Source organism: Arvicola amphibius, chromosome 5, assembly GCF_903992535.2.
Source record: "Arvicola amphibius chromosome 5, mArvAmp1.2, whole genome shotgun sequence".
NCBI classification, from domain to species: Eukaryota; Metazoa; Chordata; class Mammalia; order Rodentia; family Cricetidae; genus Arvicola; species Arvicola amphibius.
This window is the reverse complement of record NC_052051.1, coordinates 18,196,976-18,269,064: the sequence shown is the minus strand read 5'-3', so window position 1 is coordinate 18,269,064 and position 72,089 is coordinate 18,196,976.

Sequence of the window (72,089 nt, the reverse complement as noted above, 5' to 3'; positions counted from 1 at the left end):
GTAGCCCCATTCACGACCCCAGACTGCTAGGCTGCTTGCAATCAGGACAGAATTGTATACACATCCCTGAGAGGAGTGCTAGAACCCTGTGTTCTCTCTACCCCTCTTTCTCTAAGGTAAGGGAATATCACCAGTCTGCAGGTCCAATGCTGATGAACCTTTGCTGAGTTGATCAAGTCAGCAAACGGGTTGCTCAGAGGGCCACTTTCAGCAACAACCCTAAGTAGTATGTCTGCATATGCTTTTGGTCAAACCTCATCAATACTGTGCACTGATAACACTTCTTTTTTGGAGGGACAGTTGAAGCAATTCATTTAATCACCTTGATCAATATTAAAATTAAACCTTTAAAACCTGTCTGTCTCTTTGCGGTACTGCTGTTCATTTCAGTTTTGGCTCTCACCCTGTCTCTTTGCACATGTAAGTGTCAGGGTAGTCACCTCCACCGGTGCACGAGGGGTGTCCTTCCTCAGATACACATTGACCAAGTGGGACAACCATCTTTTATCAGCCAGTCACCTACAAATCCATACCTAGGCTAGAGAAGAGCACTGATGGTGGCAATGTGTCCTGAGTCTTGAGCACGGTGCTGAGCTCTTTATATAAATATTTCACTGAACCGGACAAGAGCTGTGACATCATTGTCAGAGTTTCCACATCACAGATGGAGCCACAAGAGGGAACATGATTGTCCCAACATCACCCGACACTGTTTGGATTGAAATCCAGATTTATGGGTCTATAAAGCTGCTATGTGACGATGGCATTAGCTTCCAGGATAGACAAGCAGGAAATAGTTTTCAATAGTATTTCATGTGGTCAGGGAGCCCTGGAGATATTGCTGAGAAGTTCTTACCGCAGAGCTGAAGAACGCATTGAAGGGGTGATGCTTCATGGGCTTCTGAAGCTTGAATAAGAGCTTACCAACTAGGCAAGAGTCAGTCTTGGGAAGAAAGGGGGCTGGTGACATGTCTCAGGGGTACTGTGCTTGCCTAGCACATGCAAGTCCCTGGGTTTAATCCTCAGCATCTCAAAAGAGGGGGGGGGGGGGAAGCTCAAGAGCCAGACCTTCCGCATACGAGGGTGTGAATGGGCAGAATTTAGAAACAACGAGAAGTGAATTTTATTCATTCTTCTTGCTTGCTGTGGTTTGTCTCCAAGCCTTGAGTTTAGCCATCTGTAAAATGGGTAATCAATTAATTAGTTGCTATGAGAACTGAATAGCAAACAGATCCTCTCTGTTGTCCTGGGTGCTGACCTAGAGGACCTCTGTGCCTGTGTTGCCGTGCCTTCCGCTTCCACCTGCAAACTCAAGAGTGTTTGAGAAGTGGCCTCCAAGGAGCACAGACTTTTTGACCAATGGAACCAGTTGATGATGAAAATCACATTGGTTTTAGCTTCAGCCACAGCTGGCTGGAAGGCTCCCTCTGCCACTTACTAGTCTTGGCCTGGGAACGTGGACAAGTCGCTTACCTGGCAGTGGCTCAATTTCGAGCATCTTTGAAATGCAACCAATAAGCCGTGCTTTGGGGGGCAACTATGGCATGTAAAAAAGTACAGAAGCCACATTGGTACCCCAGGTTTGATGAAACACCCCTAAACTCTGCCTCTTTATCACCTCCACACACCACATAGGCACTGATTTCAATGATCTGGGGCAGATGTCCAAGGTCTGCATTATCTACACACACGGCAGTAACCTCCATCCGGGAACTTCTCTGAAGACCTTTGATGCCCTGCAGCCTTCAGGCCAACCAGCCCGGCAGCGCCCCTGGGCAGGAGCTACACCTCTGCCTGGGAGACCAACTTCTCCACATCCTCCCCCAGTGATTGCGGGAAGGAGCATGAGTCATTCAAGGAAAGGGGGTTGGCACTGACTCCCCCAGCCTATGGGGCGGGCCAGAAGGCTGTGGTTAAAGGACCTGCCTGGGTTGCAAAATAAACCAGTGTGCTGTGTTCTGACATCACGTGATGGAGTCAGAGCTGGCTCTTCTTCCCTGGGTCACTGACTCACCTCAAGCTCCCTTTAGTCACATGGGCTCCTGAAGGGTTCTGAGCCGCTCTGCTCCTTTGGAGAAAAGCTAAATTGAAAGAACTATCCCCTCCACACGTACACACACCACTTTTAAATCTCGCCGTGAAAATAGAAGTATATTCTCATTTTTCAATATGCAGCCAGGTGTGTTGCCACGTGCTTTTAATCTCGGCACGTGGGAGGCCAGATGCAGGTGAAACTCAATGAGTTCTAGGTTAGCCAGGGCTACAAAATGAGACCCTGTCTCAAACACAAGGAAAGCAAAAGAAAGCCAAGACTATTAAGCATAGAAACTTACAGTAGAAAAATGACATTAAGCCCCTTCCATGAGCTGTATAGGGTAGTGAATCGTGCAATATTTTCTTGAAAATCTTCAAGGGAACCTGGTTTATTTTTAATTTACTTCAGTTTATTTTGCAGTACATCGATACATATTCCGTCCCAAAATATCAGAATATTACTGAGCAGGCAGGGAGGGGCTCCCCCTCCACAATCGTCATCCCATCTGAAGACAATCACCGCAACAGGGGGCATTTCTTTGCCAGATCTCAGGCCATCACAGGGTGTGTACCAATTACGCAGATGCTCACAAGAAAAACAAGGCAAGGGCTTCTCCATCAGTTTTAATTTTGTGTGGATTATTTCACAGTTCTTTTTGCATCTATCAGAATGTCTTTGAGTGGCCTTTCCCATTTTGTTTCTCCGAGACTCCACGTTTTCCCTGTGAAGGCCACTTAATCTTCAGTACTATCAATTGCTGCGGCTGTAATAGCTGCCAAGCTATGGACTACAAAGCCGACTTTCATTTTTTTCCAGTGTTTGTAAGCAATCCCGGAGGCTGAAGCCAAGAAGAATCTGCAGCACGTGGGTTAGCTGTGACATATGCTCTGCCCAGCCATTCCAACAGAGTGGGTTGTCTACACTCCCCTTTAGATATTTCCAGGTAGGGGCCCATGAGTCCTCAGGACTTGCTTCCTAGTTGTTTGAGTCAAGCGCCCAAGAGGAAGGTTGACATACACAGAAGTCCTTCTCTCCAAGTCCAACCTCTCAGCTGAAAGTCAGATCAAGGGAATGATGCGGAGCCAAAAGAGCATCCAAAGTTGAAGAGAATTGTCTGTCAATCATAAATTGTTCATACGAGGAAACTGAAGCCTGAAAAAGGGAGCTAACTTTCCAAGAGTGGGTTATTACCCATTACCCCTGTCTTGCTGGATCTGCTCTAAGTATTTGAAGAAAAAAAAAACCTTCTTACCTAGGAGGTAGGGGCCATGCTGTCTAATCAAATATGACCACATTTTTTTCTTTGCTTAAAATATGGCAATGGTTCCCTGTGTCCCAACTTTCTGAGCATCCGGATCTCTTTGGCCCTGAGGCCTTGGCATATAATCTTCTGGATCTCTCTGGAATGTTCCTTGCTATTGTCTCTGCACACTCAACTTCATCTTTCTTAACTCCCAAGTTCTTTGGACCTCAGCTAGATTGCAGGACAGAAACAAATCTCTTGCAAGAAAAACAAGTAGCTGGTTCACTTATTAACGGCTAACCACCTGTTTTGTTTCACATTCCCCAGAGCCCATCAGAATATGTCTACTTAGAAAGAAAAAAAAGGGAAAGAGAAAGAAAGAGGAGGAGGAAAGAGAGAAGGAAAGAATGGCTACAGGAGGAAGAAAAGTGTTTGCTTCCCATTGCTGTAACAAACAGCAGAGCAAAATCAACTTGGAGAAAGAAAATGTTTCTCTGCTCCCTCCTGACAGTTCAGGATGTGGGCTCTCAGATCACAGGTGTCAGGTTCCAGCCCCAGTCGCCCATATCCGCCCCCTGCTGGACCCTCATTCTGAAGTCTAACCTTATGGAACCAGAAGCCCAAAGTAAACTCCTGTATAAGTTGACTTGGTTGGTCATGTCTTTTCTCACAGCAGTAGAAAAAGTAACTAAAACACCTTCTGTTACCTTAAGATCCCCACCTACACACACACACACACACACACACACACACACACACACACTAGTTTCCAACTATTAAAGACTTGACCTTCTGAAAATAGCACCAAGCTGGATACCAAGCCTCTAAACCCCATGGTCTATGAGCGGATGCTGAAGATCCAAGGAACATGAAGGAGGGACTTGCGTGAATATTCAGAACTCTGTTCTTTTCTCTTTTTTCGGGGGTGGGGGAGATGGTTGAGATGATTTCCCTATGTAGCCTTGGCTGTCCTGAAACTCACTCTGTAGACCGGGCTGGCCTCAAATTCACAGACATTCGCCTGTCTCTGCCTTCCCAATGCTGGGATTAAAGGTGTGTGTGTGTGCCACCACTGCCCAGCCAGTATTGGGTTCTTACTCGTGGCTCTACTCACTAAGCACTACCTCCTGCTGGACTCTAGGGATGGGAGAAGTGAGGCAGTAACTTCCCAGTCATCTCAGAGCTTGAGTTCTGGCTCCTACAGGGATGTTTCAAACAGGCTTCTTTTCACGCACTCTTTAGAGAACCACACACCCTGAACAAAACACACCAGCTTGCCTGACTGGCTTGGTGGTTCCATATCCAAGCAGTAAACATCAGAGAAGTTAGCAAGGAAATAAAATCTAATTTCCCAGGTCTGTTCCAACCTCTGTCAGTCTGAAACCTGCTTTTTCTCTCCCAGACTAGCCTCTGACAGTGTAAAGAAATGAGGCTGGCCGTCTCTGTGCTGGCTCCTCTCCAGCCAAGGCTTCTTCTGGACAGCATGCCCGAGGATGGACTCTGCCATCACTGCTCCTGAGGCCTGAGTTTCTTGGCACCTAGGGATTTGCTGCTCGGACAGAACTCCAGGAAGCCATGCCCTGGGCCATCTTGCTTCCATTTGTGACTGTCACAGAGATGCTTTGCACCAGTTCGGTCCTTTCTGTGAAGGCAGAGAGAAACAGCAGGGGAGGCCACACTGGGCTGAGACTCTGATTTGGACAGAAGACTAGGAGGCCTGGCCTGACCCAAAGGCCAGCACTATTGTGCCAAAGCCCCAGGTTTTGGCAGAGCCAGAGTCTTGCTTGCCAAGGAAACTTGGAAACAGGCAAAACTCTGTGCGGTTGAAGACAAACACCACCCTCGTGTTTGTGATTCACTTCTGCTCAGTTCATCAAGCTGCCTTCCCGTGAAAGCGGCTTCCATTTCAGCGAATCTGAGAACGAGTTTTGGTGTCAGTCAGTTCATCCAAAAAATCCCTCGGCCGTGACAGAAAAGTTGAAGCCATGCTTCTATGACCTCAAGAAAAATGACAGCCACTAGACTTCCTGGAGCTCAGCTTCCCCATCTGTATGCCAGGGGGTGGCATTGAACAACAACTGTGAAGATTAATTTGATGACTGTGGTGGTTGAGTTCCCATCCAGTAATGAGCACTGGAAATGATGCTTCATAGCCTGTGTCCGTGTCATCGCCAGAATCTTCATCCCACCATACTACGAAATGACAGACCTGAAATCACACAGCTTTGAAGGTTGCATTAACTGTCAGGATGGATAGCCTCAGTAGGGACCCTCATGAATGCCCTACTCATAAAATACACCATTGTGTGGTCCCCTCATCCAAAACGCTGTGAGGTTTTGGTCAAGTGACTTGTTTAGGCCAATGATCTGCCCATATTAGAGCTATTTGGCCTAGAGGAGGTTCAGAATGACCCAGGCCTTAGAGAGAGACCAGGCAATCCAGATGTCACCATCAAGGCCAGTTCAAAACTGAATGGAGCTGAACATAAGAGACTAACAGGAAATCCACCAAGCCAAAGAAGATGGCCTGAGGCATTACTGTTTGGACCACTGTTGTCCATGGCAACAGATAGCTAATTTGACCATGTCGCAGCCAGGCTACATTCTTGCCCTACCAGCTCTCTTTCTGTCCTTACACTTTCCTAATTTGTTTTAGTTCAACTAGACTATCCGGATGAGAAAGTGTAGAAACCAGCGTCACTCAGAAGGAGGCACACGCCAGTCATCTTAATCACATCCCAGACTACCTGGACTAGCTGAGCACACCCTTCCTCAGGAGCCTCGCTTCAGGACCACCTGACACCGGCGAAAGTGGCAGCCACCTGTGGTGGTTCCCACCTGCAACACAGCATTCGAGAGCTAGGACACAGGAGTTTGAAGCCAGCTCAGATCACATAGCAAATTCTAGGCCGGCATGGGTTACAAAATGAGACTCTGTCTTCAGAGACAGAAAGAGAGGGAGGGAAAAAGGAAGGGAGGGAGGGAGAGAAAGAGAGAGAGAGAGAGAGAGAGAGAGAGAGAGAGAGAGAGAGAGAGAGAGAGAGAGAGTTTAAAATTATTCTAGACACTTCCTTAACACAGGCTAAGGGGAGGGAAGAGCCTCCTGATTAGGAGAAAGCAATGCACATTAACAGTAGACTAAGGCTTATTGCTCAGAACACATACTGTAACTCAAAGTAAATACTGACATGCTACCAACAACTTGTCCCCAGGGCAGCTCTGTTGAGTGAAGGAGCTCTGTTTGCCATAGTCATCGGGTCATCCGGGTGAGAGCAAGTTGCTCCAAACACATTCGAAGCTTCTGGGAAAGAGTTGATTCTCTCAAATACCCCCACACTAACTTTACTGATAGTTACCCTATGAGCAGGAATAACAACTAGGAAAATACATTCACACCCAGTCTCCATCTCCAGCCAGATGTTCCTCTCTGGTCTCCATCTCCAGCCAGATGTTCCTTTCAAATCTCCATCTCCAGCCAGGTGTTCCTCTCAGAATCTGCCATGACCTTGTGTTTATTGAAAGCAGTCACTGGAATGGATTTAACCCATAGCCACAGAGTTGCCTGCACTTGTTGCTCATAGACAACCCATGAAGTAGACATTACACAGCCACTTGACAGAGACAGAAATGAAGGTCACAGGGATGAAGGTCTGACTCAAAATCATGAGGCTTGTGGTCCCACGTTCAGTGGATTCTAGGTCTCCACCCAGCCTTGGCTCTTCTGGTTCCTCCTTCAGGGACCATTCTTAAGTTCACCTAAGACACATGCAAACAGTTCAGAAGACTTCCTGAGAGTGACTCTCTGCACTGGCTCCACCATCTCTCCTTCCTGGGAGCCCCAAGGCTTCTTCCTCAAGTGACAAAGTTGGTCATCTCTTCCAGCTTCATTCCTTCCTCACCATAATTTAACCTCAGAGACACCTGACTCTCTAACAAGGACTTTGAGGTGCAACATCACAGAGACTGGGCCCTTCAGACTTGTGGACATCCTAGCCAGATTCTTCAACAAACACCTGTCTTTATTAACATTCCTAAGTTTTATGTATATGCTGGGGAATATTATTTTCAGGTGTGTGACTTTTGTTTATGCTGTATTCGTTTAACTCTGTGAAGTTGTGCTACTGTGCCTATATAAAACACCTGATGGTCTTAATAAAGAGATGAATGGCCAATAGCAAGGCAGGAGCAAGGATAGGTGGGGCTAGCAGGCAGAGAGAATAAATAGAAGGAGAAATCCAGGAGGGGAGAAGAAAAAAGAAGAACAAGGAGTAAAAGAAAAAGGATAGGATGATTTCAGCCACCCACCTATACACAGCAAGCCACGGAGAAAGAAGGAAATAAAGGTACACAGAAATAGAGAAAGAGAAAAGCCCAGAGGCCAAAGGTATTTGAGACAATTTAAGTTAAGGAAAGCTGGGCAGAAAGAAAGCCAAGCTAAGACCACGAGTTTATAGCTAAGAATGAGCCTCCATGTGTGATTTACTTGGAAGCTGGGTGGTAGAACCCCCAAAAAGCCAAAATAGAAAAAAATACACAATATATGTACATATATATGTGTGTATGTCTGTATGTACATGTATATATGTATATATGTGTGTATATACATATATGTGTATGTATGTGTGTGTGTGTATATATATATATTATTATTCCAAAAATATCCCGTGTTCCCCCTCACCATAGGGTCTTTGCACAAGCATAACCTGGAGCTCTCTTTTGTTTCAAGAGCCTTTCCATTAGCTAACTCCTGGACAAACTTTTCCTAACAAGCCTCACTTCAGCCAAAGGACCTGATAAAGTGCCGAACCAAAAAGCAACCCTTGCTGGCCTGGGTAATACAGCTCTATAGCAGAGCTTCCTGCTTAATATGAACAAGGTCCTGAGTTCAACACCTAGCAGCAAAAATAAAAAGAAATAACTTGTGGCTGTTTTCCTCTTATTATTATTTCTTCTGTGTATGGTGATTCAGCTACTAAAGAATGGATGAATGAGTGAATGAATGAATGAATATATTTGCTCAGCCCCAATTCTGTCTTGCCCAATCTGTGAGCTTGGGTCAAAGAGGTGCCATGGGTCCCTGGGTATACCACATCAGAGACAGCTAGCCTCTGTCTGAGGAAAGAGTTGACCTCAAGGTTGAGTAACAACTTATGGTCGGAAAGAGGCCTTTTGGCTCCTTGAGTTCAGCTGTGGAGCATGCTGGGAATGCAGTGGTGAGGGAGACATGTGAAAGACGTGGACAGAAGCAGCGGTTGGGAAACTAGAGATGAGGCAGGGGAGTTGCCCCCATTTTCAGCAAGGCTCCAAAGGCGAGCAGCCTCTGGTGCAAATGTTGTGTCTGCTAGGTCAAGGGAAGGTGACCAGCTGGGGGAAGAAATGGCCTCCTTCCTTTCTATGCACACACCCAGCTCCTTCCTGCCTGGGGCCCTTTGTGCTTGGTGTCTCTGTACCTGCATTTCCCTCCCTGGTTTAAGCAGGGCTGCCTCCTGTCAGTCAACTTTTGTATCAAAGGCTACCTGCTCTGAGACACTTTTCCTAGCCCACCTCCTACTGTCCCCACCCACTCGGTCTCTATTGTTGCTGTTTTACAATCCTGCTTTACTTTCTTTGAGGCATTTGCCAGTACACCCAGTCATCTAAGGAAGGGCAGAGCCAGACATGTGATTCCATGACCTTGCATCTGCCTCATGGTCAGCCCTTGTAAGAGGACAGTGAGAAGCAGGAGAACAGGGGCTTTGTGTCAGCTGTTCCCAGGGCCCCATAGCAGGCTCCACCTATTTATTCCTTTCATCTTAGCCCCTCCATCAGACTTCCAGGGTCACCCAGCAGACCTAAATCTGCTGGGCTGGTGGGTTCAGAGTGTTGAGTCCCCAGCAAAGGAGAAACCATTTTCCTGATTTTGTGTCTAAGAAAGGTGGAGAATCACCACACACCCACCTGCCCCCCCCCCCATATCAGCATGACTGTAGTTGGCCTTCAATTTACTCATCTGTAGAATGGGCTTGGTAAAAGTCCATTGGAGTTAAGAAATGAAGTAGCAGTCAGAAGCACAGGGCAGTTTAGAAAATACTATCTCCACCAGCAGTTTCCCATGGCAACACACATCCGCATCCAACATGCTGCTCCATTCTCTGGCCCCTGCCCCTCAAGAAAGAAGAAATTTCTAATCCTGAATGGGTCAGGGGAAACCTCTGCTCACAGAAAGTGGGAGTTCCATTTTCAAAGAAGCTGCTTTCTCTTGGTAAGTAAGGCCAGGCAGACCAGAACTGCAATCTATGTCTGGTAGGACCAGGAACCCAGGCACACCCTCTGCTCCAGCTCTCTGGACCAACCAGTGCTAGTGTCATGTGCTGGGATATCAGCCCGTCAGATGTCACCATTCAGAGCCAAGATCCAGTGAGGTGTGGCAGCAGAGAAAGCGGGAGGTGGTTACTCTGGCCAAATGGTGTCATTACTGACAATTAGAGAAATGGCCCATTATCACCATCTAGTCATCAGCATCACAGGTGTGCCCCTGTGGACACCCACCAGGACGCCGCCACTAAATGCTCCTGCTTCTCCTCACCTCCTACTCTCGCCACATAGCTTGAGGGTAAAGGCTTTGCACTACCTGCTCCTTTGCTCGAATGGAATTCTCTGAGACCTAGTACTATGTGACCCAGAACCTCAGTAGGTGGTGAGCACCCCGTCTGGTAAGAGAGTTAACAGAGTGATAAGTTCCTGAGTCTAAAGAAAATTCATCACTAAAGTACATTCTAAACTAACACTGAAGGACAGTAATGATGTAATATTTCGAAGTGTGCCTACAATCTCTCCCTTCGTAAAGTATGTGTCATGGTTCAAATAAGTTAAAAGATATAGATACAAGGCTTGAGGGTCTAAGAGCCGTTTTGCTGTGATGCCAACTGTGACTGTCTTTGTTCCTGCAAATTTCATTCAAAAGGAATGAAAACACAGGTGGTTATCACTTGAAGTTCAAGAATCCAAAATGAGGAGGCAGAGCTGCATCCAACCTGCTCTCCAATGCTACAGACCCTTAAACAAGCCATGATCCTTTGTAAGCCTAAGATACCAAAGAGGGCCAAGAACCTATCTCAGTGAGAAACAACCCATGACCCATGTTCCTGTCACTCATAAGGACACAGTAAATAGAGGACTGTATTTGTATATTATAATATAGTGGGGAACTAGGATCTTGTTCCAAAGAACTCTGTAGATAACAACAGACTGTATGGCCCAGGTGGATCCAAGAGTCTTGACTTCAGCCTGAGCAGGCGCTGTCAGAGCCTAGGCCTCAACCCTGCCCTCCTATGACACAATCTACCTGCTGCGGTCTGAATCCCTGGGTTCTCCACCCTGCCCAGCTCCAATGCCACCCCAGGATCCCCCTCCTCTTGGAACTTGACGTGAATCTTTTAACCATTAAACACTTAGCTTCGTGTTTTCCACCTTCAGAAGTTTCTAAACAGTAATTAGGCCATGGAACACCCTGCCAGGTGGTGAGAATAAATATCATTAGTGTAGGAGGGAGTGTGGGGTAAGTAAAGGTGCCCCAAGGCTTGGCACACAGCTGGGACGGGCTGGCGTGAGGTGGAGATGTCCCATTCTGAACTCCCAGCTTCTGAGCTCTCTTGGGTAGAGCAGAGACCAACCGCTGAAGATGTAAGGACAGGTGATATAATTAATAGAGACACCACTGACTCTGGCTTCCAAAAGATCTGCTGCCTGCATATGTGTCTGTTTGTGTGCGGTTATATGTGCCCCATATGTGTGTGTGTGTGTGTGTGTGTGTGTGTGTGTGTGTGTGTGCTTGTATGTCTGTGCACACGTGCACGAACACCAGAGATCAACGTGTCTGAGCATCAATATCCTCAACTGAAAACTAATGGTCCTAAGAGTTCCCAATATGTCGAACGTCAATGGAGGCAAACGAGGGTAAAAGTAGCACACACCACGCACCAAGCGTAGGAGTGGGCACTCTATATGGACCAGCCTAGAATCCCCAGAGCCTTTTAGTGGAAGCACTTTTCTACTCTGTAATGAGGAAACAAGCTCCACAGCGGAGAAAGCTGAGCAAGCCCAGTGGGATTTATCCTTGAGCCCAGGGCTCCTCCTCAGAGTTCTGTTCTGTTCAGCATAGAATGTGGGATGCAGCTTGGGGAAGATGTCCCCACTGCCTCCACCTAGATTTCAAACCATACAGGGAGGAGGCACTGGTTGAGAAAGAGGGCAGCGCTGCCAGTTTGGTCCTGGGAGGTGAGATCTATGTAGGCAGGAAAGCTGGAAATGGGAAACCCCACCCAGATGCCTGTTGAGCATCCATAGGTCCCCGTCTGTGACATTAATTACATCTTCAGTGGACCTTCTACACACACAGAGCAGGAACGGAGGCAGAAGGTGTCTGGAATTGTGGGTCTGGTGCCTTCTTTCACACCACCATGACAAAGAGGAGGGCACTGGTGAGTCTGTGAAGCCCGCTCCCTTGCCTGATCCACTTGGAATAGCTCCGACAGTTTCCCCTCTTTCTCTTGTTCATAGCTGTGCCAATGCAGCTCTTACGGCCCGGGTTTTGCAACAGTTTCCTATCTAGTTTTGTGGCTACCAATCTCTCACTTCATCTAACTCACCCTCCCTACAAGCCATCAGAGCCATCCTCATAAAATACAAATCTGATCTTGTCTGAGTTTCATGCCCCAGTAAAAGCCTGCAGTCTAGAGTAATGGCTCAGTGGTTGATAGTTCTTGCTGCTCTCCCAAAGGACCTGAATTTGCTTCCCAGCACCCAAGCTGAGAAGCTCAGAACCACCTATAACTCCAGTTCCGGAGGATCAGTGCCCTCTTTTGGATGCCATGAGTACTCACACGCAGATGGCACATGCATTTGCGCACACACACACACACACACACACACACTAAAAATAAAAATCAACCTTATAAAAATACCCTCAAACAACAAACCTTCAATAGACTCCATTATTCTCAGGATCTTGTCCAGAGTGCTAGTCATTGGCCCCATTTTACTGCAGTAGAAATAAAAGAAAAGATCATTAGAATATGATACTTCTGTGTTTCATTTTGTTTGTGTGTTTGGGTGTGGGGGTGATGGCAAAATACTTGAGCAAAATAGTTTAGTTGAAGAAAGGTATATTTTAGGACTTTGAGGTCATTGCAGTGGGAAGGGTGTGATCAATCAGCTCAGTCCATGGCAACCAGCAAGCAGAGAGGGCCAACACCTGCAAGATTGACCTTTCTGCCTTTATTCCTTTTTATCCCATTGCAGACTCCCTACCTTTACCCCCAGCCTATGGGGATTCCCACATGCAGGACAGGTCTTTCTGCCTTACTTGATCCTCTGGAAATGCCCTCACAAACACTCCCAAAGCTGTGCTTTCCTCATCTCCCAGGTATTTCTCAATACAGTCAAGGCTGAGCCTCACATCTCTCCTCACTTCTCTAGAAGGCAGCATCCAGGAAGTAAGGATGCTTGTGAGATGCAAAGGCCAATTCGTCTGTCTAATCTGTCTAAAAAGACTGAAATGCCCGTGATATTTGGGAGGTGTGGGGGGAGAAAGAGAGAGAGGGGGGAGGGAGAGGGAGAGAGAGAGAGAGAGAGAGAGAGAGAGAGAGAGAGAGAGAGAGAGAGAGAGAGAGAGAGAGAGAGAGAGAGAGCGCTAAGAGCAAGGGACCTGTGTGGCATGGATAGTTGAAACTGAGAAACAGAAGGAACTTTGGGGAGCCTATAAGGGGAGGATCTTGAACACTGGAGCTTATAGAGCAGCCCTTTTCATGGAAAACTTCCTTCAGAAACTAAATTAATGCTACACTGCCAACACTGGGCTGAATCATATGGGACCTCCAGATTTGTTCAGGTTACACAGACATTGGCATTTATACTAAGTTCATGGAGTTGGTTTAACCACCTTCCCAGTAAGATTGATCGTTCATTCTAGTGTAACCCTAACAGTCCATAATCCCTTGTTTCAAGTCTTCACACTGGGATATTTTGACTGTACGCTCTTGTCAAGCTCAGTCTTGGCAGTCCTGAGTGATCAGAGGCAGCTGATCTTCACCAACAAGTCCCAGCATTAAAACAAAGTAGCAATGCGCTGTTGTTGAAAATGTGACCGAACATTGGCCTCACTCTGGTTACTTTCCTCAGTTTTCATTGAAAACATGTCAGCCTCCCTCCTCAGTGCCACCACTTTCTGTTTTGGTCCTCACCACTTCCAGATGAAAATGGAAAAACAGAAGTTTAAAGGGTAGAAGAAGAAGTCTCTGAACATTCAAAATAACAAAGGGGGGAAGCTGTCCAATTTGGTTCTAAAAATACATCTTTGGTCTTCTTCTCAGTGCCCGGTGAAAATTTGTTTAACCTTCCTCTTGCCTGGAGAGGGGTCTATAAGAAGGGTTCCTTGCCCGAGCCACCCACTGAAGTATCTTCAATGATCTATGTAAGAAAATAACTTACAAAACCGAGCACCCATCTAACTGCCAGGACTTCTGCATCCCTAAGCTGGAGATTGAATTCTAGGATACTACTCCTTCTTCCTCCTGGGCTTGTGGCTTTATTTCATTGTGGGAACCATCTCAAGATTAGGGTCCTCTTTCCTGAACTAGAGAACTGGTCCTGAAAATATTCCATGTTGCCTAAGAAGCAGCTCAGAGAGCTGAGAGTCCAGCAAATTCTTCCATCCTTCAGTTTTCAGAACCAACAACTCCTGAGCCTCAACTGATGCCATATGAAAAGAGAACGTCAAAAACACACCTACAGGAGGCATGATGCTATAGATGGCATAGGGAAATGCATGCCTGAAAGTTCTGAATAGATGCCAACTTTGTACAACACTAAAAGAGACAGGGAATAAAGTCACCCCCAAAGGGAAGAGATAGAAATTTCCCCCTTTCACTTCCTTCTTACATTGCTGCCTTCCCTTTAAGGGTGGCTACTTTGGGGGTCTCATCTCCTGCCTTAGGAGATGCCAGGTGTGCCTTCGGAGAGTAGAAGGTGGGGGATCCTAGAGGTGGCTCTTTGGCCAATCTCTAGGCAAGGTAAACTGAAACCCTGTGTCTGAGATTCACATGGCTACCAGGTCTTGTGCCCAGCTCATACTTCACCATTTGGTGACCAGGCATTACCTCACCTCCAAGAGCTACAACTTCTTTAAAAAAATATCTATTTCAGTGTCTTGCTTTGGGGATTTGATGCAGTCAAACTCTATTTTGCTTGGTAATAAATAGGAAGTTCTTCATAACTGTCGTGGAACATGGTACCACACTGCGTTGGGTTACCTTGCCCTCATTCTGCACCTCCTGAACTTCTCTTCTTTAAAGCCTTCTGTGTGTCTGTCCTTCCTGGTCATCTTGTCCATGTCTCTCATGTTCTGGGAGTCTCGTGAATGGGTCACACACCACATACACCCCTGAAGCTAAGAATCATGGCAGACTCTCCGAATATATTCTTAACTTGATCTGCATGTTACCACCTCAGTTTCTGCTCTCTGAGATTTCTGCCCATGTCCATGGTAACGTTACCACCCTCTGTTGCTCTTGCCTCTTCAAATAGTCCTTCTGCTTTGTCCAACCATTCTGCTGGACCTGTAGCCCACAACTCTACTTCACGTCCTGGGGTAGGAGAATGAGAAGAGTCAGACTGCACTATGCCTTGAAATCGTCAGGAGGTTAAGCCCTGGCTGCCTCGTCCCTTACTATTGTTTATGGCAAGTCTGAGGACTTCTAGAATTTGTTTTTTTTTTCTTTTTATTTGGATGTTACCAAATAATCACGGGGTGAACACTTGGGGTGAATCATTGGCATCAACACAGTAAACATAAAAACTTGACAACATTGAGCACATCACTCACTGGGCTCTCTAATTCACTCCTGACGATGGTTCCACTGTTAAAGGTGGCATTACTACCGACTAAGGCTGAAATTTAGAGAGAGTAAATCACTTGGCCAGAAACCCACTTTATAATGGCAGGGCTGGGAATGGAACACAGAGGTTGGCTGACTCCAAAATCATACTCTTAATTATATGATGAACCTCACCTAAGGGAAAAGAAGCAAAGGAATGTGGACCCAGAGACTAGCCCTAACCATACTTCTCTCTTTGACAATTTAGTCAGAGCAAGTGGAAAGGTGGAATGCCTTGGAACAATCCTTTTCTACATTATGAATATGTATTACTCTGATTGGTTAAGAAAAAGCTGACAGACCAGCCGCTGGACAGGAAGTTAGGCAAGAAAGCCAAACTGAGAATGATGGGAAGAAGGAGGGTGGAGTCAGGAGAGACGCCAGCCAGCTGACCAGGAAGCAAGACATGCTATGAGCCACATAGAAATACATAGATTAATAGATATGGGTTAATTTAAATGTAACAGTTACCTAGTAACAAGCCTGAGCTATCATCCAAGCATTTATAATTAATATAAGCCTCTGTGTGGTAATTTGGGAAGTGACTGCTGGGTGTGTAAGAACAGCCAGTTGAAACAGGAAACATCTATCTGCCGTGGGACCTCTGTCTCTTTCTAATCCTAAACTGGAGAAAAATCTAACCTCTTTAGGAGTGTGTGTGTGTGTGTGTGTGTGTGTGTGTGTGTGTGTGTGTGCATCTATATTTACACAAGTCAACAGAGGCAGGCAGTGAATGAAGGATTTAGAGCCCAGAGACTTCTGAGGCTTTCCTATTCAGGCCACACACAGATGTGTGGCTCAGAATGGACCTTGTGGGGAGCTTAGATGCCCTCAAAATTTGCCCTCTGACTACCACACATGTCCTGTTGCAAGTCCCCCCAAAAAAGATGGTAATGACGATAACAATCATGATAATCACTATTAAATGAATATAATTAAGAAAAAATCTACTTGAGTCAGCTTTCCAGGCATAATCTGCCTTCTCCTACAAAGGCATGTAGAAGCCCTCTGCTGAGGTGGAAGCCTGGTCCACTGTGGAACTGATTATGTCTGAATCCCCTACTGTGACCTGTGGAAGGATTTGGGCACCCCAGAAGTCACTGCTTTGGTTAACATGGGTTTAGGGGCCCTGTGAGTCAGAGAAACCTCTGTAGACAGGACCTCACAACACTCTCACAAGTGGGTCAGTGTTTCAGATTCTAGCCTGGTGTTTGGAACGGAATGGGAAGAACTAAAGAAGGTGCGACATGGTCATTGGAATTCTCCAGTTGCTGGGGGCTCATAGTACTGAGTCACATGGAGGCTGGGAAGAGAAGAGAGCTGACCCTGCTCTACAGTCTCTCCAGCTGTTGTTCTGGATCCTCCTAGGCTTCAGACAAGCTTCCTGCATCCCCTATGAGTCTTCCCAAAGACAACCTGCCTCTTTTACACCTACCAGAGCCCGCAAAAGACCAATGCTCCCCTTAGCTGGGCCAATCACAAGCTCCCCTGTGAAATGGAGGGGAACTGGTGGCACAGCAACCTGATTTGAACCCAGCCCCAGTATTTAGTAGGAGGGTGTAAACTTATCTATACTGTGTCCATAATATATAATGTCGTAGCTTGGTGATTTATACAGAAATAAGATTGGTTTGGAGTCGCAGGTCTGTAGGGGTAAGGTCCCCTTGCCAGTTCTGAAGTAGTGCATAGCATCATCTGGCAGAAGATATGAGTCACACGAATGTACATTTGTCTATCTGGTCTCTGTCCCCTCTCATACAAAACCACCAAGATTCTGTCATGAAGGATCCTGCTCAATTCCTTTGCTTAATTTTAACTTTAATTTTAATTTGCTCCAAGGCCCACCTCTAAATACTATAGTTAGATTAAGTGCCCATACTCTTGATGCCTTGTTGGTGGAGGGTTGCTTGTTGGTTCCTGGCTACTAAGCAGCTCAGACCAGAAATAAACGCACAGAAACTATATTATTTAAAACATGGCTTGGCCCATTAGCTCTAGCTTCTTATTTGCTAACTCTTACATCTTAATTTAACCTATCTCCATTAATCTCGTATTACCACGAGGTCGTGGCCTACCAGCAAAGTTTCAGCACATCTGTCTCAGGCTCCATGGCTTCTTTTGACTCTGCCTTCTTCCTCCCAGCATTCAGTTTTTTCCCTACCTAGCTCTGTTCTACCCTATCATGGGTTCAAGACAATTACTTTATTAACTAATGGTATTCACAGCATACAGAGGGGAATCCCACATCAATGCCTCATAATTTGGCAAATGGGGGTTAAACAGCAATTCACAAAATTTTGAGAAACCCTCACACCACATGAAAACCACTTGGAGGCACTTTCTTCATTTCTACTCAAACCATTTTTCCTTTACAATTAGCGTCTTTTGAGCTGGGGACATAGCTCGGTTGTTAAAGTGCTTAAGTAACTGACCTCAATCCTCAGAACCCCCAAGCAAAAAAAGATGAACGCAACATGTGCCTATTATCCTAGCAAGAGGCAGAGACAAGATCCATAGGGCTTACTGGCCAGCCTGAGCTCTCTTTGCCACAGCAAGTCAATGGCAGACCTGGGATCCAGACCAGGCCCCAAATCAAGACTTTGTTCCGTTTGAATTTTAATTCAATCCTTCATTCAAAACCAAAATTCTTTCTTGAAGACCTACTATGTCCACACCCCAGCTCTAGATGCTGAGAATAACTAAGGAGATAAGCCAGGCCCTAGACGCAGCCATAGTTAAGGCAAGCAGTGCAAACTCTCCACATTTGTGGTGTTGCCATTTCTGCTCCTTCACACTACCCCTCCAATTCTGGTGGCCTAATACTAGAAGGGAATCAGAACACAGTAGCCCCATAACCTCTAGCATACATACTGGCTTTATAGAGCACAGCAGCATGAAGCCCTGCCCATGGGTGTAGACAGAGGCCTGGGTCTAGCCACTTCCTGCTTGCCTGGGCAGACCAGGTTGAAGTTCCCTGGCACCTGTGACAGGGCTGGGCTAGAGACATAGACACAACCTGGAAATTACAGGTCGCAAATCTCCCCTTCCTCCCCTCCACCTGGCGCCCCCTCCCTGTCCTCGGCCAAGCACAAGAGCTATCGCTCACGTTTACGAGGCCTGTGTGCAGGTTGCAGACCTACCATCATCAGTAATGGGTTGTTGTTTTTATTTTCCATTTATGGGGAGTCTGAGTTACTACCTACGGTCGCCACAGCCATCAAACTGCTCCAGGGGCTGAGATTTACATACGAGCCACGTGACCCGCAACAAGCTTAGAGAGGAGAGGGATCAAGGGACATTTACAGTCTAATTAGAGCTGATGATTGATACACAGAGAGTGCAAAGATCAGCCTCTTCTGCCCCTAAAAGCCTGGGAAACCTTCGCCCACTGCATTGTTACAGATTCTGGCACACAGGGCGTAAAACCAGGGCTCAGAAGAGGTGAGCGCAGGGTTCCACCCTGGTGTGAATCTAAAGAGGTCTACCTAGGAAGCAGGGGAAGAGGAAGCAGGGGAGGAAGGCCCTCTAGTCCTCTCACCATTGTATCAAATTAAGGTAGTAATTACCATATTAGCTGAACAAAGGTCCCTGACAACCAGTTAATAAGCTACGGTGGCCTGCACAGCTTTCATCCCAAGATCTCAAAATGTATTATAAATAATTAAGTGCTATCATTTGGTGATGTGCGCAACCAAAGAACCTTACGACTTCTACTTCCTGGGTTTTTCTCCCACTTTACAGGGAATGCAGTTAAGCCTCCTGTGCCCAAGTAGAGAGACTGAGTCACGGGGATGGGGGAGGGGGGACAGTGGTTTAGATCATATGGTGCTCCACAGATGCCTTAGGCTCCCCTCCCCACTGTTTCTCTCTATAGAAAGAAAGGCTGTCCCACCCCCAGCCCCACCCATTCTCAGGACCAGTTATAGTTTGGAATGTTCCCTGTTGGAAAGATCCTTGGTCCCAATAGGGAAGGTGCACAGATCCCTTGCTAGCTCTGACCTGGGCCCCTGCCACTCTGTAAATTCCCTACCTGGAATGTGGTAGGAAAGTATACTCCTTTTTCATGTGGCTGAGTGGACCCACACATTTGGATTCCTACAAGAAAAGTACATGTTTCCATCAAGTGTCCGAAGCCTGGGCCCTTCACATCTACCATTTAGCTGCCGCCTCCCCAAAAGCTATCATTTTCTATTTCCTGTGACTAACAGGCACCGGCAGCTTAATTTACATGTGGCAAGATGCTACATCCAAAGAGCCATTTCGTCATCGGCTGCCGTCAGGGCTCCAGAGCCTGTGCCAGGACCTGCACAAGCCAGAGGCTGTAGGGGCCAAGAGCAGATTGTGGTACCCGTGTGCAGGGCAGGTGTTCTGTCTGTAAGGTGGGCCTTGAGCTCTGTCCTGCCCATATCCAGGCATCATGGAGTGAAAACTTTGCTGAGTTACCCCTCTCTCCCAGATGGAGAGAGCTTCCCAGCTCTGAATATTCCCTGGAATTCCTTAACAGTGTGAATGATGCGGTGTGGTGGGTAGCTGCTCCCACTTCACATGTGCGAACCCTGAGATTGGAGAGCAATGCAAAACTACACAAACAGCAGATGCCTGGATCATAAAGGAACTCAGTTTTGTGTTCCTCATACAGTCCCCCAGCTAACCCACCATCCAAATAAAGAAGAGATTTGCCTACTGACTCGTTTGAACCCCCAAGCTCCCTCTGAACCAGCATGCTGGGGGAATAACACTTCATCCGAAGCAAAAGGGAAAACTGACAGACACCCAGTTCTTCTGGAAACCCACTGCAGAATATTTGAGGGTGAGGAATTTTACTATCATCATTATTATAATTGCTACCACAAACAAAATTAACTAGATCATGCTAGGTGTCCTCAATGCCTGTGGGACATTTAGCTGTATCTGCACTTCAGTGAAATTATAGCAGGTCCCAGCCCATCATCTTGTCTATATGGATGAAGCAACCATGTCTTGTCTGTGATTGCTGCCTCGTTTTAATTCGTCAGATATTCATTGGGTACCAATGATATGTCACACCCAGTGCTGGAGGTCAAGATGACATAGATGACTGAGACAGACCCCACCCTTGGGAAACAGCCAAGCTAGAGAAGCCATTGAGTGCAGATCCCAGGAGGAGGGTGCCAGGGCAGATGGAAGAAGGCTAGGAAATCAGGGAAGTCCAGGACAGACCAGTCACAATTACATTGGGAAGACAGCTAGCTACTGACTCAGAGGCCATTAACAGAGTAAGTGGGGTTTGCAGAGCTTTGGAAATCTCTTTGCCTTCTCGGGATGACCATGTCTCAACTTGGCTAGTTCACTAGTTTACACAGCTATAACAAAGCACCCAAGACTGAGTGACTTAAGCAAATACATTTACTTCTCTCAGTTCTGGAGGCTGAGAAGTCCAACACTGAGGCACCAGAGGATCTGGTGCCTGATGATGCATAATGCTTGGTTACTGGAAGTCATCTTCTAATTGTACTTTCATGTGACCACGGACCGAGATAAACAATGCCCTCCTCGGTCTTCTTTGGACATTAATCCCATGAGGAAGGCTCACCCGCATGGGATAGGGGCTAATTATGATGCTAGCCTTAAAGTGTCTCTCGCTTTTAGCATCCCCACCTTTGCACTCTGCCATAGTAGGTGATATTGGGCTTTTATTTAGCCCTGGTGCTTTCCATGGGTTAAAGAAGATTCTGTCCTCGCCAAAAGCATACACTCTTGAGTGTCCCTGCAAACAAATTTTCCTAACCCAGGAAAGAGTCTAACAGCATCAACTTAGGGTTATTTTTGTTTGTTGCAAAAAACAAAGACAGAATCTCTCTATATCCAAGACTAGAACTCAACACAGCGCCCAACCTCTGTATCCTCCTCCTGCCTCAGCCTCCCAAGTTCTGCTCTACCTGGGATCTTAGACCTGGGAATAGACTCTTAAGGGGTTAAATGGTGGGCTGCCAGTCAAAGTACAGCAAATCCTATCCCCTCCCACAGACGTTCAACCCAGGCATCTGAAAGCTGGGTGCAGAAAGAAGGACATGGAGAGTTATTTTCTAATCGATAGAAGTCTAAACCAAAGAGGTTGGTAACAGTATTTGATGCTCACATAGAAGAATCTGGGATGTGGGACCACTGCTTGCCTGTTGGCCCCTCAAAGTCTTATACAAATTAGGATCTTTGCACCTGGTCCAGAGAGCCATCGTCTCTACTGTGGAGTCTTCCTCGGTCTTTAAGAGGGGAGGGAACCCCGCTATTTGAGGTAACACGAGAATGATTAGAGTACTATACTGGATAAAACAAGCGAGTCACAGAACAGATGTGTGTGCCTGGCTCTACATGATATATTTTAAACAGTCAAAGTTAAAGACACAGAAAGCAGAATGGTAGTTGCCAGAGGCTAGGGCCAAAGAGAGGGGAGAACAGGGTTAAGGGTTTCAGAGATGCAAAAGAACAGAACCAGCCCTAGTGATTGGGAGGGGTATGCACAACACTGCTTCTGTGGTTAACAATACTGTACTCTGCACTTCAATATTTTAGAGGAGAAAATCTCATTTTAATTGTCCCTTTCACACAAAGAAATGGGGATGGGGTGACATAACCCAAGAAACTTTTGGAGACAGTGGGTGTATGCATTACCTTAATTGGGTGATGGGTTCCCAGGCTCAGTCCTCTGTGCAAACTCATCAAATTCTATACATTAAATCTGTGTTTTTTTAATATCAATTATAACTCCATAAACCACTTTTTTTTTTAAGTAGAGGTGAAAGAAACCACATACGTTCCTAGAAAGCCTTGGACATAGGAACTCTGCCTCATCCTTATGCCAAACTCCATAAAAATCTCCCTTTTATGCGTCTGACTGTGTGGACAGAGCAGCATTCCTGCCCTGGTTGGCAACTCTATAGAGCCAATCGCAGGCACTTGGACTTATTGGCTCTGACATATGGGTCATGCTCCCAGGCTGGGGGTTTTTGTTTTGTTTTGTTCCTAATATATATAGTTTTATAAGATTTCTTTTATGTTAGACTGACTCTTTGATCTCCCCAGGAAACTCTCCCCCGCCCCCGGGTTTTCTTTTAATCTACAAAAATCACTGACCACAGCTGCAGACTGGGAGGGATTCCGTAAAAAAGACAAGCAGAGCCAGGGAGGGAGAAAGCAGAACTTTAGCTGAGAGAGAGATAACACGGAGTCTGTGGCCACTCCTCTAAGACCCTGCAGCTTGTGGCTGGCAATCCCAGGCATCCCAGAGCTGGTGGCCCAGAATGCAGGACTGCAAAGCGGGCTCTGCACCAAGCTTTGCTCCGATGTCTGGTGCTTTAATCTTCATAACAGCCTGGCGGAATGAAGACATGAGATGCTCTTAGCAACTGAGGAAACTGAGGCTCAGGGGACTCTTAGGCTGGATTCCTCTGAGCAGGTAGAGAGACCGAAGTTTCTTTCATTCTTAGGCAATTTTGAGTTTAAAGAGGAATGGCAGGCCCCCGGCACAAGCTGCTTCTATGGATGTTGATCCAGACTCCCCAGTTGCTACATTTTGCCCAGTATGTTTATTGTTCCCCTTCTCCCTTCACTCCAGACTCCAATGATTATAAAAAAATGAGAAAGAAAATGAGAGATATCACACATCTTTACCACCAAACGTTTCAATGTTTATGCCCTAGGAACAGGGACCTTCTTTAACACAGTCCACAGTATAATTATCAAAACCAGTACATTTAGCACTGCTACAATGTCACTCGACCTATGCAAAGCACATATTCAAGTTTTGCCGATGTATTAATTAAAATCTTTAATAAACTGTTTGTTCTTCCTGGTTCAAGACCCCATCCCAGGCCATGTGCTGTGTTTAATAATCCTGTTCCTTTATTTAAACTCCTTTGGGCTAACGCTTATATTTAACCTTCTTTGGTTTTGGTATATCTTAAAGACTATTGGCCAGAAGTTTTGTATCATGTGCATCAAGTAAACACGCTCTCTCTCTCTCTCTCTCTCTCTCTCTCTCTCTCTCTCTCTCTCTCTCTCTCTCTCTCTCTCTCACACACACACACACACACACACACACACACACACACACACACACACAGTAATAGCAACACCTCGTGAAAGCATTCCAGGAAGAAGTGGTGGGTTTGTGCTGGGTGGTAGCCAGCAAGGGAACTCAGTCTAGGGAAGACCTACAGTGAGAGGATCCAAATGCATCCCCCAGTGTCAGTCCCATCTCAGAGTTATCCCAGTTGGGGAACAGCAGAGCTGAGGAATGTAAACCCTGTTCCCAGCCCTCACTTTTAGCTTAGAATTCCATATACGGGTGCTGCAGCCACAGGGACTCCTGCGCTCAAAACCAGTGGTGGATCTGGGAAGTAAAGTCTGGGCACTGACACTGTGAACTACAAAGAGTTTAGCACACCCAGCTTCCATCAACAGCTTCCAACTATTAGAGATGGAATTCTACCAAGCTCCCAGGCCATTATCCACAATGTATCACTTCCCTGGAGAACTAAAGTCTATCAGAAGCCTAGATAATCCAGCTCCATGGCCACGACTTTGTTGACTGGCTGCCCAACAGAAGACCTGCTGAGTGGCCTCAGGCCTCCCTTCAGATCCTCTAAGACTTGGCATTCAGTATGACTGGGGCCCCATGGAGGAGAAGAGCCCCATGAGGTTTTAGAGATAAATTAGGAGTAACAAAGTCAAGACCAGGCATAGCTGGGTTTAGATTTCCTGGAAAGTCTGGGCCAGAGGCCAAGACAGAATTCAGGGGGCAAAGTTGAGCAGCCAAGTCAGGGGCCAATGAGCCCCTGGTGAGTTGCCCAGGGATCAGAGTCCGTGAGTCAGAGTAGAACAGAGCAGGAGTCCAGGGTAGGAGGCCCAGATTTCTGAAGGCTCATAGGAACTCACTGATCCACTCTACGACTTACTAAGCACCTAGCACATGTCAGGTGCTACTTAGAGCCAAAGACAGAGCAATAAATACGTTAGGAAAAAAGATTCCTTGCCATATGTGCTTATTTTTACTAAGAGGGAAGAGAGAGAAGCATACAAAATGGGTAAGAATATTACAAATGAGGTATAGTAGTGTGCACCAAGAATTTTGAGCAGAAGAATAAGTCTGAGGCGAGCCTAAACTACATAGCAAGATTCCGTGTCAACATTGGGTATGTGTGGTAGTGGGGTGGGGCAGAAACCTTGTCAATATTTCTGCAGAAATAAAGCAAGCAATGAGGAGAAGGTGTGATCTGAGGAGTGAGTATATTTGATGGGAGAAACACCTCATGTGGGAACTGTGAAGAATGTGGCCCAGTATGTAGTGTTCACACAATAAATGTCCCCGTATGTGGTGTTCATTTAATAGACGTCCCCATATGTAGTGTTCATGCAATAAATGTAAAGCGTACAGCTCTCACTGTGAGAAGCTGACAAAATCTTAAATGCTCCTGAGGTCAACCCATCAAACTTTAAAAGGGGTTCCTATCTTTCCTGCGAGGTCCAGCGACTCAGCCTTCAGGGTATTCATCTATAGATCCCGAGAGCAGGCAGATTTCCAATCAGTATAAAGGAATCTGGTAAAGGTGGGGAGTTGTAAAAAGCTAAGGTCCTCCCTATGGATGCAAAGACCAGAAAGCAGGTGGACATCAAGTTTGGGGCTCCACCTGGACAGGTGCCAGCAGCAGGGACTGTGACCCCAAACTCTAATAATTCAGGAAAAATGTGGGTCATGGGGCAGAAGCAGAATCTGAGATGTAAAGAATGGCAAGTGGGCTAAGGCAAGGAACGTCAAGGGCTCTCTGTGGCCCCACTGGATGCTAAGTCTACCAGCAACACAAATAACTTCAATCCCATTCAGAGCCAGCTGCCACCCTGATCAGGATGGACACCAGGGGAGAAGAGATTGAGTCTGCAGCTATAGTTGCTAGCCTGAATTCCCTTGAGTACACTCTGTATCCCACAGCATCACGTCATCCAGCACTCTCAGCCTGAGACTCCATAGCATGGCGAAGGCTAGATTCTAACCTCTTCCCCAGCCTGAATATATCCCTCCTAACCAACCGAATGAAACCCCAGGGATGGTTCCTCAGGTGCATACAGGACCCCTGTCTGCCATGTTCACATGGGTTTTTCTTCTCCTGTCCTTTCTTGCACCTCACCACCTCCTGGATGACTTCTGCACAAGTACCTACCGAGTGTCAGATGCTACGGTCCTATGGAGCACCTTTGCGAAGAGTCTGCATCTTCCATCTGCAGTTGCTGCATCACCTGGGGCTTCAGGGCAGTATCATGAAGAAAGAAGCACGTTCCTAGGACTCCAGCCCAGGCCCAGCGGTACCTGTTCCCTTCCATAACTCTGCAGCCTCTGGCCATGGTTCTCAGCTAGAAAATGGGTTCAATAATCCACACTCCAAAGGGTCGCTGTGAGAGGTCAGCAAGAGTCTGTAAGGAAGCGGTTCTCACTACCCCTTTAGGGGTCAAACGACCTTTTCACAGAGGCCACATATCCGATAGCCTGCATATCAGCTATTTACGTTGTGATTCATAACAGTAACAAAATTACAGTTATGAAGTAGCAACAAAAATAATATTATGGTTGGGGTTCACAGCAGCATGGGGAACTGTATCAAAGGGTCACAGCCTTAGGAAGGTTGAGGACCACTGCAAGCCATAAGCACTGGACTTCACACATTCAGGAAGCGCTGAGTTTATAACAAAAGCAGAATTATCCTTCAGTCCCCATTGGAAAGTCCATGGGAATTCTTTAAAAAAAAAAAAAAATCTGTTCCTTCTCCCAAGAGAAGCCATGCCAGCTTTCCAAGTCCTTGTAACTCCAAACAGGCTCCCTCAGTGAGATTCAGGGGCATGCACATAGCCGGCGTTTGTACACCTATTACAAGCCAGCCTGTATGCCCTTCTATTAAACTCCCTGTGGGTGAGCCAGGTTAACGGTGGGGCCTTATGTGATAAGTCATTAATCTCCGCGTGTAATGCAAGAGCCGTACAACTTACTTCAACCTTAATCTCCTGTGAGTTACGGCCTCTTCTGCGATTCATAAAACAAATCAATCACACCTCCCAGGCCCTCATCTATTTATTACTGCTTTTTAAATGCTCGGAGAGGGAGAACACACCGTATGCTTCTCATGCCTTCTCCAGCTGCAGGGAAATGGACTCTGTGCCCCAGTTCAAGTCACACACCAAGATTCATTGAATTCTGGGGCTTGCAAGGAGCTGGCCTGGTTCACAGCAACCAGAGTTTTCCTTGCTCAGTACGGGGACTGGAGACAAAAGGTCAGGAAAGCTCATCCTCTGGGAGTCTCGGTGGTACAATATGAAACAGCCCTTCAGGGTCTGTTCCACTCAGGAGATCCTCACCTGAGGCCAGTGCCCTCAGTCATCACCGCTTCCCAGCTACTTACTTCTCAACACCTTACGAGGCTGGTAGAATTCCTGGCTCTGTGTATTTGTTAGGGGTAACTCAGTGTACTGCGAACGTAGTCCATCTTCAAATACCTGAGTTTGTGGTTCCTTCCAGCTAGACTTGGGGTGTTTGTGTGCATCAGCATATGGGGTGGGAGGGTGCATGTGGGAGGGCGCGTGTGACTGTGGAAGCCAGAGGTTAGCACCCAGTGTTTTCCTCAGTTGAGCTCCACGGGGTCTCTCATTAAACAAGGAGCTCTCCAAGTTGGCTAGACTGTCTGGCCAGCAAGCTCCAATGGTCCCCCTGGCTCAACCCTCTCAGCTCTGGGATTATCAACACAAGCTGTCACTGCCAGCTTTTTTATGTGGATGCTGCAGCTGAAGCCCAGACCCCCTGCTTATCCAACCGGCACTTTGCCACCTGATCCAGCCCCCAGCCCCCAGACTAATCGTTACTGTCACCCCAGTGTCCAATTCAGTGCCCATCAAACCACCGGCACTCAGAAAATGTGTGTAAGTGAGGGCCATGCTGTACTTCCTTCTCCTTACAACTTTGGGAGAAAGAACCGGGAAGCCCATTTTGGAGAAGAAGAAATAGAAGTTTACAGAAGTAAGTCACAGGTTCAAATTCAAAGAACCAAGTACTGAATCATGGTCTATAGACTTCAGATTCTGTTGGTAGGAGAATAGAGCCATAGAGCTGCTGGGGTGGGGCAGGGAACAGTGGCGGTATGGACAAAAGGCCTGGAAGAAATGGGGTAAATACAAGGTAGTAAGCTGGAGGTCAGCTGACATAAAGACTTAGTCTCTGAACACCCTAGCATCGTAAGGAGACAGAAACCCAGGTGCTCCACTGCAGTTTGAGAAGCTGCTGCCTGGAGCCCTAAATTGTAGCAATGCTTCCCTGCAGTGTAAAGACTTTCCCACCCCATCCTCTCCCTCACACAGAACTCTTCTCCTCTTCCATTGGTCCAGGCAGTAGGTGGAGCAGACCATAGAAACTGGGAAAGGGGCAGGGTTCAGGGCAAAAGGTGATAGAGGACGTAAACCAGCAGGAGGAGGAGCAGAGACTGGCTGGGAGCAGAGACACCAGAGCAAGCCACCACTGGCTAACTCTGATTCCAAAAGCCCAGATTCCAAGGTCAAAGGTCTTCTACTCCAACTCATAGATTTCACAGCTGGTTGTGCAATGAGCCACCTGGGGTTGTTCCAGAAGTCCATGGGCCAGAGACAAGGTCCCCTTCAGAACTGAGCCCCGGGCTCATGCTAATAGCCTTGTGCTTACTGCACAGCAGCCCTCAGCCTGGACAGAGAGAACATCCGATCTGAGATTCATTCTTGTAGGGTGCAATAGAAGAAGTGAGACAGAGAAGGGAAGAAAAAGGCTTGGCCCAAGCCCAAGGGAGGAGGAGCGGCAGAAACAGAGCTCCAGACGGGGAGTTTCTGTGCAAAGGAAACATCACTCCAGGTGCTAGTCGTTGGCATAATCTAGGGGCAGCACAGGAACCCTGAGAAGTGGGCTGATCCTAGGGGCATTGCACCTTAGTTCAGAGGTAACATGAAAACCCCTCCCCACCCCAACCCCGCTCTATAGATCAATGCAGGAGTTGGGTTATGAGGGCCTAGGGGAAGTAGCTTAAAGAACAGAAGGATGCTGGAGAAGATGTCACTCATTCTGTGTGCGTGTGTACACGTGGACATGGGTGCCCATGCCTCGGTGTACCTGTAGGCTCGTACAAAGCCCAGACCATCAATCTGTTGCTGTTCATGTGCAGGCGTTGTTTGGGACACTCAAAAACCATAAGGAAAGGGCCCAGGCAAGAGGCCCTGACTTCAGTGGGAAATCCACTGCTGAGAGTGAGTACAATGAGACACAGGAAAGAAAGGAAGCAGACTGTGCCACTCACTCACTCCTCCCTACCCCCATCCCCCACCCCGTCACAGTGACGGTATCCCTAAGGGAAGCAACTTGAGGGAGATCTATTTGGGCTTGTAGAGGGTACAGTCCATCATGGTGGAGAAGACATGGCCGGCTAAAATAGATTAGCTCGTGGCAACAGGAGCTTGTGGTGGCTAGTCACTTCGGGAAAACAAACAGGAAGTGGCAAGATTGTCTGGAGGCAGAGAACATGGCAGGAAGCAGAGATGGATATCATTTTCCAGAGCCAACCCCAGAAATACACTTCTTCCAGAAAGATCCCAACTCTGAAAAGTTCAAAAAACTCCTCCCAGACACCCACCACCTCCCACGCCTCCCAAACAGTGCTTCCTGATGGGAGCCTATAAGGGACATTTCAAGATTAAACCTCGGCATGTAGGAATGGACACCAGAGGCTTCATCCAGTCTAGCCAATCCAAGAGGCTTCTCTTGGATTCTTGGATTCTTAAAAGGACAACTGTGGGATGCCTAGGAAGGTAAGGGTGCTGGACCATTCTCTTCTAATGGAGAGCAAGAAAGCTCGAGAGAGGCTGTGGTAGAGCCAAGACAAATTAGAAAGAGTCTCAGAGAAACAAAAGTAGTAATTATCGCTTTAAAGCCCACACTCAAAGCGGCTTAACAGAATGTTGCTTTAATTATATCTACCTTAATGAACAGATAAAAACAGTTCCCAATTAGCTCTGTAATTGGTTATGAGAGGGGAGATGCTGCTCCAAGCTCTGAAGCCTATGTCCTTTAGACAATTTATGAGGGAAAGAAAGATGTCTTGAGTCCTAAAACATGCTGTCCTAAAGAGCTGTCAGAGTCTGGGCTCTCACGGGCATCTCTTCCATATGAGCTTCATAGACAATAGACTTTATTGCTAGTCATCTCTGGGTCTGAGACAAGAAAGAAAGAATTTTGGCTCTAGTGCTAGGGAAATGGCTTCGTACATAAAGTACTTTTCAAACAAGCAGGAGGACCTGAGTTCAAATCCCCAGAACTCACGTAAATCTGGTTGTGGCTGCTTGTGCTTGTAACCACAGTAATTCTACAGCAGAATAAGGGAAGGGGACTGGAGAACCCTAAAAGCTCACAGGCTAGCCAGCCAGGCATTGGCATTTATATCAGAAAAACAACAAAGATCCTCTGCCTCTAACAAGGTCGAATGTGAAAAAACAACACCCAAATTTGCCCGCTGGCATCTGCAGACACAGTGAGGCACACGAACACTTGTTCTCACACAGGGGAATTCACACACACACACACACACACACACACACACACACACACACAAAAAAGCAATTTTGACTCCAGATATGTGCTTCTCTCCCTATATCATAAAAAGCAGGCAAAATAAATTCAGACCCCCTCATCTGTTTCTATCAACTCTGTAGTCTCCGGCAATTCTCTCAACCTCCCTCAGATTCCTATTTTAAAGCAGGGATGATGATAGTGCCCACTTTGTGGAGTTATGAAAATTTAGCAAGCCAGGCATGGAGAGATGGCTCAGGAGGCGAGTGCTTGTTTAAGGGCACGATGCCTTAAGTTCAGCCAAGAAGCACATGAATTGCCAGGCATGGTGGCATGCTTCTATAATCATAGCGCTAAAGAGACAGACACAGGGGGATCCTTGGAGCTCACCGATCAGCTAGTTTTGCTGTATCAGTGAGCTCCAAGTTCAGTGAGAGATATCATTTCAAAACAATAAGGAAAGCAATATAGTAAGACACCCAGCATCAACTTCTGACCTCCCCATGCATGTGCATATGTGTGACTCGCACACACACACACGCATATGTGCACACACACAAACACATACACATGAATACACCACACACACTCTAAATAAATAATAAAACTAATGCTCAAGTCATGCAAGCAAAGACATTGTGGTGTATTGCACAGCCCAGCAGAGCGAGCTTTTCAAAAGCTTCAGCGACTGTGTGGATCCACCCAGGGTATGCTAATTCGCTATTGCTGGAATACAAAGAACTGTTTGGACAGGGGATAAAGGAGCAGGGATTTCTCATAGCTCCCAGTTAGGAGTTTGCTGTGAGTTTCGTCTCCCGAGTCTCTCACCCAGGTGTCTGTAGGGCTGACCTCCAGCCCAGAAGCCCTGGGGAAGAAATCACCCTGGTTCTTGATTTTTCCAGCTTTCAAGATTTATTACATGTATGGGGTCTGGAGAGATGGCTCAACAGTTAAAAGCCCACACTGCTCTTCCAGGGGACCTGGGTTTGTTTCTCAGCATCTGCATGGCAGCTCACAACCATGTGCCTCTCCAGTTCCAGGAGCTCCTTGGGTACAGCACCCACAAGGCACGCGTGCCTACATGCAAGCAGAACTCATATACATTAAATAAAAATAAATACATCCTTTAAAACTGAAAGAGTCACCACATGATTGGTTCATGGCCTCGTCCTCTACCTTCCAAGACCACTCCAGCCGCCATTCTGGCCAAAGAGGGTCTGAGCAATTTTAAAGATGTCTGTGGTCAGAGTGAAGCCCTCCTAGATAACGCAAGCTAATTTTCTCATCTTGGTGCCTATAACCTTAATCATGCCTGCAAAGAATTTTCAGTATGTCAGCTTCACGCAATTAGTGCATGGGTGTGCTTAAGGTGCCATTTTCCTGCCTACCACAGTGTATACAGCCACCCACGTGTTATCAGCGATTCTTTTCACAAATGACACAAGAAACCCTGGTCCTCATAACTGCATACTATTCTCTTCCTCTGCTCCCTCCCCACATTCTAAAGAACCTTTTGCCCCTTTCAAGTTTGGAGCATCCCCTCAACATTCTATCATTAAACCACATTTAAATAAGCCCACAGTCCACACTATAACAGCTCCTCTGTAAGGATGGTTGCACTGAGCTTGACAAAATTCAGTGTTCCACACACACTTGACTAAACTGCTTTCTTACACTCTGCAGCTTTCTTTACTTCTTCAGACCTGATCTTGGTTATAGATTTCTGGTGAACTTCATAGCCTGTAAAGACTGTGTCCCAAGGACCCGGTAATCAGAAGGCCCCACCTGGGCAGTTATTCCTGTGAGGTGGGCAAGGAGGAGAGAGAGAGAGAGAGAGGGAGAGGAAGAGGGAGAGGGAGAGGGAGAGGGAGAGGGAGAGGGAGAGGGAGAGGGAGAGGGAGAGGGAGGGAGGGAGAGAGGGAGGGAGGGAGAGAGAGAGAGAGAGAGAGAGAGAGAGAGAGAGAGAGAGAGAGAGAGAGAGAGAGAGAAATGGGAGAAGGAAAAATAAAACAAATAAAGAAATAGGGAAAGGAGTGGGAGAAGAGGGGCCTTAACGTTCTCTATTATGAAAATACAATCATCTGCTTTCCCCTTCAGTGCAAAGAGCAGGGTTCAAGACCACCCGTGAGTAACTCAGTCAAGAGTCATCCCTTGTTTGCAGAATGAATAATTTCCTGGCATCGCTTAGGGCCCATCCCCACCCTGGACTTCAGGAGCACCGTATGAATAAGGCCCCTGTCCCCACCCCCAGTCGTCTCCCTGTCTACCTCATCTCCTACATGAGCTTACAGGTCCCACCTTTGCTTGAGAAAATGAGGCTGGCTCATTGTCTGGGTCCTACCTCCACCAAAAGTGAGTGAATCTTCACCAGACCTTTCAGGGTCTTGAGAATAATTTATTCCTTTGTCTGGCTCCTCTCCATCTTTTCATCTAATTTATATACCACAAAATGCACGGATTTTAAGGAGGCAAATCTTTGGCAGGAAGGTAGAACTTTCACCCAGAATGTTGCCTGACCCCCTTGCCCAGCAACACCTCCCACACACACCCCAGGAAGTAGCCCCTGCCCTGGCTCCTCACTTCTACCTGTCCTGGGATGTGGTATGACTGGAATCAGACCAATGAAAACTTTTGCATCTGGTTTCTTTGGCCCAGCATAATCTTCTTTTAGTTGTGTTCACATTGTGTGTATTGCTAACCTGTTTATTTTTATTGCAGCGATGTATCCCACTGTATAAATAGACCATAGAATTTTACCCATTCTCTTGTTAATGAATGTTTTAGCTGTTTCCAGTTTTAGGCTATTGTGATTAAAACTGGTATGAATATTTTTGTAGAAGATTTTCTTGTAGATGTGTGTTTTCATTTCGCTCAGATAAACACCAAGAAATAGAAACACTAGATCATAGGCTAGCTACGTACTTAACTCTTTATGGAACTCCCCCAGCATTTTCCAGAGCCACTGTACCTCTTTGACTCCCACCACTTGCTCCAGATGCTTTAAGTCCTTGTATCATCATTGTTGCTATAGATGTTCTGAAACACAGATTGGGACTCGGATTTGTGATTTCCCCCCACAATCCTGGAAGACAGTCCCCAAACCTCAGAGTACTAGCAAGCTAAGCTAATACGTTCCATTGAGCTAACTGGCCTGTTTTATTTGGTTCTATGCCAAGGTTTCACAATATATCCCAGGCTTCAAGTTAAACTTATGATTGTCTTGCCTGAGCCTCCTCTGAGTGCTGGGGTTATAGGTTAGACCACAATGTCCCACCAGAACTCTTGTTGTTATTTATGAAGTTGCTTTATATGAAGTGGGAAGAATTTTTTCAGGGAACCTCTGAAGAATTTCACTTAAGAGCATACACAGGCTGGCAATGCAGCTTGGATGGCAGAGCATACTAAATACAGTACAGCACACAGGCCCTGAGCCCTATCCCCAGGGCTGCGTAAGCCAGGTTTGGTGCAACATACCTGTAATCTCAGGATTCCAGAGGTGGAGGCAAGGGGATCAGGAGTTCAAGACCATCCTCAGCTACATAGGTATTTGAGGCTACATGAGACCCTGTCTCAACCAAATGAAAAACAAAAACCGTACGTATACTTGTGGGCATTCAAAGACAACTTTGTGTTGTTTCTTAAGATAGACTCTCACTACTTAGCCTAAACTGGTTTCAAACTCAATGACCCTCCTGACACCACCTCCCGAATGTAAGGATTATAGGTGTGTACAACCACACCCAGAACAAAATCAATCCTTAAGAAGTGCTGGACACGTAATACAAAAGCAGGGTGGGGCAGAGGAACTACCCAAGGGAAGGAAGAAAGAAAGCCAACCAGAGTGGGTAGAGAGCACCAGGGACAATAGTGGGAAGGGGAATGGATAAAAGTATAATGGCGTGTATGTATTAAAATATCAGAATAAAACTCATTACCATGTACGCTAACCTAAAAAATTAGTAATAAATAAATAAATAGAATTGGCACTGGCAAGATTTCCTGATTAAATCAGGCCCAGAATATAGTCCCCAAACTACTCCTCCAGGTGAAAAGAGGGGTGTCAAAGATCATACAAGCTCCAAAAAAGCCTCTTCAGGGCCTCTTTGAGGGTTGCTCCACTGGGGTTCTAGCCAACAAAGACCGTAACTCTAGCCCTTCTCTCACTGGGTATAGAATTGAGCCGACACATGTTCGTGGGCTTCCTTTCCTCCTAGGGACCAGGGCTGCTCAGCAGAATGTTGACACATCAAACGACACATCATTTTCCTACGGCGCCGGCCTCACACCAGGGCAACACCTGGCATGGCAACTCACAGGTACATTGTCACCTGCAAGAACTCCAAACATCCCATTGAATACACCTGTCTAGGTAAGGACTATCTCCCTTGCTGTCCCATGCAGCGCGACTAGTCATGGAGCCTGGAGTACAGCTACTCAGAGGTCTGGGTACCTGGCCAGGGAACTGCAGAGACCTCCTGTCTCTACCTCCCCATCACTGAGATTACAGGGACACACAACTGCACCGGGTGTGTATACTGTGTGTGTCTGAGTGTGTCTCTGTGTTTTTATGTTTGTGTCGGAGGGTTGTGTGGTGTGTGTCTGTGTGTGTATCTCAGTGTGTTTGCGTGTGTGTAGCTCGGTGTGTATGTGTGCGCATGTGTCTTTGCTCCTGCATATGCTTGCGAGCTGGCCTGCAAGCCTCCCGCCTCATATAGAGGCTCCAGGAGCCTTCGGTGCTGCATCCAGCGGTGCCGCATCCAGCTTTTTACAAGGGTTCTGAGGAATCCACACTTGGGTCCTCAGTCTTGAGCAGCAAGTAACTGAGGCCGTCTCTCCAATCTATGCCCAGCTTTTTATGTGCTTGCTGGGGATCCAAACTCAAGTTCTCACACTTATATTGTAATATTTTACCAGCTGAGACATCTCCCTGGCTTCTAAATATATGATTAAGATTAACTGCACCCATTTCTCTGCTAATCTATCTATGAAGAATCTTAAATTACAACCATGTCTTGCATTCTGTTTCCACTTACCCTCTGGTCTGGCTCATATTCATATATGTGTGTGTGTGTGTGTGTGTGTGTGTGTGTGTGTGTATGTGTATGTGTATGTGTATGTGTATGTGTATGTATATGTATATATGTGTGTGTGTATATGTATATATATGACACTGTACATGGACACAGCTCCAGGTTCAGGCCAACTCAACACAGCATCGTCACAGTGGCAGTAGCTCAGGTCCTCATCCTCCCACCTCACAGACCTTCACAGAACCCTCATCATCTTTAACACTAGGCCTTAAGGAATTAACTACAGGTGCCCTGTGGTAAGGCCAAATTCAACCCCCTGAGACAGCTGCTGCCTATCACAAGCCTAGACCATAAAAAGAAGCTGCAGGGGCAGGAGAGATGGCACAGTGGATAAAGCAAGTGTTTGCTGTGCACACCTGCAGCACAGTTCTGGGTCCCCAGAAAAACCAGACAGGTATGGTGGTGGTCTGCCTGCAACCCTAGCCCTCAGGAGGCAGAGAGCCAAAGAATCCTGCAGGGCAATCTGGCTAGTTAGACTAGCCAGGTCAGTGATCTCCCGGTTCAGCAAGTGACTCTGCCTCATAAATAAAGTGGAAAGCAATCATAGGCGACATCTGACATCAATCTCCAAATGCATTTGCACGCGCTCATTCACACACACAGGGGAACATGCATACATATCGCACATACACATGCAAGGGAAGAGGAGGAGGGGCAGGGAGCAGCAGCCTCTCGCTGAAATGCTGATGAGGGTGGCCAGCGGCCAAAGAAGCTGAGCTTAGGACTGAAACTCATCACTCAGGTGCAAGCCAGGTGAAGGGACCAGCCATCCTGGCTTGCCTGGGACTGTTTAGGGGAGTTTCTGGGAAGTGGGACTTTCAGTCTTTAAAACCAGACAGGCCCAGGCAAAACCGAAAGAGTTGCTCACCAGGTAGCCAGGCATGCCCTTGGGGCTGATTCCCAGGGGTCCTACAGCAGGTGGACCCTCCCGCCCAACAACCAAGCCCTATGATGTGGAGAGGAGGGGCAGGGAAGGTATAAACCATCTAATCGCTGCAGGCCTCACCTGCCACTGCCTTCCTTGAGGCAGATAGAAACTGAAATTCTCAAGCTACACCCATGAAGGTAGCAGGAGAAAGAGCCCGGGGGAGCCCTTGGGTTCTGATTAGTGATCAGACTCCAAAGAGCTGTCCTGCATATGACTGATTGGCCCACTTCCCTCACTCCCTGGGGTGGGGCCAGGGTGGGGAGTCTGTGCCACTCCCTGTCCAGACCACAAGCCCGTCTGCTTGTACTCAGACAGAGGACCTGTCTCTCAGCTGTCATCAGCTGCAGGTCCCACAGGACAGAGGCAGGGGAAGAGAGGGGAGTGGGGGATGTGCAGGGTATGTGTGCCTGTGTGTGCATGTGTGTGTGCGTGCAAGTGCATGCATTTGTAGAAATAACAGGATGCTTTGTCACTCCCCCATCTTGTTTTCTTTAGGCAGGGTCTCTGACAAAATCTGGAGTTACACTGGTAGCCAGCACATCCTTAGCAATCCTCCTGACTCTGCCCCCACCCCACCCCTACTCCGCCATCAGCCCCCGTCACTCATAGCACTGGGGTGTGTCTCCACTCAGTTGTTTACATGAGCTCTAGGGATTTGAACTCGGGTCTTTATGCTTGCACAACCAGTGTTTTTGCCTGCTGGGCCATCTCCCCAGCCCCAGGATGGTGCTTTCTGTCTTGGGTTTTGCACCTAGGTCAGACCATAAAAGCCTGTGATTTTTTTCAATCTCTCGTGGGCTTTATTTTTGTTGGTTTTTTGAGACAGAATCTCTGTTTTGGATTTTCTTTTACTCTAGGTCCACATTGGAACGACGAAATGTTGATGGTTTTTTTTTTTCACTCTTTGGGCTCTTGACTCTTTTGACTTTGGGGGTGGAGGGCACCAGCCAGTTCTTAAATAAATCACATGCTGTCTTATTCTCTCTTACGAATGCCCAGCCTTAGCTTGGCTTGCTTCTAGCCAGCTTTTCTTAACTTAAATTTTACCTTTTGCCTCTGGGCTTTCTCCATTTTTTTTTTTTTTTTTACTTCTTTATACCTTACATTTACTCTTATTCCATGGCTGGGTGTGTGACTGGGTGACTGTCCCCTAGCCAGTCTCTCCTTGTTCTCGTGCCCCTCCTTCTCCTCCAAGATTTCTCCTTCTGTTTATTCTCTCTGCCTGCCAGCCCCATCTAGCCTTTCTTGTGCCTCACTATTTATTGGCCATTCAGCAGATGTTTTAGACAGGCAAAGAATCACAGTTTCACCGAGTTAAACAAATACAACATAAAAGAATGTAACACATCTTTGCATCATGAAAAACAAACGTTCCACAGCATAAACAAATGTAACACATCCTAAAATAATATTTTACAACAAATCTTTCTATGCATTCCTGCCTAGTCTGGGACTCACTATGTAGACCTGGTTGGCTTGGAACTCACACAGAGATCTGCCTGCCTATGCCTCCCAAGAGATGGGCTTAAATGTGTGCCTGGCAAAATTATCTTATTGTATATGTCGATGCATATATGTGGGGAGAGGGGATATGTGCATATGTGCTGGTGCTTAAAGAGGCCAGAAACATCAGCTTCCCCCTTCCGGGTGATTCACGCTACCTCACATGGGTACTAGAAACTTAACTCAGGTCCTGTGCAAGAGCAGCATATCCTCTTAACGACTAAGCCATCTCTCCAGCCCCCCATTGTTTCTTATTTAACACATACTAGAATCCTCAATGCTAAGTCACACAGGGAGAGGTGGGCTCAAGAACAGAAGTTCACATGGCTTTCTACTTCCCTGTTATCCTCCAGATAAAGAGATCAAATCAAGTTTCCCTCACTCATTCAGAAAGTCACCCAGCATCTGGTAGGTGCCTGGCACTGAGAAAAGCTTAGAAAATGCAGCAAATGAAGTTCCTGTCCTTGTGATGCTTACAGTTCAGCAAGGGAAGCAAATGATACAGGACTCATAAGAAGGTGAAGACTTGGGTTCTATACGGCCACGGATCTACCCTGGCCTGGGTAACTGTGGAGGGATTCCCTAATATGTGTGTGTGTGTGTGTGTGTGTGTGTGTGTGTGTGTGTGTGTGTGTGTGTGTGTGTGTAATTATGAGACCTAAATATAAGCAGAGTTCACTTATACCAGTGGTTCTCAGCCGTCCTAATATTGGGACCATTCAATATTGTGGTGACCTGCACCTATAAAATTATTTCTGTGGCTACTTCATAACTGCAATTTTGCCATTGTTACATAATTTTGCTAGTGTTTTGCAAAGTAAATATCTGATATGTGACCCTGTAAAGGGTAATTTGGCCCCCAGAGAGTGGGAACCCACAGGCTGAGAACCACTGACTTCTACAGGGCTCAGTAAAGCCTTCAGAGATGAGGACTTGATGAGTAGCCATAGAGAGGCCCCTGGAGTGGTCTTGGCTCACTTTGCTGTGGATACACTGAGGCCTCCATAAGACTGGGCAAGAAAATTCTAGGACCTAGAACGAAGTCAGAAGACCCAGATGTTAGAGGATAGGTTATATCTCCTCAAGGAGAGCCCCATGAAGACTTTGGACTATAGCATCCCATCGCCCTGAATGTGAAGTTCTGGACCACTTATCGTTCCATAACACACCTCTGGGTCTCAGCTTCCTCTTCTGTAAAATGGGTGTGAAGTTTCTGTGAAGACATTAAAAAGACAACAACACAAGTAGAAAGTTTGGGGGGATGGCCATAGGATACACAAAACATCTCTCAGTTTAAAGCCAGCCTGGTCTACATATCCACCTCCAGGCCAGGAGAAGCGGGGGGGTGGGGGAGGTCCCCTCTCCCTTAGGGTTGGGATCAACCTAACTATCATTAGCAGGACAGTGAAGAAGAACACAAAGTATTGTGCGAACGTGACTGCCTCCAGTCATTTATCTTCACGGTGACAGTTATTTAAAAGAGACTCTCAAACTGGCAATGTGCCATGGTGTGTGTCTCAAGGAAAAAAAAGGTTGGAGTAAAGCCTAGAAGGTGGACATTTGACTTGCAGAACAGGAGTGGGGAGAGGCATGGTGAACAGAGAGGGTGGTGCCACGCGAGTGGACCCATTGTGCTGGCAGGGAAAGCCCAGGGCAGGGAAGGAACGGCTGAAGGGCTGTGCAGGGCTGTGCAGGCTGTGCAGGCTGTGCAGGCTGTGCAGGCTGTGCAGGCTGTGCAGGCTGTGCGAGGTGGAGCCAGAAGAAAGGAAGGCTGTGCTCCACTGTGTCTTCCTCCTAGTGACAACGGCCAGGCTACTGAAGATGTCAGGAGTGGTCAATGCTTTGCTATGCTTTATAGTAGCGGAATGGAGGAGGCCTGAAGAAGACAAAGGAGACCGGGCACCAAGAAAGAGGACGGCATGGCATGTCTAGGACCATTGGGAGCAATGGCTGCTATCTCTTGACCACATGATCTGACATGCATTGGTCTCTCCCACTATCTTCTGAACGGTTATCAAGTCATTCATTTGGCTTAAGAGGTCTTAAACATGTATTCTGGGGAAAGGCCGGTTTACCCTGAAGCTCAGTGTAACTGATGGTCTGGCAGAAGATCAACAAACACTGCTTGTGAAGAACAAGGAAATGCAAAATTTAGACTTTGAGTCTCCAGCATAGCACTGCTGCTCCAAAGCAAAGTCGCCCATACACCTCATACAGTCGAGTGAGTTGTTTCAATAACTTTATTTGTGAAAAACAGCAGTGGGAGCTGAGGGCACATCTCCATGGCAAAGGAATGCCTGGCATTTAGTGTTGATCCCTTATATGAGCAATAAGAGAAAAGAACAGTACGGGGGTGGGGGGGTAGGAGGGAAGAGAGGGCAGAGGAGGAGAAGAGAAGGGAGGGAAGGAAAGGGAAGGATGGAGAAAGAAAAGGAGGGAAAAGAGTGAGGGAGAAAACAAGGAGGGTGGTCATGCAGGACCGGTCCCTGAGCCAAACAGCCACCATTTTCATTCCGTGCAGCTGCGCCTGTTTTCAAAAGATCATCCTTGCTTGGCTTGCTGGTTGGGATACAGTAAGGAGGGTCCTTGAACCTCACCTGGGTATCCACCCAAACCTCCCAATCATTTCAGTGCAATTTTGCCTTGATTGCAGGTGGCCTCTGGGCCTTAGGGAGGACCTAGAGTATACGGGCTAAGGAAGGGGTTCTATCCATGTACCTGTGGGAAAACCATTATCCATGTAGGGCTGCTTTGGAGGAATGCCTTGCATGCTCCCATCAGGAACCCCTCCCCCATGCTCTGCAAATAAGCTCAATCAAGTCATTGATTCCCCAGAAGGAACTTTGGTAGAATCAAACTTTGATTTGTTATTGAGTCCTTAGAAGGAGGGGGTAGGCATTGCCTAGGTCCTGCCAGTGAAAATTTTTCAAAACACAGGGTTTTGTATGTGATTTAAATTTTCCTAATAGTCATACTATAAGAAATTAAAAGAAATGGGTGAATTTGATTTTTAAATATATTTTATTTAATGCAATATACCTAAATTTTAAATGCGTTGATAAATCATTTAATTGTATAATGACTATTTTGAGGCTGTGGTAAAGCACTGGCCAAAAGCAGCTTGGGGAGGAGAGGGTTTCCTTGGCTTACACTTCCATGTCGTGGTCCATCACGGAGGAGTGCAGGCTTGAACTCAAGGAGCTGAGGCAGGAGCCATAGAGGAAAGCTGTTTACTGGACTGCTTTCTTCTATGCCTTAGGCCCACATGCTCTGGGTTGGCACCACCCACAGTGGACTAGGCCCTCCTACATCAATCATTCATTTTAAAAATGTCCCCCGAGATATACACACAAGCCAATCTGATGGATGCAGCTCCTCAGTTGAGGTTTTCCTCTTCCTAGATAACTCTGATTTGTGTTATATTTACAAAATATAAAAACAAACAACAAAATACTGACCAGTGCATATAACAAATTTCAAGTAAATGCTAATAATTTGCTTTACAATGCATTGTACTAAACCTTTAAAATCCAGTGTGCTTCACACTCAGAAGGCATCTCAATAGCCACAGTTCAAGGACTCAGTAGCCTCACCTAGCTGGTCGCCACCAAGCTGGACAGCACAGGCTTTGAGGGGCTTGCTGGAGACAGGACAAGGAGAGAGAGAAGAGAGAAAACCGGTAGCATTTTGGCTGGGGACAGGAAACAAGCATCCAAATCCAACATGGATGCTACCTTGCTGGATGATTTTGAGTCTGGTTATTAACAAATTTGGATCTCTTCAACTCAAAGTATGAAATGAAGACTTGGCCTTAGCCCCTTGGTTGCTTCCAGGTCTACAGTGAGGAGATTCCAGAGTAGGGGTTGCAGACTAGGACCATCACGTTGGACATTTTTTCAAAACTTTTCCTTGAATAAAACAATTTTTGGGGGGAGATCAGGGTGGCATTTTCCCAGAGTCTAACTCACCGAGGACTTTGGAGGATGCATGTCTGCTCCTGAGGGACTGGGGGAGGGAGTGACATACAGAATGGAAAAGAGGCAGGAGAATTCTCCTTCCCAGCTGCCAGGGGGAAGAAGGCTTAGACACACACATGTATTTGCATGTGCATACGCATGCATGCCCAGACATACACAAGCATACATTCATTCACTTGCACACATATGCACACAGGCACGTATACACCACGCTCTCATACACGAACAAAGGTGACAGCTGTGATCCACAGCCCACCCGGGAGCAGTACGTGGGAACAGAAATAGACTCCACCTGAGTCAGAGGATGAGTCAGAATGTTCTGGGGAGCTTCAGAAGGGAAGAGCAGGAGGGACTGATGGTGAGGAAGGGAGCCAGGCCCCCAGGGGAGAGGGAGGGAGGGAGAGCAGGCAGGTTCCTGTGCAAGGAATAAGGGACTGTCTTGAGAGGAAAAGGGCCCCACTGCCCCACCAACAATTCCCCAAAGGCAGCCACACTGGGGTATGCAAAGCAGAAGGGAATCAAGAAAGGGGGCGCAAAGCGGGAAGCAAGCAGATGAGAATTAAGCCAGGATGTATGGAACTGCCACCATGAACGCACAAGGTGCCCTTGGCTGGCTGCCCTGTGAGACACTCAGCCTTGTCGTTCTCACTGCGGGAGCTGAGCCTGCCAGACACTGGGCTGTGTTGATAACTCATGCTTAACTGGAAACACTAAGGGAGAGGCCATGCTAAGTATCCTATTTGACCAGGATGGGACAGGTGGAGGCAGTTCCCATGACAGGGGCCTTCAGTGTATAAATCTGTGTAGACACATGACCAATGATGGGGAACAGCTATATCACTGTGTAGGACACTCAGAGCTCAGGAGAACTCACCAGACCACCAGACTTAGATGTCTGACTTCAGCAAAACAAGATGATAAGACAGGAGGTAGGCCAGGGGAGGGGCCAGCCTAGGAAAATGAGCACCCAGAGTCTGGGCCAAGTCACCAAGGCAGGGTGGCAACCAAACATCTCAACAGACAGAGTAAGGCCTCTAGAGAGGTCCGCACAGAGATTCTGGGCATGATTTACCTCCTGACTGGCACACAGACCTCAGAGAAGAAGCTAGGCTGTCCACAGTCAATACAGATTCCAGCACGCAGGGCATGGAATCCCTGAAGGTAGATCCAAAGGCATCATCATCATCATCATTATCACCATCTACTATATATATATATATATATATATGTATGTATGTATATATATACATATATGTGTGTGAGAGAGAGACAGAGACAGAGACACAACCCCATTGAGCCCTTCCTTTGTGTCCAGTTTCCCACTCATTGGGTTTGCTTTACCACCTTACTATGAGTTCCTTCAAGATCCTAAGAATGGACTTGGGTGGAAGCACCTGCTTTGGGAGGTGACCCCAGGAAGCATGAGTGAAGGAGCAGGAGACAACAGGAAGGCAGAATAACTGACATATAAAGGCATTACCAGGGTCATGACTATAAGCAAAGTTGGTCTGAGCACACCAGGACTTCCTTCTAGGAAGTGACTTCCTTCTAGGAAGGGTACAGAGGCTGAAGAACAGAAGGCTGAAACTTTCCACCAGTTCATGGTCTCCTGGCTGAAGGTTTCCCCGGGAATGAATTCCCCGTTTCCCGTCTCCCATGCGGTTCTAGAGAAAGTTATGGGCACAATGAGAGCTGAGGTGGAATGCACATCTGTGGGAGTCGGGTAGTGTGGTCCTTCTACAGATGGGCACTGCTACTTGCTGCAGCAGGAACTAATGGCAAGTCCTAGAGGGACCCACGGCATCCTCTGTAGCTTTCAGCTCTAACTCGGTCATGTGCACATTCCTTCATACACCCCAAATGTCACTCTATGATCTGCCATCTATCTATCTATCTGCTTTCCCAGCTGAAGTGCATCCCTTCACCCACGATGCCAGAGCCCCAGGTACCCACAAGCACCCATATTGTTTCCTTTTCCATTGGGACAGAGGTTTGGCTCTTGTTCATCTTCTCTACCAGAAACTCCATAGTCATGGATACACGATACCTCTTTCTCATCATTGCCTTGGCAAACGCGTCCCCCAACACAGCTCAGAGAGCTCTCCGTGACTCACCTACCTGAAGGCAAATCCTCTGGGTCCTCTGTCATAGCACAGGAAGTGTGAATAGCTGGTTCTCAGAGGAAAAGAAAAGCCCCAATCTCTTGTGCTTGTCAATTCTCACAGAAGAATGCTCCCATCGTGGTCAATGCCAAGCTCATGATATGAAGCCATGGGGTGTAGCCTTAGAGAAGGAAGCATGGCCACCCACTATCCACGGTACAGAACCTCAAATGCAAAGGTAGTTGCAAAAATAACAATGATACATTTCATTTTAATTTTGATTTTAATATAATGCATTTAATGATAATCTATACTACTTAGCTTTTTTTCCTAATATCTAGACTGGATAACAGCCTCACAAAAACCCTCAAATAATGAGCCAACATGAGTCAGCTCTGATTTCCTATCACTGGGCTCCTTCCCTCTGTTCACCTTTTTAAATATGTAATTATTTTTCCTCATTGCTTTCTTTACACCGGCCTCTCTAGTGTGGGCACAGTGATGGTGGAAGCTATGACTGATTTATTTATAGCTATATCGTTAGAGCCCAATGCAGTGCCTATCCCACAGTAGGAATTCACTGAATATTTGTTAGGTGAATGTACCTACCCATAAAAGAAAAGCAGATGTGAATAGGTGAGTGAGGTCAATGGGTGTCATTGGGGTTGGGCATCTGCTAAGAACTGAAGAGGAAACACTTACCTTGATCGACCCACCTTAAATCCCAAGAAGCTTGTTTGGGTGCTACCCACAGGGTGTGGGGAGGAGTTGCCAGGAACGAGACAGGCTGGAAGGTTTCAGGTCAGTCAAGCCAGGCAGTGGAAGCTGAGCTGGATCTGAAACAGTTGTGGAAGATTCATAGGGAACCAGAGATAGCACCTGAGAGTCTCCTCGCAGCTCAGGTGACCCACTGGTGGGTCACAGCCATCTTTATGGAGGCCTTGATGAAAGGGCCAAGCAGGCCACCTGGTTGATAGGGCTATTAAGTCTTTCTTGTATGTCCAGGATCTCAGTCACAAATGACCCCCAGGAAAGCTGTGCCCATCTAGGTAGGGATGGCCGGCACCCAGGAGAACAGAAGTTCATCCACTCTTGGGTGTGTATTTCATACTCCAACAACCCTTCCAGCCAGGGACCCTGTTACAGCCAGGGAACATCTCACTTCACCTGCCTGTTTGCAGCACCCAACACAGAGCCTTGGGGGCAAGGTTGGGGGTGGAGAGGATGCTTGTAGCATGAAGGAGCCATGAGTAATAAACCTTCCCAGAAGAATAAATATGAATCAACCCATCTTTTCCACTCAGACCAGGCCAGGACCTGGCACTCAGCAAGAGCCCAGAGATGCCAGGCCATCTCTGCTCCTAACTGTCACCCAGGACAGTAGCCAAAGAACCCAGCCCAAGTCAGCCAGACTAGAGCCACATTCCAACATTGTCAGTCTCCAGCTTGGGCCTTAATTTTCTCATCTGTAAAATGGGGATAAATCATCACTCCCTCACCAAGAGGCTGCAATGAGTCGATGAAAGGATTAGGGACTTGTACATTTCCTGAAATGGCAGAAGAGCTTGAGATATTCTTTCTTAATGTGTGAATATTTATACAGCAATGTCTTCATGCCCCAAATGTTCCAAATACTTAATAAATATCAAAACATATAAATACACTTAATACCCTATCTATATTTAACTCTCATCCTTGCTAAATCATTTTTTTCTTTTTATTTCATTGGTTCAACTTGGTTTTGATTTTTGATACAGAATGGGTCTCTTTCTCTCTCACACTCATATACTTTACTATAAAGTGGAGCATTGAGATACGTGGCCTCTGATCAACCCATTGCCTACTATGGCTCTCTTCTCTTCTTTTGCTTATCTCTTGAGTCACACCATCTTCTAGCTTCCTCTATATTTCCAGCTGCAGGTCCAAAGCAAGGACCCGACACTGGATTCTGGCCCCCTATAGTCTCTGAAATGATGAGAATGGTGGACACCTTGCTTACCTGCAGGGCTCTGGGCTGCATGAACTTCCTCATCTCCCCCAGATATGTGGGACCAACTGCGCAAGAGCCACTGGAGAGAGTTCTGAGAGATCAGATTCCCAGTGCTGGCAAATCCATCCATTCTTCAGTCAACAAATATTTATTGAGCACCTACTGTGTGCCTAGGGAATGTGCGATGCTCTGGGAACAAGGCAAGGAAGGAGACTTGGTTTCATCCATTCTGGCCTATTCTGTATGCCTAGGGATGTGCGATGCTCTGGGAACAAGGCAAGGAAGGAGACTTGGTTTCATTCATTCTGGCCTACTGGTGAATGGTAAACAAACAGACTGAAAAGAAGCCACCAAGCTCCTATCTGAAAACACTGTAGAGAGTAAAGTGGGCTAAGAAGACAGGGCGGCTGGGCAGTGGTCAGGAGGAGCTTACTTAGGAGTGCAGGCAGAGCCGGACATGACTTGGGAAGTGAGCAGAAGGTCTCTTCTTAAAGGCCCGGACCTGGATGGCTGCAGGTCTAGACAACAGGGAAGCACAGTCCCCAAGATCAGCAGAGCAGGCTGGGGTGGATCAGGTGGCACCAGAGAGTCACATGAAGGGGCCTGAGCTTTCTTCTGAGTGTGATGGGGAAACACTGGAGAATTTTGAGAGGGAAATTATGACCCTCTTAACTTTCAACCATCATTTATTTGCCTGTACACAAAACCCTTTTTACAGAATTTGTAGGGCATGGTGCAAAATGGAAATGATGCTATTAAAAGTTTCAAAATGGCCTGGGGCTTTTCCGAGCATGGGGTCCTGCCCACGAAGCCAGGCCTGCTCTTACAAATCTGCACTGACTTTAACAAAGCTTTCTCGAATTTGACAGGCATGTATTGGAGGCCTAAAAGAAGCTTGGCACTGTGCCAGTGAAAAAATGAGGGACCCAGCTACAAAGACTAGACTGACCTTAATTTTCCTTTTGATTCTCTAAACACACAGAAGGCCAGAGGACTGGGCACCCTCACATATTTCTGGGTGACCAGACCGCGAGGGTTCAGACCTTCCACTGAGTAGCTTAACTCCATTCCTTTGTAATAATGGAACTGGTTATTGCAGGTCCCCCATGCTGCTGACACACACATGCATGCATTATTGCACTAAACCTCCTGTTAGGACTGGAATCTGAAATGACCCTGAAGGCTAGTTGCTTGAACACTTGCTTCCAGAGCTAATGGCACTGTCTGGGGAGGATGTGGAGTCTTTCTGTGATGTGGCTGAGCTGGCGGAAGTAGTGTACAAGAAGGGGCCTTTGAAGGTTCCAGCCTGGCCCCTGGTTCTAGCACCCTGTCTACCTCTGCCAGACTGTGAATCACTGCCACACCCTCCCATCACTACGATTCTGCCACGCCTTCTGCGATAGTGAATCTTCACTAGCCATGTGATGGGATTTGGAAGCACCCTAGAACTCTCTGGACATGTCTGAGAGATTATCTAGATTAGGTTAAGAAAAGTGGGAAAACCCACCTTACATACAAGCAGTGTTCTACGGGATTGGGGTCCAAGAATGAATAAGTCTTCATCCCTCTCTGCTTCATGGCTCCAGAACCTCTAGGTCCTGCCTCCATTGATGGACTACACCCTGGAACTAACCTCAAGCTGTTTGCCAGGTATCTTTGTTGCAGCAAAAACATCAATAAACAACACACTTCCCTACCATGAAGGACCCATTGACAACGCAAGCCCCCAATAAATCTTTGCTCACACAATGTGTTTCTGTTATATAGTCTGTTGCAATACAGAAAAAATAAAGTAACCAATACTCTTCCCCACCCCTAGCCTTCAATAAGAACCGGGCAAGGAAAACACAAGATAAGAAGTCAAGATCTGAGAAGAATACTAGTTCTTCTGAACTCATTCTGTTTGCTGGTCATGGGTGGAGCTAAGACTTGAACCTGCAGCCCTCCTCTCCATCTGCACAGTCCTGCCTTAGGCACACTAAGCATTGGCATGACTGTTCCAATGGTGTGGGTCTTAATCCCAGCTATTCAGGAGGCTGAGCAAGGAATATCGCAAGCCTGCCTGTATTACACAGTGAGCCAAGGCTAGCCTGTGAGCCAAGGCTAGCCTGAGTAGCTTAGTGAAACCTTATCTCGGAATAAAAAAGGAAAAGAGAGCAAGACTGTAGCTCAACAGCAGAGCGCATGCCTAGCACTTCCTACTGTTGAAAAACAAAGGTTGAGCCACAACCTGTAGTAACCTCAAGGAGTCCAGCCCATGGAGATCTTGTCGTGCTCCGTGCCTTACACTTAACTCTCTACATAGATTTGTTTAACCTTTCCTGTCCTTTATCCCCCATTCTCCTGGTGGGAACCGAGACTCAAGGGTTAAGTAACTTATCCGATGCTTCCTACCCTTGAAGCAGTGAAGTTGATGGTCGAACTCACGCAGGTAAATCCACTGTCTCAACCCTTGCCTCTAATTCCCCAGTTGCTCCCCTCCACTAAGGCCACGAATGCTTCTTGCTGCTTCTGTCCATTGGTCATACTCGCGTTAGAAAGGTCAGAGCTGAGAAGTCCAAGGAGTCTTGCCCAGGGAGACAGTCTGAGGCTTTGACCCAGTGTCAACATCAGAGCCGAAAATTGCTTCATGCCTGGCCCAAGAGGAACAGGAAAGTCTGACTTCTCCCCTAACCATGGGAAAGCAGTCTTTTCTTAAAAAAAAAAAAAAAAAAAAAAAGCAAGAACAGAACATGAGTGTGGCATGTCAAGGCCCTTTCCCGTTGCCTGGGTCTTTGGACTAATAGACACGGTTATCTCGAAAGAGGAAGAATCCTGCCCTCTTGGTTTCTAGCCAGGGATCTGAGAGACTTCCTTAAAGAAAGCACCAAGTGCAAGAGTCTGGGTCCGGGCCTGACCCAGGAAGAGCAGGACCCTGCTCTCTAGTACAGCATTGCAGGCACCATCGAGAGAAGCTCAGCTTCACCCTAGATCTGCCAAAAGAGAGGCTAGCTGGAGGCAGCCCGGCAAAACCCAGCAGGGAAGGGACACACAGCTCAGGCCCCGTGGCCTCTGCTAGTCTGTCTCCTCTTACCGTGGCCTAGGGCAATGCTTGTGTCTGTGAGACCTCAGCAAGACCCTCACACCAGAGCCTTGCTACCCATGCTGTCACTGTTCATCCTGCTATCCTGAACGAACTGAAGTATCCTCCCTTAGGGAGTGTGTGGAGATAGGGAAATTTGTTTCTAAGTCCCATGGAGTTACAGAGGGCTTACTGTGGAAAGCAATGGGTATAGGGCTCACGGGTGTTGTATTGGCAGATCATATAGTCCCCAGTTGATTTCTGAGCCTCAGGTCCAAGTTTCCTTGGGAAAAACCTGTGCACCCTTTGCTGCAGGGCCCCCTATTCTCAGATTCTTAAAATCAGTTCTTCCTCTTCCCAAGTTTGTCTCTTTTGATTCCTGGGATCTTCAAGGGTACCTGCTTCTTTCTCTTTCCAAGAAGTCTTTAGAATGCTTAGATCCCAACCCTCAGAATCCTACAGAAGGCTCTTCCATTTAGGAGGGCAAAGAAAATGTCTGTAGGCAACTCTTTTAATTCCATGCCAAGATTATCTCTTTAAAGGGGTTTTCTTGTTGCCCTCCTTGACTGTAAAATATAAAAACAGACTGAACCAGACTTGGTGGCTTAGCAAGAACTTGTCTCAAAATCAAATGAACTTATGAAATAAGAGCTGTGGAGGTGGCTCAGGGGTAGAGCACTCGTCTAACGTGAATGACTCCCCAGGTTCAAACCTCAGTACTACATACAAACAAGTAAATAAGAACCCCTAAAATTAGAATGTTGCTAGACTATACCGTAAATGTAAGTCCCCTTAATATTTTCCTTTTACTGGGAATGCTGTATGTCTTTTTATTTTTGTATACTCCATTAACATTTTCTTCAAATGCATATTTAAAAACAGAACTTCTTGAGGAACCTCCTCCCCTCTGCTATGCATCTTTCAAGCTTACCTAATGAGACACTTCTTATCACTTACAGGTCTTCTTATCAGAAAGTGATGAGTAGGTGCCATAGCCAGAAGGGATGTGGGGTAAGCCTGCTGACACTCTGTCCAGGCGGGGAGTCTTTCCCATCAAGTGGCCTTGGATAAGTTAGCCAAGCCCTCTGAGATTCACTTTCCTCCTCTTTGAGAACGGGAATGGTACCTCCTTTACTGGGCGGCCAGGAAGATTGAATGAGATAACAGAAGTAAAACATTTGAATTGCCTAATAAACAAATTCAGCAAAGTTGCAGCATACAAAATCAACAAGCAAAGGGTGGCCACATTTTCATATACTAATTATGAATGATCTAAAAAGTAGCTATGAAAATGATTCCACTTAAACAGAACAAAGTGTTTAGGAAGAAGCCAAAGAAGAAAGAAGCACTGTAATACCAAAGACCACAAAACACCGAAGAAACACCCTAAGGGAGACAGAAATGAACAGAAGACCTAATATGATTAAATATCAGTAGCTCCCAAAGTCACCTGCAGATCCAATTAGCCCCTACCAAAACTCCCAATGACATTTTTGCCACACAGAAAAAGCCATCGTGGGCCAGTGAGATGACTCAGCAGGTGTAAGTGTTTGCCTTGGAAACCCAACAACTTAAGTTCTATCGTAGGATCCCACAGTGGAACCAACTCCTAAAAGTTGCCCTCTGGCTTCCACATACTACCTGGGGCATGTGTGGTCTCCTCCCTCATAACATACACAATAATAATAATAACAATAACAATAATAATCATTCTATAATACGTATGGAACTCAAGTGATGCTGAGTAATGAAAAACATTAAAAAGCAAAGTTTGAGCCAGGCAGTGGTGGCGCACGCCTTTAATCCCAGCATTCAGAAGGCAGAGACAAATGGATCTCTGTGAGTTCGAGGCCAGGCTGGTCTACAGAGCTAGTTTCAGAACAGGTCCCAAAGATTCAGAGAAACCCTGTCTCATAAAAAAAAAAAAAAGCAAAGTTTGGTACCTAACATTTCCAGATTTCTGATATCGGCATAAAGGCAGATGTAGAAGCACCAATGGAGTCAAATAGCACCATAATAACTCATCTGCATGTGATCAAATTATCTTTGACAAAAATGGCAAAGGCACACTAGAAAAGGCAAGCCTTTCCACTCTGGCATTGAGAAAACTGAATACACACTTGGGAAAAAGTAAAGTTGGGCTCGTGACATACAATGTATGTAAAAATCAACCCAAAAATGGGCTGAAGACATGCGCACATAGGAGCTGAGACTTTTAAAAGAAAACAAGTGGCAGAAGCTTCCTAACGTTGGGCTTGGCAACGATTTCTTAGATATGACACAAAAAATATGTGAAAATTAAGGAAAAATAATTAAATGGGATCCCATAATCAAAATTTAAAATTGAATCAAAGGGCACAGAATTTAAGGTAACAGTTGTGATCACATTTGATCATTTCATGGATATATCAGTTGAAGCAACACACTAGACCCATAAATGTACATAATTGTACATATTTACAATTATTTGTGACTCAAAAATTAAAGTAACTTCTTTAAACTGAAATAACTTTTTTAAAGTTTATGTTAATATAACACCATATATAGTGGACAAAAAGATTATTAACAAAAACAAAAGACAAACTACAGAGTGGTACAAAATAGTTAAAAATCACATGTTTGGGAGCGCAGACTGAGGGGCCACTGGCAGTGGCACCAGGATTTATCCCTACTGCATGTACTGGCTTTTTGAGATCCTATTCTCTTTTGATGTATACCTTGCTCAGCCTAGATATAGTAGGGAGGGCCTTGGACCTTCCACAAAACAATGTGCCTTACCCTCTCTGGGGATTGGATGGGGTGGGGTGGAAGGGTACGTGGAGGGAATGGGAGTAGGTGAGGGAGTGGGAACTTGGATTGGTATTTTTTTAAAAAAATCTAATTTAAAAAAATCACGTTTGATAAGATACAAATACCTAAAATGTATGAAGAATTTCTACAACTGAACAAACATTTAAGATAGAAAAACTAGACACTGTAGACATGTCAACAGTTCTAAGCAAATGGCTGACGAGATGAAAAGATGTTGAACATGAGTCATCATTAGGAGAATGCAAATCAAAACTACAATGAATTCCACTCCCAGCTGGGTGACTACAGCCCACCCAAAGGTGCAAAAAAAAAAACAAATTAACAAGTGCCGATGAGCACATGAAGCTTTGGAAAACCATTTGCAGTTGGTGGGGATGTAAAATTAGGTATAACTGTTAAGAAAAACAGTATGTTTATTCTTTAAGTATTAAAATACAATTAGCTACTGTTAGCAAGATTATATATTATATCATATATATTTACTATAATATATATATATATCCAAAACTAAAAGCAGGAGCTCAAGGAAATATTTGCACATTGATGTTTAAAGCAACATCACATGTTCCAAAAAGCATATGCAAACCAAGTATCCATCAACTGACAAATAAATGGTCTATATATAAAATGGAATATCGTTCAGCCTTAAAAAAGGAAGGAAATTCTGATACAGGCCACACTATAGATGAACCTTGAGGACCTCATGCTAAGTGACATGAGCCAGTCACAATGGAATAAGCTCCATGTGTTTACTTACATGAGATCATCTACAGTAGACCAATACATATACCGAGAATAGAAAAGTTGTTACCAGGAACTGGGGGAGGAGAGAGTGGGAAGTTCTTTGATGTCTATAGCTTCAGTTTTGCAAAAATGAAAACTCTTAGGACATCTCTTATACAACAGCGTGAACATGCATTGGGTGGCAGCTGTACCATGTCATGAATTTTTAATCACAATAATAAAAGAAATTCTAGAGCTGACGTGCAATAGAGAGGCCACAAAGGTTGGTTTTGACAATCCCCAGTGACAAGCAACAGAAGCAGAGATGTAAGAAGTTGATTCATCCCAAATCATTCAACCAGTATGAGGAGACATGCGCATTCCAACCCTCTCTACACCTGCACTCCACACTCTTACACTCAGGATACAGCTTAGCATGCTTTGCAGCAGCAGCAACAGGTAAAACGGAAGCATGGTGTTAAATCTACCCTACATCCCTGGAAGAGATGGACGACAAAGAAGATACACAAAGCCACTGAAGTGTTGAGTCTTTCCTTAGGAATCCAAGAAGCTATGGAAGCACAGAGGAAGAGAAGAGCCATCATGGTGTATCAGGGGAGGCTTCCTAAAGAAGTAAACATAGGCACTTTCTGTGGGATAATCTTTTCGTATACTATGAAGATGTATCTTTGCCAAGGTGCCTTCCGAATGGTTTAAGAAAGAGGCGAAAGGTCACTAATGAGGCAGGAAAAGGTTAGGCAGAACTTCTAGGGAAAGAGAGAAAGTTGGGGAGAGGCAGGTGAGAGACCCCAGAGAGACCTGGAGCAAGTTGGACATACAGAAAGGGAGAGCAGTGAGAGGCATGTGGCAGAACCTAGGTTAATAGAAACAAGTTCATTTATGTTGTAAGAGGTAGTTGAGAACAAGTCTAAGCTAAAGGTCAAGCTTTCAAAAGTAGTAATAAGTCTGCATGTCATTATTTGAGGGCTGGTGGTCCATAAATAGCCTGATGAGAAAGCTTACTACAGGTCCTGCCTCTACAAGGATGGGGAGGAGCTGACCCTATTTTGAAAAGAAATTTTTTTTTAAGTTATGAGCCAACAGACACGGGCTGAGGTGTCTGAAGGGTAGGAGGGCTGGACTTGGAATTGAACTTTGAAGGAGCATGACTTAGTGGAATTTTTGGAAGCCAATGTGTAGGGTTGTGTAACTGACCACATCCCAGGGGTGAGAGGAGTGGAGAATCTGAGAGAATGCTGGTCTCCAGCATGGTGGATCAAGAGGAGAGGATGTGAGAAGCAAAACGTCTGGAAACTTAAAAGCCAACTCAGCTTGCAATTAGCTTTCTTAGCAGGTGGGATGCAGACAACCAGTTTCACAGGATAGAGAGTCACAGCCTGTGAAGACCCCGCATCCCTACCTAGATGGCCTAACACCATTGTACCTAGCACCACGGTACTCCTGGGTGCTAAAGAAGACCTATGAGCTGTACCACCCATGCTGTACTTCAGCCCAGTGTTGCTCAGAAACTCACTGGGTATCGTTAGCCTGGTGGTAATGCATGAGTTCAGTATGCAGGAACCCTGTTGGGAAGAACACCCGAGCCCTACTCAGAAATTGCCCTATAGACTATCCCAAGTGGGGGGGGGGGGCGAGTGAGCACACCCACCCTTGTCCACACCCTTCCTGAGCCATGGATCCACACTGATGGAACCAGAAGCTTCCCAGGCATCCAGAAATGACACAAAACGGTTTCTCTTTTCAAACATTGAAATGCTCCCGAGATTGAATGCGCAGAATGCTGGTGTAGCTATAATCTCGGCAAACATCTGCCACCTTTGTGTGGCAAGCGCGGTCTCTTCAGAATGCCGCCTTTGATTTCAGGGAAAGACAAATCAGTCCGAACGTTTTGTCGTGAATGCTTCTCATCACAGGAGGGAATTTTCAGCAGCTTGGAATTCTGAATGTATGAAAAATGGATTTAAAAAAAAAACAAAGAGTTCTCAACAAAGGATCAAGAAGGTTCCTGAAGGAGATTAAGTCAGTCCTCTGTTCCTGTCCCTTTCCCCTCCCATGGCTCATCTCTGTCTGGATACTTTGAGTCTGGCCTCTGGAACTGGGTTCTGCCCCTACGGACACTAGCAAATCCAAGGTCCAGTCTATGCAGCAGGATGTGGTAAGTGAGCCCTGCCATTCTTCTGCCCCGGTGTAAACTCATTTTGTCAGTTGTCGGAATAGAGAGGTATGCTCTGCCTTGCTCAGGAGGGCACTTCGAGGCAACCCTCCCCTCACAGCACAGCAGTGTACACACCTCTGCCAACCCAGCAGCTTCAGGAACAGAGGAACAGCCTCAGTGTGAGCACCACGCTGACCTGAGTTCAGGGTCTCCCTTTTGTGCCTTCTAGCTGGGGACCCAAGCTGGGACAGCAAACCTGCTGCACCTTGGGTTTACTGTTCAAAAGCCAGGCCTTCTAAAGCCTCCCTCGCTTTCTGATGCCAGCCTGTGAGTGCGCGTACAAACAGCACATACGGAAGTTGCAGGGTGACCACTTTTCCCAGAGTGTGGGACTTTTAAGAGAGTTTGGGGTCAAACAGGAGTGCTAATCACCTTGTTTCCAACCCCAGCATAAGTCCATCTGACAGGAATAAAAGCCAAGGGACTAAGGTCATCAAAGAGGTGAGATGCATATTCCAGAAAAATGCATACTGACATATTCATAAAACAAAGGAGTCTGAGAATTTCAGAAGACTATTAATCATGGTACTTTTTATTAAAGGTTTTGTGTGTGTTATGTGGTGTGCGTGTGTGTGTGTGTGTGTGTGTGTGTGTGTGTGTGTGTGTGTACATACAAAATTAAGAAGAATTAGATCCCCTGAAGCTGGGGTTACAAGTCATTGTGTAGTTCTGGGAGCCAAACTCATGTCTTCTTCAAGAACCACAAGCATTCTTAACACGAGCCATCCCTAACCCCCTCAAGGCATTTGTTACATTAGTTCAGCCCTCTGTCAGCACCCCAGTGTCCAGTCGAGTGCTTTTGTAATAGGACGAGGACAGCACACACTTCTGAGTCAACGTCAGCTTTGCATCTATTTCAGAAGTCCCCGTGTCACGCTGCTCTTGCTCTCTAACAGGCTGCCCATGAGTTTAGTGGATTAGAACGATGTCATTTGTGCAGCTCAGAATGCTGTGGGCCAGACTCAGCTGATGGTCCTCGGCTGTGCTCCTTGGGAATGGTAGCTCGCCAGCCATTCAGTCATCTGGGACTCAGCTGTCTAAGGAGAGCCTCGGCTTATAAGGTGGGTTTCAGCTCGGTGTTGTCTCTGAAGCCAGCAGGGTGTCTTCTGCACATAACAGGGTTCCAGAAGAGTCTCAGCCCACCATGATGTAGAGACCTAGACTTGGCACTGGTCTAGCATCGTCTCTACCACAGTCTGTGAGCCATGAAGTTAGCCACGTGCCAGTCCATAGTCAAGGAGTGTAGAGGCCTACTTTTGATGCCAGGAACTTTGGGTTCGTTTTAAAGAACTAAGGATACAGAAAGAGGTCAGAAAAAAAATGTGCAAAATTGTGCTATTTACAATTTCTTCTCATTTTACTTTATAAAACATGCAAGTAAAGCATTTGGTAGCTGCAATAATCTACATTGCTGCTCTCCAATCACTTACACTCAAAAATCCAGAAATATTCCCAGCCTCCCTTGGCCTCTTGATGTATCCTTCCAACCAGTCAACAGAACCTTCAGCCTCTGGTCTAAATAACCATTATGGTGTCCTCCTTCCCTGTAGCCCCACTTCTGGGCCCAAATCTGGGGACCGAGCATTGCTACCTGGAATCATCATGGCAGCCTCCTACTCTACCTCCTACCTGCAGCTAGGAAGCACAGATTTGACCATGCCCTTCCTTGCACTCTGGCCTTACTTAGTCGTCCTCTACCGTCACATCCTGTCTATCATAGCCCTTCCATGGTCACCTCTCAGTATCCCCTGCTACTTCGTTATTTAGTACTCTAAATATGCTGTAAGTGAAGCTATAAGTACTCTGTGTCTCCTTTAAAAAAGTGTGATACTTTCCCATGGTTTTGAGAAATCAGTGAAACTTTCAGGAGTGTGTCCTAAAACTTAGCTGTCTGTTAAGAAACAGTCAGACTCAACTAACTGTCCAGAGGATATTTCATTTGTCATCATCTATCTATCTATGCTCTTGGGTTTCTCAGGGGATAACACAAAATCACTCATCAACCAATGACTTAATTGGCAAAAAAAAAATAGTAAAAGATAAGATAAATCAAATGTATAGATTGTCTAAAGGAAAGAGATTGTCTAGTCATCGTCTTAGAAGTGTAAAATAGTGAAAGTGGCAGCTAGGATGAAAATAGCAAAATTAGAGTCACTCTGGGCATAGGGTATTTGTCATCCACTGAAACTCATAGGGGAAAACAGACAGCCAATGATGACCACATCAGGGTGGCCCTCAGATCTCCTTCCGTGAGCATCGGCATCCTCCTCACTGCGCCTACCATTCCTCTTCCACGTCTGACAATTTGCTTTCCACTCAACAATGAAAGCAGTCTTCCTAGGGACGACATCGGGGCAGACCATTCACTTTCATTTGTGGAAAAAAATCTTTCACAATCTAGAAAGTTCTACTCGGTTCAGCCCATGTGTCTTCTACAGCCTATCACCCCTACCATTCCTACCTTCACTTTCTGAGCCATGATCCTAGTCTTTTCTCTATCCCTCAAAATATATCCTCAAGAATACATGTAACTGATTCTACAGCAGGCTCCAGTCTCCATTGTATCTCTGCATGGTTGGCGTATATCAAGTCCCCCTCAAATGTCATGCCTCAGAGAGGCTTTCCCTTGTATCATCAAGAACTACTGTGTTTGCAAGTTCACTTCATTGTTTGTCCAAATAAAAGCTTCATGAAAACTGAGACTTCATCTCTCCTAATCTCTGGGTGTCTTCAACACCCAAAACCATATCATCAATAGAAGTTGGTCAAATAAGTCAATAAATAAGTGAGTAGCATTAAGAATTATTAAATCTATGAAATGTTTATTTGCTCTGATTTCAAGTGAGCATCTCATTAAATCTCCTCAAAAGTGATGATAAGTAGAACCATGTTCACCTCTTACTGACAAGGCACATTTTCCACTCAAAAAACTTAGTGTGGAAGAAAGGGAAAGTGATGTTTAACTATGGCTGAATGAAAGCTGAAAACAAATAAATTAATTTAACTAGAAAACACCAAATGAGTCCAGACTTGATTTGCAGAGCCTTAAGAGCAGGAGGAGTACGTACACATTAGATAATGTTCCACCAATTTCTACAGTGGGCATCCCACAAGCTTGGTAGGTAATGTGGTCCAAGGTCATGATCATCGTCTGCCTCCTCTACCAACTCATCTTCAGCCTCTGTCAACATCCTTAATGTTTCTTAGGGAGCCACCCTCTTTCCAGAAGTTCCCATTAACAATGGTTCTTGCCTCTATCTCCACATCCTTCTGAGGCTTCCCCTGAGACGTGTCCTCATCTCCACTGTCTCACTGGTTCCAAACCAGTATAGAACTTCCTGGCTCTCCACGTCCTATCACTGGTCTGTACCACTCTTACTCAAGCATACCTCTTTCTCTCCATAGCAACCAGGACGATACTTTCAAAGTAAACCATATATGTGTCACAGCTTATCCAGACTCTTTCTGTCACCCTTTCTTAGGGCAGAAACCAGATCCTTATAAGAGCCTTCAAGGTCCCATACAGACTACCACTTCCTGTCTATTCATCCCCTATAGCATCCAGTGGGCCCCCATCATCTATGTTCATAGCCTTCTTTGAGTCCTAATTTTCTACCAAGTATTTACACCTGCTGGTCTCTGTCTGGAACATTCTTCAGTGCCCTCCATCAGTGTCACTTCTGCCAGAATGTGTGCCCTGATCCAACCAGGCTAGATAAAGTTCTCCAAAAACTTTCTAGTTCCAAATATTTATATCAATTTACAATTGTGAACTCACTGATGTACCTATATGACTACCTTTTCCAAACTACTACCTCCAAAGGCAGAGACATGTCTCCTTTTGTGCAATCTTGCAAGACCAGGACCTGGTGCAGAATAGCTCAAAGCACTGAATGGAGAGATGAGTCAACAAATCAATGAATCAATAGATGAGGATCAGCTCATATATGGGGGTTGGCTGAAGTCCCTTATTTAGCAATCTTCAAGACAGATGGAAGAACTGGATGAGCTAGGAATGAAAAGTGGAAGGAACGGTTGTTGAAAGATTAAGAACCCTATGCTGACACGTGTCATTGTCTCCCTGTAACTTACAAGGACCTATTACCATTTACTTATTTCTGTACTAAGGAAGTATATAAATGACTCCTATTCCCTTCTAAACCAATGGCACAATACATTCATCTTCTCTTTGGGAAATTTTGCTCCTCAGAAATGGAAAGAGTGGAAGTTAAGGAGAGGGAAGAGAGGCTGTGTTTGCTGTGTTCACCTCTCCAATAGAAAAAAACAGAAGCATGTATAGGTGCAGAGAGAGAGAGAGAGAGAGAGAGAGAGAGAGAGAGAGAGAGAGAGAGAGAGAGAGACTTTACAAAAGAAATAAATAAACCCCATTCAGATGGTCCTGGATGGCATCCCCACTAGTGACATAGTTAACTTTGTCTCATATGCTGGTGTAGTGGGAATATATCTTGGTGCTGGGTGCTGGGAACACCTTGTTTGATTCTCAGGATCCAGAGCCTGGTTATTGTGTGGCGTATGTATGCTGAACCTCCGAGTGGGCACTCATACTATGTTGCAGTCCAAGCTGAGAGGGAAGTACGGGGGCCAAAGCCACACAGAGAAGGCACCTGACTTGGCCTGGAAGTCAGCAGAGACTTGCCAGAGGAACCGAAAGCCAAACTTCTTCACAATGACTCCTCCACACCTCAAGTTCCTCATACTTAACTGGAGACCATGAGTCCCACCTCCCAGAGTAACCTAGCAGACACTTAGGGAGCAGTCCCTTTGTGCCAGCTGCTGAATGAAGCATCCGAATGTTGTCTCATTAAATCTATATCACAATCGCAAACCTAGAAGGTATATACACATATCCCCAGGTTACAAATGAGTAAACTGGCGTTTAAGGAAGTCAGGACACATGTCCAGTTACTGGTGAGAGTCTTTCTGACACCATGCTGGGAGCAGGGTATCCTGACACCTCCACACTTTGACCATCAAAGTCTCTCAGCCCAAAATAAGCCATCAATGGATTTCAGTTCCCTTTCTGCCCTCACCCCTTCCTCTCCTTTCCTCCATAAAGGAGTAAAACCAGCAAAACTCCAGAGTCCTGTGACTTGCACTGATTCTTCTAGATTTCATGGAGCTAATTTTCCTGAATAAATCTAGTCTACGAAGAGGCCTGGAAAAGGAAACCAGGTTGTGAATAACTTTCCCACCTCAAGAACAATAAGCTGAATCTCCAAGATCATCCACAGCCTTGACCCCCCCCCCCCCCACCCAGGGGAGATGCCATGGTGGGAGTTCCAGTTCTGCTGTCCCTGGGACTGAAGGTCACTGAGTTTCAAGGTCAGCTGCCAACACATCCTATGATGTTATCCAGTAATCAGTCCAGGTCTCAAGGTGGTCACAGTCTGACCCCTCCCCCTGCATCCTCTGAGGCTTGTGTTGCAAGATGCAGCTCCAGCTGCCACTCGGCTGACCCATCCTTAGGGTTCCTTCCATCTTACCTCTTCAATACATCACCCAATGGCCCAGCCCCGCCTTTCCTTCTGACCCACACCCAGCTCTTTTACTGTATTCCAAGGTTTAGTCTCATGAAAGATGCATTTACTCAGCCATTTGATTTATTCATTCACTCATTATTGAGGGCAGACCTGTGTCATGTGACTGACAGTTCTCTACGGTACTGGCATTCTGAACGCAATTACAGGTAAAATCAAAGAAGGAGATGCAACTTCTGGCCAGGTGTACAAAACCTGCTTGACTGTAAGCATGTACTGTGAGCTTGATCCTCCCTCCAAAAGGCAAGATCATGGCCATGATGCTAACTAACATCATTGAAATGGAGCCTTGCTTGCCCAGCTCAGCTCAGCTAAGGATAACAGTCAGGGCCAGGCTACAAGTCAATAAGATGATATGCCCACCCCAGAGATACTGACCCCAGTGATTAGGACCTAAGCTTGCCTGTTCCTTTGCTATGGTAGCAAGATTTAGCAGTTACTGGGATGGGAACGCCGAGCCCCTCAGATCTCTTTGCGATGCAGTTCCTAGGCCATTTTCCTCATCCCTGCCCATTTGCTCAGTGGACCTTTCAGCCTCCAACAAAGTCGTCCAGCACATGGGCTTTAGAGTTGGCAAAACTTGGACTCAACGTTGCATTCTCTCATCTTCCAGCTTAGTAATCATGACCAAACTGGATTGTACAAGCCTCCTGTTTATAAAATGGTTTTAGTTGTCGTGATACCCACTTAATAGCATTGGCTTGATGAGTAAATGAGAGAACACACACAGTTTAACCCACAGTTCCTCAACCTCAATACTATTGCTATTTCAGTCTGGAAAAAAATATTCTGTGTACCATCCTGTGCATTATAAAAATCTTAGTAGGAATTCTGACTTCTACTTCTTATTGGCCAATGACACCCCCCCCCCCCCCACCAGTTGTGACAAAATAAAAATGTCCAAGCATTTTCACAAGTCTCCTGCTTGTCAATGAGTTACTAAACAACACAGTGCCATGAAAATAATATATGTTTAGTTAATATTAGCTGTTGGTAGTATTGGCCACTGGAAACCAGGCTACCTAGAGGTATCTGGTCATGGCCAAATCCTTTCAGTTTCTCTAATCCCAACTTCCTCTGCATCATCAGAAACATTCTTCAAGCTATCTGGGGTCATAATTCAACTAATGGCTTGTCTAGCAATGCCTAGACTAGTATCTCCTCTGTCATACCGAACAGATAACATTCCCCTGGGAATGTCATAAGAAACCAAGTCGGAAGGGGGCAACAAATCAGGAAAAGTCTCTAAAGGCAATTTAATTTGGAGTTTAGAAAGAATACAAATAAGTATTGAGAAGATTTTGAGACGATTCAAGGGCACTAGAAACATAGCATTCAACCAATGTAATAAGATAGGAAAATGATATTTTACTATTGGAATCATGGGTGAGTGGCCCACCTACTTAGTTTATATCTATAGATGCTGTGCAGGGAGGAAGGAAGCAGACCACACAAAATCCCACCATTCAAAAATGAAAAAAGAGAAAAAAAAGCTAGAAATGGAATTCGTTTCACCAGACTCTATAGATGATTGCAATACACATAAATGTACACATAAGAAATGACTCTGTCTGGAGCCCAGCATCTTTGTGTCATCTTGTGGGTAGAACTCAGAGACTGAGTAAAATTATGAGCATACACATCTAAATCATGTGGGGCTTGAGCTATCGTGTACGCTCTGGTATTTTCATATCCCAAACTATCATCCTATCCCCTATTGGCTCTAATACCCTCTCTTCTGAACTAATTTTTTTTTCGAGACAGAGTTTCCCTGTAGTTTTTAGAGCCTGTCCTGGAACTAGCTCTTATAGACCAGGCTGGCCTCGAACTGAGATCCAACTGCCTCTGCCTCCCGAGAGTGCTGGGATTAAAGGCGTGTGCCACCACCGCCCGGCTGAACTAATGTTTTTATGCTTCTCTCTTCTCCCTCTCTTCTTCCCCACAAAGTCTGGCCATGCTTTATCGGTACCTTCTGATACTATAAAAATATGTGGCTCTCCATTGTTTGGCTCAGCATCACATCCTTCGATAAGCACTTCTGTTAGGCACATTCTTTGAATGAAGGTCTTCATATGCATTCTCTGTCTGAACATTAGTGATCACTTCTATTTACCTCATTTTCTAGATAATAAAGTAGAGGCTCAGACAGCTTCCTCTATGGGAAAGATGATCTATGGTATTAATGAGATAGAATAAAAAGGACTAGGTAGGGCAAGAGTTGGGAGATGGTGGCTCCTGAAAGCTTACTGGTAAAAGACAGAATCTCCCAGAATGGTCCTTTTCTGTTTGCATCTGGTGAATATGGCATCAAGTAGCTAGAACTGAATGGTAGCAGTATTGGATCTCCTGGCAGAATTCATAATTAAGTTTAACCTTCCCTCTCCTTTCTCTTTCTCTCCTTTCCTTCCCTTCTGCCCTCCGCTTCTCCATTTCTTTCTCTATCCTCTCCCATTTCTCTTCCTCTCTCCTATCCCTAGCCTGCCCAAAAGCCCATATCCTACTCAGAGACCCTACTCGTGCCATGGCCAGGCTCCCATTGGTCCCTATCTGGTCTCTAAGTCACAGGTGCGTAGGGATTATGGGGCTCCACCTGTCTTAATGTCTGACCTCCAGCTCCCGACCCACTTCTGACTAAGCCATCTGTGGAGTCATCCAAGACTATGACCCACTTCCCACAGAGCTCCTCCCCAGACGTGCTTCCCCACGGACCTTCTTGTGCTCTGATGCTCCTGAAGCCTTCAGGCACCAGCAACTCCCCTTGGGGACTGCTCCACCCTCCCAGCCCTCAACTGGGTGTTGTCCTGGGCTCTACCCTCTTCTCCCACTCAAGTTTTCTGCCTGTCTGCTGCTTAAACCTATCGATATTCCTTGCACTTGGATCTTTGAACAATGCTAGCCCTGCTCCAACATCGTCTCTGAAATACTGAAAAACATGTCCTCACAAGAAAGCTGTTGCTTAAATAGCTGCTATAGATCCCATTTCCTGTCCTGTAAAACTAAATCCCTCCCACAAGGAAATCGAGCCTATCAGTCAAGGAGTTCCTCTGCCAAGTGATTCCAGGGAAGTCGGGGTTGGTGGCTCAAAGTTAGCCCCTAATGCTTGGAAACAGTTGGCACTGCATTCAGTAACCCTTTGTTCTTAAACTTGTCCACCTAGGACTAGGAGATGGATCAGCTACTAAACTGCTTGCCTGACAGACATGAGGACCGGAATTCAATCCCTATAATCCAAATAAGCCGCGAGGAGTGCGTTTACCCATTGAGACGGTGGGACAGATCTAACGGGAGACCACCAAGTCCAGTTGGAATGGGACTGATGGAACAGGGGACCAAACCAGACTCTCTGAATGTGGCTGACGGTGGAGGGGGACTGAGAAACCAAGGACAACGGGATGAGCATGAACTCTACAGCATGGACGGACTCACTGTGAGCCTTGTCAGTTTGGTTGCTCACCTTCTTGGACTTAGGGGGAGCTGGGAGGACCTTGGACTTAACATAGTGAAGGGAACCCTGATGGCTCTTTGGCTTGGAGAGGGGCGGAGTGGGGGTATGGGTGGAAGGGAGGGGATGGAAATTTTTAATAAAAAAAAAAATAATAATAATAATAATAAAATGCAGGTGTGGGGGGGGAGTGCTTGTAATCCCAGTACTGGGGAGGTGAAGACAGAAGGTGCCTTGGATTTTGCTGGCTACCTAGTCAGGGAATGAGAGATCCTACCTGACTCACAAGAGGTATGTGGCAGTATTCCTAAGGATGGCCCTCGACATAATCCTATGGATTCCATACTTATGCACATATGTGCATACATTTAAAGGTACACATCTACATGAATATTTTTAAAAGAATTTTGCATCTTCAAAGAGTCTTAAATCAATGTCTCTGCACCAAAGCTAGGCCTTATCTTGACTGCTCCAATTACAGTGTATTCCCAATATCATGATGCAATCTCTTCTGTCAAATGAAGAGCTCTCTTGTCCCAGAGCCTTGTCCTGGGGCCCCAGAACCTTAGTCTTATAACACACCCAGGATGGAGCAATCTTCCGGGCAATGGAAATACCTCTTTGCAACAAGCCAACAGATAACTTGATCAATTCCCTGTACTTTTAAACAGTTGTGGATTAGAATCTAAATGTAGGGTTTTGCCTCTTTCCAAAATGTCTTCAAATGCTCAAAATATGTTTGCATTCAGGATCCCAGTTCTTTACTTTCCAATTAAAAAAAAAAAAGTCTGATGCCCTTGTCCAAGAGTTTAAGTTCTAGGACCAGGCAGCCTAAGTCAAAACACCATCTCTTCCCTTTAATACCATCCCTGCCGAGGGGTCTTGGTTATATCACTTAAATTCTCCTAGCCTCAGTTTCCCCTATTTGTTGCTATCTGGAGGACTAAAGAAACTGCTAGGCACAATGTCTGGCACATATACTCAATAAGTATGATTTACCATTATAATGATTAATAGCTTTGTTTATTGTGGAAGTAATAGCTCTCACACATTTTTCTTCAGATCTTGCATCATAAGATGGATCAAAATCACAATCATGAGATTGTGGTGGCACACGTCTTTAATTGGGAGGTAGGGGCAGGCAGATCTCTATGAGTTCAAGGCCAGCTTTGGGCTACAGAGTGAGTTCCAGGACAGCCAGGGCTACACAAAGAAACTCTGTCTCAAAAAGCCAAAACAAACAAACAAGGTAGATCAAAGTTTTATTGTCCTCACGGTGAAGTAAGGGAGCCTGCTTTCTCTTTGTGGTAACTGATGAGATACCCCACTGGATTGAACTGTCCCAATAAGCACATAGAACATGTATCCATTTCCTGTTGTTACTGTAACAGACTTAGTGGTTTCACAGATATGCATGCATTATTTTACAATTCTGTAGATCAAGCCTTCAACACATATCTTTCTTTTTATTAAAAGAGATTTCATACAATATCTTTTGATCGTGCTTTTCCTCCTCCTCCAATTTCTCCCAGATCCTTCTCACCTCCTTCCTCCTTCCACACCCAGCTTTATGTTCGTTCTCTCTCTCTCTCTCTCTCTCTCTCTCTCTCTCTCTCTCTCTCTCTCTCTCTCTCTCTCTCTGTGTGTGTGTGTGTGTGTGTGTGTGTGTCCTTCTCAAAAGACAAGAAACACAGAAACACAAAAAAAACTAAAATACAAACAAGAGAAAGACCAGTAAGACAAAAGATGCCCAAACAAAGCAAAATGAAACCAATACTGGTGAATTCATTTTGTGCAGCACATATTTTTCAATCCTTACCAGTCTCATAGACTGAATTCAGGCCCTGGTAAATGCTAGATACTTGCTCTACTTTGGCTATAGCTCCAGCTCTCAGCATGGATCTCACACAGCTAAAACCAGGGTGTCAGCATTGCTGGGCTCCTCCTAGACGACCTCATAGAGAATGTGTCTCCTGGCTTTATCCAGCTCCTAGATGCCTTGAAAATTCCTTGGCTCGTGGCTGTTTTTCCACCTTCAAAGTCAATAAAGTAACTTCTCTTAGACCCTTGTTCCACCATTATACACCCTCCTCTCCCTCTCTCCTGCCTCCCTTCTCTGCTTATAAGAACGCAGATTTGTTCTGGTCCCACCCAGCATAAACTCTTAACTTGAAAGATACCTCGTTAGCAACCTAGTTCCTTCTGCCACCATGTTCTTCTCTGCCGTGTACACACCTGTGACATGTTCATACTTTCCAGGCTGTGAGCAGCTTTGAAGACAAGTAGTCTGTCTTCTCCAGATTTACAGCCATGAACACAAGATTCTGGGATATCAGGGTCACTACCATCCGTGGAAACTCAGTGGAGTTGGTTCCTCACCCATGATCTCTACTCCTTTGCAATATGTGAGCTCACCACAAGCCCTGAGTGGCTGTTTTTGGTTGGTCACACCTGGAATGCCTATCAATGTCCCATTTGCAAGAACGGCAGGAAAACTGTATTATTTTCAATTTAATGGTGAGAGAAGAAAGCATTCCCCCAAATCGGCACAAATAGTAGGGAGATGCTAAATACTGGCAAATACCCTCACACTAGTATAAGGAGTTATTTTTTAGAGGGGCAAGAAAAGTTTTTGCTTACTCATTCTTAATAGACCTATCATGCCTCTAAACTAATCGCTCTCATTCTAAGTGCACATAACCCTACATTATTTGAACAACTATTTCTAGTCTATTGCCAGAGACTGGCCTTAAGCCCATAATTTCTAGAACCCCTGGTCTGAACATCAAGATAAGACATGCCTAGTCCCAGTTCTTTGGCGTCCATCTCCCTCCCAGTCTAGTTTCAAATAAACCGACAGATTCTGCAAAGACTTGTGCAAGTCCCTTCAGGACCCTAGGCTATAACTCATGTGGGGTAGAGACTTGAATTAATGAAGATCATTGAGGTGTGCCTTCTGCCTTTCTACTGTACCCTATCTTCAGTTTTGATCTCCCCAGATTAAAGGCCTTTCCTATTGATGAATTGGGCAACTTGGTGTTCTCTACAATAACTGTCAACGTTATACCATCAAGCTCTCTGTTGAGGACTCTCCCAGTTTCCCCACTGTTGATCTCTAACTGACACAGTAAAAGCCTTCATTTGGGGTAATAGAGAGACGACTCAGTCAGTAAAGTGTATGTTGTACAGATGTGAGGGCCTGGGTTGTAATTCTCAGATCTCAAAGAGGGGAAAAGCTGACAATGGCAGTATACACACTTATAATCCCAGCACTGCAGAGACAGACAAACAGTCATCTGGGGCTCAGTGCCCACTCAACCTAGTGTGCTTGGAAAGTCCCAGTGAAAGACCCTGCCCACCCCCACCCCCCCCAAAAAAAGTAGACAGTGACTGAAGTACAATACCTAAAACGTAGTGCGAAGCTCATGAGCTCGTGTAAGGTGGAGTCATTTATCAGCCGGCCAGGAAGCAGTTAGGCCAGAGTGGTTCACTACCCAGTCAGTGCACATAAAGGGCTTTCCTGGCATCGTGGCGCCATCTCTTTCCACCATGTCCAGGAAGTGTTCTGAGGGATTCCTAGGTGTGCTCTTCTAGAAGTGGCCATCAGCCAATTCTTTTGAAGATGTGAATAGAGGGGGGAAAGTGAAGGAAAGAAAACTTCACCTGCCTTCTTGATTCACCTGGCATGTCAGTCTCCTCTAGCTCTTCAACTGGGATTTATACCACCATCTCCCTGGTCCTCAGACCTTAGGTCCAGGCTTCTCCCAGGACCTCCCCTTGCAGACTGCAGCCATCTTGGCCTCTACAGTTATATGAGCCACTTCTCATATTCAGAGGCATTTTGGACCCTGTTCATTTGGGAATGGTGTAGATCCCTGGGCCTCTCCAGTTCCCTGACAGCTTTTTAATACAAAGACAGGTACAAACATGTGAATGACAGGTCTTTTTTAGATACATCGAACTATCATTTAGGACAGCATAAAGTAAATGCAGAAAAGCCTATCTTCCAGTCATGTCTAGAACCATTTCCGCCATAATCATTACAATTCTAGAATGTGATTTCTTTCACTGTTGACCATATTATTGCCTTTTGTCTGTAGGGAGCACAGATAAGAGGATCATAATAATAGCAAAAAGAGGGGCTCCACTCATACAATGCCAACCCCTTGTGCACTTGGCTTAGATCAGCCAAGGAGAGTATATGACATAGTCATCAAAGACAAGACCATTCATGAAAAGGACCCATTGGCTATCTCAACAGCCCTGGTAATAGCCTTAGCCATCACTGAACGATATTGGAAGCCATCCAATGCTTAAATGAGGTACCAGTGGAGAAGTGGCCACTCAGTGCCAGTAGCAGTGCCTGCCAAAGGGAGAGCCAGAGGGCTGAGTCAATGGGTCTCACAGGTCATCAGAGTCAAGCAAAAAAGTGTTGTGAGTTTGGACAAGTCAAGTCACAGGAAGAATGAGTGAAAGGCACAGCATATTCATCACAGAAGACACATCCAAGAAACCTCAAGTTGTGCCCTATGACTAAACAGCTGCCCATATTCATAGGGGTGGGCAGGATTAGAGCCTGTGAACAAAAGCCAAGTCAGGTTACATGGGCTGAACTCATAAGCTGGAGAATTACAACTTTACAAGCCGTCCAACCTCATGTAACACTTTCATGTCTGGATTCAGAGTTTGTTTTAGTCACTTGTAGGAACAGGAGAGATGACTCCGCAGGTAAGAGTGGGTATTGCTGTATTATTCTTGCACAGGACCTGAGTTCAATTTCCATCATCTACACGGGGAGGTTCATAACCCGCTGTAACTCCAGCTTTAGGGGGATCGATCCAACAGGACTGGCCTCTGCAGGCACCTGTACTCGTGTGCATACACACACACACACACACACACACACACACTTTTTAAGAGTAATTGTAGCAACAGAGAGAAATTCAAACTGGAATAGAAGGAAATTGGTAGATGAGAAAGAGATAGGACAAAGTTATTTTTAATTATCCAGGAGGAAATAAGGAAAATTGAATGTGCAGTTAAACAAGGAGCTATTGGGAAGAACATGGTAGACTCTAGGCATGCTTTAGGGGCCAAACAGGATCCTGTAATTGAAACAGGTAGGTGTGGGGGTCAGGGAGGAGCCCAGCATAATTCCCAGCTTCCATGCATGGTGACTGGGTGGATAATGCCGTCATTCCTGAAAGCAGGAACAGAGGAGCAGCAAGTTCAGCAGGCAAGAGCTTCAGGTCAGGCTGGGACTTGCTGAGCTGAAGGAGCTGCAGAGCTTGGAAGAGGCTCCCAAAAGATAGGATCCCTTTATAAGACAAGGGTAAAATTTTCTGTAGGAGAGGGACATGTAGCCCACAGAGAAGATTCTGGAAGGCAAAGGAAACTCACAGAAGAATCCATGAATCTGGAACTCAGTGAATAGTTACAGAAAGAAAACCAAGAGACCCCCAGGGATGAAGTCTGGCTTCGGAGTCCTGGAAACCGCACCCAGGTGCTTGGCCAGGTTTTCCTAGTCAACTCATCACACACCCAGGCTCCCTCTTTTCTCCTCCAGTGATGAATGAAACACAGCATTCATCCTCACTCAATTTGAAAACTATCAGATTTCCCTAGAGGCCAACATGGGAGCCCTCTGGAGTCAACAAAAATGAACACAGGCATTGGGTCTGCAGGAAGCTGACTTCAAGAACAGGTCATGAACCTCCAGTGGACCATCACGAAGGCACTCCTCATAAGGGCCTTTCATGCAAGTACACCTCCATGAATAGGGAAGAACCCAGGACCTCAGAGCTCAAAGTAAAAGGGTCTTAGCTTCATTGCTGCCTTCCAAAGTTTCAAACAGAGAAACAGAACAAGAGACTGGAAAAATTATGAGCAAGGTTAAACCAGTTGGTCGTATTGACCTAAGTATATTCTCTGGATTTGATTAAAATATCTTGAGTTGTAGAACAGTTTCATACTTTTATTGCCATTTAAAACTGGGTACCTCAAGCAGAATTTATTAAAACAATGAGACTACCACTGCTCTGGCTCATTCAGAAGTTCCTGAGATGAGACAAGATCCTGGAAAACCACGAAATGGTAGAGAAAAGACTGATACCATTGCTCTTTGTAGGAGTTATAGCCTAGTTCTGCCATATACACCATCCGACCTGGGGTTATCAGGACCTGTGTTTGTCCTGAGAAGTATCTTCGGGGTCATTCAATGATTGTGACAGTGGGATCCAGAAAGATCTTACAAATAGGCAAGCATCTTCAGTGTTATCTGAATGCCCTAGACATTCCTCTCTAACATCCCTGTCCCTGACATCCCTGTCCCTGACTTTTTTCTCTAACATCCCTGTCCCTAACATCCTTGTGGCTGAAACCCCTCTCTAGCATCCATGTCCCTAACATCCCTTTCTAACATCCCTGTCCCTGACATCTCTGTCCCTGATATCCCTGTCCCTGACATCCCTCTCTAACAACCCTGTCCCTGACGTCCCTGTCTCTAACATCTTTCTCTAACATCCCTGTCACTAACATCCTTGTGCCTGACACCCTTCTCTAACATCCCTGTCCCTGACAACATCTCTGCTTCTGGTATTACCTTGCTTTAGGCCTTCCCCTCTATAGCTGCCAGAGGACTGTCTTTGTAAAGATTGTCTGACAACTTCACTCTCTGCTTGGGAGCATTCAAGGCCTCTTCCCTATAGGAAAGTTGAGATGAGCATGAGAGAGAGAGAGAGAGAGAGAGAGAGAGAGAGAGAGAGAGAGAGAGAGAATGGTAGACTGTTTGCCTGATATGCATGACACCCTGGGTCTGGTCCCCAGAACTAGGAGGAGCAGGAGAAGGTCTGCATGTACACCCAGCCAGCTTCAGCCCTTCTGTCTGTGTTACCAAGGAAAAGATCAGAAAATTAGAGGTAGAGTCTGGGATTGGCCTCCACCTGGCAGTCTATTCTCACAATTATAAACACAGAGACACTGCTTCATCGGAGCTGCCAGGTCAAAGTGTCCCTTGAAACCACAAGCCCAGACACTCCGAACTGCCATGGCTCTCATTACACAAGGAAGTAATAGAAAGGTCTCAGCCGCCAGCGGAAACCTTCCCTCTTCTTCATCCTGTGTGGCTTCTAGCACAATACTGAGTACATCTCAGACAGACCAGATCATGGGATGGAGGCGAGGAGAAGACATTTATCAACCACCCAGTGCAGTCAGAGACACTCCCCGCCACTAAGTGGTCCCAAGAGTCCCTTAGCTACACTTCCTAACGTACTGTAAGGACATGAGGATGTAGCATGGGTTTGTGCAGGTGCACAAGAGAGACTTCTAGTAGGAAGTGCTGCTCTTGGAATCCCAGAAGCATCTCCTAAGGGGTGTGTGTCTTGTAGATATGGCACTGGAGAAAAGCAAACTGCTCCAATAAACGCTGGGATGTTCTTGGGCACTCACGGCTCTTGGACTTCAACAAATCTGGCCTCAAAGAACAACCCTAAAGGGGAGGAAATACATGCTTACTTTCCAGATCCTGAATCAGGCACCAGGGCAAGTGTATGAAACACAAAATCCATGCAATACGTGTCAGGGAATTTACATCTAGGCTTTCCTGCTTCTGTTCACTCCTTTCTCCACAGTCTTAGGCAGTCATCCATAGAACCCTGGTAAGGTTGGTGAAATCAGTTTCAGATGGAGACAGCAAGGCTCAGATGTGTGGCAGAAGTTACTGGAGACGTGTGTCTGGGGCTGGTGAGGCTGAAGTGGTCAGCATTTTTTGAGAAGCTACTCCCCAGCCTCCCAAGTTTCACCTCCTACAAGCTCATCAGGCTCTTTTAATGAAAAATAAATGTCTCCATCTCCAGGCCCTGCTCACCAGGCCAGATCGGGTAATTATACAATGTTTGTGTGGGGTGGGCTCCACTCTGAGCAAGGAGAATGGCAGCGAGGAATGACAGCAGAGAGGAGACCCAGCTGGGCCAGCTGGGTCTTCTCAAGCCCTCTCTAGCCCTTCTCTGAGCGCCTTCCACTCACAATCAAGCTTATTCATTCCACACCAGCCCCATCCTGCTTGGGGAAGGTGGAATCCCCCAGCATGCATCTGGGACCTGAACCTGAGAGTTTCACCTGCTTCCGGGTCTAACAGAGGCTGTGCAAAGTTGACTAAGGGCACAAGAATTACAGTGACAGTGGCCAACACCGCTCATTCACTCTGTGAACTCAGACAGCGGTTCCATCTCTTGGAGGTCGTCTTCAACATCGTCGTCTATGCAGTGGGAGAGATCCTACCGGCTAGCTCACGGGGTTAAGTGTCATGGGTGGGGTGGCGCTCTCAGAGGACGTTGATTTAATTCATCCGTGGCTTGCTTTTTACTGAAGTGTTGCAAGCATAAAATAAATTTTTAAAAAGACAAGCAGATATCATAAGTGCACAGCTCCCTCGTTCCCAGAAAATGAACCCACCTCTACAACGCACACTCAACTCACAACACAAACCATCCTCGGCATCTCAGAAGTCCCATCCCTCAGCTCTGTTGTTACTCTTTGTGGAGACTAATCCCATCCAGTCTTCTAACAGCAATGGTGCTCTCTGCCTGTCGTAAAGATGACAATTTATTCACTGAGATCAATTAATACATGGCAGGAAACAGGATACATATTTCAGTGTCCTACTTTATTTTGTCATCACAGCACCCTCCGATGCAGGTGCCCTCACACCGTCCTCATGTCATAGATGAAGAAATGGAATGTTCTACAGACTCCGCCAAGCTGCTGACAGAACCTACACAAGATTAAAATGCAGAAAGCTTGTCTATTCCCCTTCCCAGGGGGATTCATGTTTGTCTCTCTTACGGTTCTCTTTGTTACCTCGCTTCTCTGGGGTTGTGGAC